This window comes from Apostichopus japonicus, chromosome 22 (genome assembly GCF_037975245.1).
Source record: "Apostichopus japonicus isolate 1M-3 chromosome 22, ASM3797524v1, whole genome shotgun sequence".
NCBI classification, from domain to species: Eukaryota; Metazoa; Echinodermata; class Holothuroidea; order Aspidochirotida; family Stichopodidae; genus Apostichopus; species Apostichopus japonicus.
The window spans coordinates 20520773-20573024 of NC_092582.1; the positions used below are offsets into that span (position 1 = coordinate 20520773).

General features: G+C 36.7%; 1 protein-coding gene across 1 annotated transcript; it reads right to left on the reverse strand.

Moving 5' to 3' along the window:
- Positions 1 to 14993: 14993 nt before the first annotated feature.
- Positions 14994 to 43957, reverse strand: LOC139964115 (complement factor B-like). The gene is made up of 16 exons (XM_071965473.1): positions 43801 to 43957; positions 38523 to 38601; positions 35403 to 35594; positions 33309 to 33485; positions 32952 to 33170; positions 30620 to 30826; positions 29892 to 30074; positions 29123 to 29296; positions 27867 to 28123; positions 24923 to 25061; positions 23746 to 23859; positions 23079 to 23288; positions 21137 to 21246; positions 18376 to 18469; positions 17632 to 17802; positions 14994 to 15806 (listed from the first exon to the last, which is right to left on the reverse strand). Exons 2-16 carry the CDS (start codon positions 38590 to 38592, stop codon positions 15373 to 15375), a joined length of 2751 nt encoding a protein of 916 aa, XP_071821574.1. The 5' UTR covers positions 38593 to 38601; positions 43801 to 43957; the 3' UTR covers positions 14994 to 15372.
- Between the last annotated feature and the right edge of the window lie 8295 nt (positions 43958 to 52252).

Below are 52252 nucleotides of genomic sequence, written 5' to 3' on the forward strand. Positions count from 1 at the left end.
TGTGCGCTTCCATAAAGGCAATGATGTTGAAAATTACTGCAGGGAGCAATTGATGCTGTTTCTGCCTTGGCGAAAGGAGGCAGAGCTCATAGGCTTATTTAAAACATACCATGACAACTACCACTCCTTATGGGCAACCATCAAGGAAGAGGGGGAAAAAATACAATCAAAACAGTGATGTTATTGATGTTGCAATATAGTCTTTAGATAATGAAGATGAATGTACTAACCAAACTGTTGCACCAAATAATGAACATATAGAACAGATAGAAAGAGACAAACTGGAAAAGGCAGATCAAGAAAGACCACTTCAGCCACAAGAGTTATATGATATCGGTCAGGACATTGGTGTATCTGTAAACACACCAAAGACAGAGGAATTACTGCAACCCCGCCTACCCGATTCTGACTATCATTCTATTGTTAACAGTCTCAATGTAAAGCGAAAAGGGCATTTCTACCATGTACTTCACTGGTTTAAGACAAACAAAAAACCAATTGCCACATTTTTGACTGGAGGTGCAGGTGTATGTTATATCACAAGTATTCAAAGCCCTCTATAATACACTCTTGAGATGCTTCTCAACTGTGCCTGGTAATAACCCTGATGCCACGCACATACTTTTGATGGCCCCAACTGGTAAGGCAGCTTATGGTATTAAAGGTAACACAATACACAGTGCTCTAGGAATACCAGCTAGCCAAGGTTTTTACTATAAGGCCTTAGCTTCTGACAGATTCAACTCTATGCAAGTCAAATACCACAGTTTGAAAGTGTTTTTTATCGATTAAGTATCTGTAGTGATAATGAATAATGGGTAGCACAACAGTGTTTGGAGGTGTTAGCATCATTGTGTTGGTGATCTATTTCAACTGAGGCCAGTATTTGATGGCTGGATATTTAATGATTTGAGCATTGATTATGGCCCTTTAGCCACCAACCTATGGAAAGACAACTTCACAGCATTTGAACTGGATGAAATCATGCGACCAAAAGATGACAAAACATTTGCCATGGTTCTGAATCGTTTGAGAGAAGGAAACCACACAAAAGAAGACTTGATAATGTTTAAGACCAGAGAACTCCTTTGGAAGTATTACCAACAAATGTGACTCAATTATTTCAAACAAACACTAAGGTCAATACACACAACAAAGATGTGTTTGCTTGTTTGAAAAGTGAAAAGGTTAAAATTCATTCACAAGATATTGTTACAGGAGATATTAAAAAAACAATGGAAGAAAAGCTTTTGCGACATATTCCCAATGACCCACGAAAAACAATGGGTTTGTTCTATGAGTTGTCGTTTGGAATTGGACAAAGACTAGAATTGTGTTTAAACGCGGCAGTTGATGATGGATTGATTAATGGAGCTTGGGGTGCTGTCAAATATAGCGACCGACATCATGAAGAAAAAGTCATATTTGTTAGGCTACAGTTTGATGACCGAGCTCTGGAAAACTCTATAGGTTTGCATAGAAACATTTACTCACTGATGTCATTCCATCAACATGGACTCCAATCTCAAGAGCTTCATGGCAGTTTAGAACTGGTCGAAATCCAAATGCTGAGATATTTGCGCAAACAGTTTCCACTTCGTCCAGCTGCTGCAAAACCCGTTCATAGATGCCAAGGTGATACCCTAATTGAAGTAGTCATAAATATGTCAGGGACTAAGTTTCAATGTCACATTCAATATGTTGCTTTAAGTAGAGTTACATCATTGAACGGCCTTTGCATTCGCAGCCTTGATCCGTCAAAAATTAATGTAGATCCATACGCTGTGAAAGAAATGAATGAACTTAGAACTACTAGAGCAACGCATACATGCATGTCTTCTTTACATCCCACTAAATACGCTGTAACATTCCTACATCAAAATGTAAGATCATTTCAAAAACATATGCCCGATATCCAGAATGGCAAATCAATCGTTTCAATCTATTTACAGAATGCCACCTCTCAAGAAAAGAAACTGGAGAAAACATACAAATAACAGGATGCACACTATTTAAAAAATATTCAACAACAGGATTCCACAATACATTCTCTATATGGCAGGAGACTTCAATGTTGAATATTTTTCAAAACGTATCAGATAAACAAAGACTTCTCTCTTTCTTTATTGACTCACTGCATTTTTCACAACTAATTGATGTTCCAATAATTGTCTGCAACTCATGTTTAAACCATATTTATACCAACATCTCCTCTGTTGTTGTAACTTGTGGAATTTTAGAAAGCTTTTACAGTGACCACAAAGCTACATGGATCAGGTTACACAGTAAACAATAGATCACCATTTGTAGGCTCACTACTTCGTGTTTGCAAGGATAAACCTTACCAGTTCCTCCTTATCAGCTATGAGAAATTATGATGTGAGCAATACACATGTATAATCTTGTATTATATTATGTGTTCCAATGTGTTGATAAACCTCTTCTTTCTTATTCAAAACATCTTTTCCTGCCATAATTGTCCTTGTAACAGCACCTTCATTTTGTTTTCTGCCACATGCTCTTGTAAAGTGCTACAGTAAATATGCATTTTTTTTTATTCTTCATTGCAGGAAAATCTCCAGAAAGAAACATCCGTTGTAATTAGCTGGATACTTGACCAAAAAGATGAGAGTTTGATTCATTTGGTAATCAACAAAGCCCAAATTTTTCTCAAATGGATATTCCAATTTAAATTTTGTATTTCAAATCTTCAAAAAATTGAGTGCAAGAGCCCTATTGTTTTTTTGTGTATAGCCACGTACAGTATAATGACCTGTGTTTATCATGCCATAGTGTTATTGTATTAAAATGGTGGTTCGGGCCATTTCTATTGTAACAGCTAGTTCTGGTTATACTAACAACAAGAAGTCTAGTGCACTGAAGTCATCGAAACCTCAATGCATTTTGCATTCTGGTTTATTCCTTGCCAGAGGCAAAGGAATCTATGCGATAGTGATGGCATGTGTGTTTGTGTGTGTGTCTGAGACATATGCTTGTAAAGACGGTAACTCAAAAAGTTTATGATGGAGTATCTTCATGCTTGGTTTGTGGATCTTTCTTATTAATGCAAGAACTATATTTTATCTGTGAAGGGAAAGATTTTTTGAGGGTCAGTAGAGGTGAACCTCTGAAGACCTGATAAATGAAACATGATAAATCTAAAAATACTTCATTGTTCAACTTCATATTTGATGTGAAGATCCAGCTTTGTAAGTACAACCACCTTATTGAAGTTAATGGAGGTCAAACGTCAATTGATGTCAACAGAGATCGAAGTATGAAAACTCTGCAAACATAACAGATAACAGTGCTGCTTGGTTGCAGTTCATATGTGTTACGTGCCGTCCACATGGTGAGTGCATGGATCCTTTTGAAACCAGTAGATGTCAAAGGTCATTTGCCGTCAAAGGAACTCACAATGTGAGAACCTTGTGAACATGATAAGTAACGTAAGATTTGGATGGACTTGGTATGTATGATCCACCTTATTGAGTAGAAGATCCCTATTCTTCTCTGTGAATGTCATTTAAGGTCAACGTTTTTGAATTTTGTAAGCATGCACCTGATATATCAAAAGGTGCATCTTTTTGGAAGTTCATTCAAGGTTAATATAGGTCTGAAAACCGTGAAGACATAATAACAGCAAAAGTGACGCTTTGTTGATGGACTTCTTTCTTGAAATTTAGGTCCGTGTTTGTGCAAGAATCTTCCTGATCAGTAATCGTCAATATATGAGAATCTTGTTGGAAGTGTTACTGTGTAATGCTCTCATAAGAAATTTGACAAGGAAACACTATGCCTGGTTTCTGGTTCCATTCCATCCCACTTAACCCCCCCCCCCCCCCAATTTGTGGTTTTGTACAAGTCAAAACAAGCTCGATCTTTCAGAAAAGTACTGGCAATGATTTTTTCCACTGTATTTATTTACAATACCGTAACACATAATACAAAAGAACCAGCAAACGACTTAAATAAGAAGCTTACGTAAAGAAATCATAATAGTCGTCAAGGTTACACAAATTGTTGTTTTGCTTAGATATAAAATAGTGAAAGTCAAGTCGAAAGCGAAACTTAAAGTAAAATTCGTGCACATCTGGGATTTTTTTATTCAACCTACAAGTATAAATAAATTGTTTAGCATGCAAAAATAAAAAGTTCACAGGATTACCCATATCATCAAAATCCCCAAAACAAATATTGGTCAAATTAAAAGTATAATTAATTTTAATGCAATTTGAATTCACTGCCTCCCAGAATCGCTCAACGTGACTACAGTTATGAAACAACTGTATTAGTACTGGCAATGATGAAATAGTGAAGCAACTAATGGGCAGAGGTCTACCTAAGGCAATGACAACACCTAGACTAAAATACAGTATAGTCATAGCGTCTGGAAAAGGTGGAGTTGGGAACTCTACAGTAGCAGGTATGTAGTGTAGACATTTTGCATTACGATGGTAAAATTGATTTACCTTCTCATATTAATATGATCTGTCTATCTTTCAGAAGCCACAGGTACAACTCTAAAGTGCCTTGTCTATATAGCTCGTATAATAATTTACTATAAACATTTAAACAGTATTTTTTCGTCCTACTTTATGTGTTGAATAATGTTCATTTAAATAATAATGAAGTCTAAGATATAAATATATTGTAAAGGACATTTAAAACACAAACACATCATATAAAATGAGTGGGGGAGGGGTACAATTTCCTGATATATTGCAATCATTCAACCACAGAGGAAAAAAAATCTCTGAAAAGAGAAAGATATTGATAAAGTTCTTAATACAGAGAACATTGACAGTTATTAAGCACATATTTCAGGCTACAACAAGAAGATTATATTAAAAGTAAAGCTTCTACAGAGTTTATATTCCCTAATGATATCACAGACCACCTGTACTGTAATTCAAGTTCCTGGAGAAGAAAAAAGTTTAACCACTCAAAGTAGGTTACATTCAATGAACCTTATCTCAAGTTAGGGAAACGTTTTAGATGGGATACCAACTAGCAGTGTGGATTTCCCCCTTCAACGCAAGCTTTAAATGGTTTGCCTAAAGAATATCCCTTTATTTTTATAATAGTTACTATATGTGTCCTATATGTGCATTCTTAGGCAGGACAAGTCTCTCAGAACACAACCATTGATTTTGTGATGTAAAGCGCACAATTTCTTTATATTTTTTGAAGATTAAAGTAGCAAAAACGAAAATCTCTCTGTTCTTGTGATGTTTTTCATGGTTTGATCAGATTTACCAAAATCAGACTTGTATCAATTATATATATATATATATATATATATATATATATATATATATATATATATATATATATATATACATATATATATATATATATATATATATATATATATATATATATATATATATATATATATATATATATTGAGTGGCATAAACTTAGCACAGAGAAATGTACCTATCTTCACAACATCAATTTTTCAGTATAATTTCAGTAACTTGGTGACATCATTCATAAAAGTGATTTTAACTGATCAAACCAACTTGAGATTTTCTTGCTTTACTATCACTTTGACTGAACGTTTTCATTTAGATTGTATAGCCTACTTGACAACTTGCAATTTAATCATGCTAAATGCGTTATATTTATTCAGCCACCGCTATTGTGTATCACAACTATTGAAGTTCTATATGTAAGTGTTAGACAGAGTAATAGTAAATAAAATACTGTCCGTTTTGATACACTACCAAATGTACAACGCTGTATTGAAGAAGTTGATATTTACATGTCGCAAAACATTGTATGTTAGTATGGGAATTTTTAATGTCTCATAATTTGTTTCCCCAAAACAATATGGAACTCATGGGGTTCACGACATAAATACAGACTTCTATAAATATATAACAGCCAAAGCCAACTAGGATACTCCTAACTATTGCCTACCAATACGAACTAACTTAACTTAGCCTTAGGCTTCTAACATTGGTACAATTGTAGGCTACCATACCAAACAGGTGACGAATGGGTCTAAGTTATATCCTTGGCCTATATAACAGTGTTCATACGGTAAGAATTTGTTAGCTCTATGATAGTATATATCACTGTCAGATTTAGAGTCTACAGCAACACTAACCCACGCAGACCTAAGTTATTAGGCTACACAACAGTAGGCCTAGCTTTAGGATATTCATTTATCAAAGGTATAGTAATAAATCGTCGATAACCGAATATTTCAAAGGTTTCAGAATACACCTCTCGCTGTGGAAGTCAACGTGGGCCAAATATTGAACATTTATTAACATTCGGCTTTTGCTTCAGGCAGAGAGCCTATTGAATCCGTGTAACAAAGATTTCTACGCGAAACTCTTCTACCTAGCAAAGAATCTTCAGCCTGAACTTTCAGTTTCACTACATACATCTACTAGAATAAACTAGACACTGATCAACCTCTCGGATCGGAAACGTAACTCGCAACATATGGATCGCGAACTGGGCAAAAGGTGTTTCTTTATCAACCGGGACATGTTCTACATATCTTTTCATATTTAATAATTATTAAAAATCTTTCAAGTTTGATTCTAGATATCTTTTAATTTTAAAAGAAACCTACAAATCAATAAATATCAGATATTTAATCATTTAATACTTTGTGCCTTATAAACATATATATATATATATATATATATATGTATATGTATATATATATATATATATATATATACAAGGTATGTAATGTATGCAACGCCCGAGTCTACTGTTGGGTTACTACCTTGATGTTTCAGTTTTCACAGTTAGGGATCTGTTGGAAAAGGCTGGCGGTTTCATACGGTTTAGCTGCAGTCCCATGAAATAGTGTGTACATGAAATGTTAAATTTATGAAACGGTATTTGATAACTGAAACTACCTGTTTTCGCCAGAACGACATATGTAACTACTGCACGTATATGTGAGAACCACGTGATATATAAAACCGGGAGAAACAATTACATTCTGCATGATACTCAATAGAGCCTATGGGTTCTTCAACAATTGCTATTGATTTGCTACATATGGACTGCCAGACTTACTTGTTACCGACAATGGAAGCAAGTTTACCAGTTCAGAGTTTGCTGACTTTTTGAGAAAGAATGGTGTTAAGCACATACGTACTGCTCCATACAATCCTGCTTCAAATAGTAGCGGAAAGGGCGATTCAAAGGGCGATTCCAATTGTAGCGGAAAGGGCGATAGATGCATTGAGGAAAATGACAGAAGGGGGCCATGGACACCAAGCTTGCAAGGTTTATATACCATAACAACTAACACCCCCCCCCCCTCCCGGACACATACACACACAACCACAGGACAGAATCCATTACACTTGATGATGGGCAGAAAAGGTGAAACCCACATGGATCTACTGAAACCAAAGCTTTGTACAGGACTTTTTCTTACATTGTTAGATTGGAAGATGGACGCACCTTGAAACGTCACCAAGATCACATAACAGTGCATTTAGGATTATATGCTACAACCAGATACCCTTTCAAGTACAACCGCACGACCAATCAAAAGGCAACTTCCAGTTTCAGACATTGCCAACAAACCAACTGAAAAATACCTGGTCAAAATGAAACGGTCCAAACGTGTTAGTAAACCGCCCAATGTATAAGATTTGTAAGGGGGAGTAGCTACCATCATACTGATGGGGCAGAATAAACCTTCAGGATGTATCGATATTGATTAAGTGTAGTCTACCCATGAACTCGATAATGTCAACTATTAATTTGTAATCTTATCTTTAACCCAAAATAATTATAATATGATTCAGTACATATTTAATCTTCCATTAATTTAGCATTCTTAATTGATGTTCCAGTTTGCATTTAAAGGGTTGTTCCGAAATTTAGGGGAGGTGAGGAATGTAGTATTTGTTACTATGGTTATAAGAGTAGAGCGCAACCAGTTTGAGTTGGCGATAAATATGATGTATGCCACTTCGTACTTAGACGAGTCACCTAAATAAACTCTATCCTAGTCACCTTATTTTCTATGGTTACAGCAAAATGATCATCAAACATACATACATAATTATTAGCGGCACTGTTACGCTACGACGTACAGCGGAAACGCATAGGCATAGTGCTCAAAATATCTTTAGAAACGGTTCATGTGTGAACTGATGGATTTATATCGTGCTCCACCGAATTATTTTACTCATCATCTTGATTCCGAGAAAATGACACAATGACTCATTGATAGGGTTGGGTGGGGTGTGGGGGTGGGCGGGTTGTGTGAGGTGGGTGGAGGAGGTAACTAAATTAGTATAAAGGTATGTTAAATCATGACCTTTTTAGGTAATCATTGTCGCAAACTTCTAAGTTATCATCTGGGCGTCACTTGCGCTGTAGGGTAGAAGGTATGTGGGGTGTAACACCACAGATATTATTTTAATTTAGAGCAAAAGCAAAAATTGTCAGGAAATGTTTACGATGTGTCAGAAATATCATGTTGTTTTGCGGTTAAAATCTTACCAGGGCGATGGTCTTCATGGCTGTCGGGTAAAATGATGATCGCCAGGTGTGTCGGGAAGGAAATTGGTACTGTCTTGTTTGTAACAAGTCTACCATTTCGAAAATAATTACAATTTTACCATATAGCTGGTAAATCTTTGACCCAAACATTTCATTTTTCGATGCCGTACCAGTTATGGTAACATCTAATGTTAGTGGAGAGTAATATTCAATACTTAATTTGGACATTTGGATGAATTACTTTACTTTACATTTTGTATGTACATTATTAAAGTTTCTTCTCAAAATCTTGACAATTCAATGCAAAATGTTTATATTTTGTGTCGAAATGTTGACGTTTTTTATACAAAATTCTACGTCCCTTCTCTAAATGTCACGTTCTGTAATTAAACCTGCGATGTTACACTTCAAAATTCCACATTTTATGTCGCAATTCCAACATTTTAACTCTCATTTTGACTTTTTATCTCAAAATGTTGATGTTTTATGTCAAACATTTTAAGTTTTATCTGAGGATTTTTACGGTTATATACCGCGTTACTTTTCATGTTTCATGTCAAAAATGTGACGTTTATTCTTAGACTACTGCTTTCCACATTTTGTTATTGAAATGTTGACGTTTAACATAAAATTTCAAAATATAATCCGAAAATGTAATGTTTTACAAGCAAGTTGTGACGTGGTTTAACGAATTTGGAACGTTTTAACTTCTTGATATTGAGGTTTCATGTCGAATTTGTCAAAGTTTTGACATTTGTTTCGAATTGTTGTTGCTTTACTCCTTAAATTTGTAATTTTGACATACTACGGAAAATATGACAGTAAAACTTGATCATGTGATTGTTCATTTGTTCGTTGGAGAGCCCGTGTCAAAGAAATTACTATAAAGAGCGCTGTACTATGGTTCGAATACCGTTCTAGCCATAAATATCATTGCTCTTTTCTATTATTTTTTTTGCCAGTCAATATCCGTTGTTTCTTGACATGAAAAATGTATATAGTATTATAGAAATATATTTATATAATTATAGAAATTCGACCTGGACTAATAGCAGTGTGTTTTAAGGTCGACGACAAAATAAAGTTATCTTAAACAGACCCATTACCTCTGTGAAGGTTGCAAGTCAAAGCAATGTTCATTGAAGAAGAAAAAGGCCCAAATTCAGTCTCATTCACTAATTAAAACAAACACCCGAGAAGGTGTTTGCGTTTCTGTCACGATAAGATATTATTGAACAAGCAACGTTAGCGGAACATATCAATCGTTCAGAGTATATTTATGTATCTTAACTTGTAACGTGGAAAATATGTCTACAAAACATCTTTTAATCTTCTTTTCATTATTGGCTATTTATATTGTTACAACTCATATTATCTATCAGCTAACACGTGGTTCGAACGAAACAACTCGGTGAGTATATAACTGATCATATATGTCCTGAACTTCACGATCCTTTACAAACATTAAATCGTCGTGAAAATATCATTTTGAATTTTTTTATGAAGACTTTTTACTGCGAATGTTAGTTGAATTGGCATTTGTAAATTGCATCTCTATTATTGCTAAAGGCTGTGTTCACTTGCTCTCCGCCCATTTGCCACCCCCCCCCCCATTATTCAACCATAAAGTCTTGCGTTTAAAGCTACTCATATATACCTTATTGTAGTATATAAATATGCTGTAGAATGCACCATTTGACGTCTAATTTTGTTATCATGGGAGTCGAATTCAGTGACCCAATGGCAGCAATCCTCCTTTACAAAATATTTGACTCGCCTCTGGGCTAATAAAGGTTCAGCACCTACTTAATACAGTCACAGAAAGTCTTGACTCGATCCCCCCCCCCCACACCCTCCTTCCCCAACCCACACCTTAACAAACATTCAACGCCACTGCGACCTTGTATGGGAATATATACCAGCAAGCCAACAATAATAAGCTATACAACAAATAACACACTATGACATTTGTTTGATATTTGGTCCTCATACTGCGAGACAATATTCGAGGGGTCGAAGATTATTGTCCTGAATATGTTATTCTTACAGGGTGTAATAATGGTAGAATAACAATCCTCAGTAGGCCTTCAACACTACACCTCTCTCTTTTAAGCTCTTTTTCTTGAATACAAAGTGCAACAACAGACGATACCTTGTCCTCGAAATCGAACTTGTTTTTGTTACGTTATTGAAGGTATGTTACAACGAAAAAGTATCTTATGCAGTTTATTTGTCATTTTACAGAATAATAGTTACATGTACAATGGCAGCTGCATGGTTTGGGTCGCGACTCTGATAAATATGCTGAGCTTGTAGGTGACCATGAACTAAACTATTCTCAAGCTAATGAAACAGAATACTTTGTTTTTCTCATATTCGCCGGATAAAGTTCTTATGGTTCGACATCTTATTTACCTTAAAACGTATATGCAACCTTTTCCAGGAAGTTATATGGTTCATGATATAACAATTCGCCGGGTCGCAAAATGTTTTTAATTTTCCAGCGCGATAAAGGCCATCATTGGCATACTTAGCTTCTCATTGGCTGGGTCTTGCACTTTTGATGCTGAATTATTCAAATTGGGAAGTTCTTGCTTACGCGATGTACACGCATGTGTATATATGGATATGTACATACACGTGTACGCAGTGCATCGTGATTCGCATACACGTACTGTATGAACTGGCGACTGTCACAAGACGAAAGCTTTGTTGACAAGTTTTTTCTTTGCTTTCGCGAGGACTTGTATGTGTTCATTAACATCCATCAGTTCGTAACAAAAGGTTCAATTATTGTCTGAAAATCATCTGTCTTGGTATTATTGGCTAAATGAGTTAAAAATATTCTAATTTGGTAGGGAATAAAAATTTGGACTCTACATGGTTTCAACCCCTACAAGCTGGTATTGTTTCAGCCCCTTATAACCTATTTACAGTCACTGCCTCTCTGCAGTAAGAATGGTCATGATGGTCCCTCAGCTAAAACAAAATCCTTGAAAACTATTACCAGAACAAACCAACTTTCAACAAATGATGCGCACGTTTCTACTTAGTATACATGTACCAACAGTTTTTAATTCAGCATAAATCTGAAACTTGGAAGAAAAATGTTTAGTGGAACATTTCTCAAACCGTTGCTCTGTGCTCAAACTTTCTTTTTAAAGCCTTGATCTGTTTTCAACATCATTCTCTTCAAACGTTAACATTAACATACGGAAAATGCATCAATTCATTTTGGGTGCAAAATTGTTACGTTTATATCATATGGTGATATTTTGTATCATCTTCAAACTGTTTCGGTTTGATTTAACTTCTTTACAGAGTTGTGCGATGCATAACCACAGACCCTTCACACCCGTGGCATAACACACCGACAAATAAATAAACTTAATTGTCTACTCAAACGCGTACATTCTGCTGCTAGACTGTTTTCATTTCTGAGTGTAGCAAACTGGCCTTGCGAAAAGTGGTATGTGATGAGCGATTCTGTGCAGCTGCTGCTAGTTGATATTGTTATGAAGCTTATGCATATGGACCCCAGCCATTGGGAGCGATAAATGCAAATCTTGGCCTTTACCGCGCAGGGTGACGGATTGGGCGCGAAGGAGAAGGGCTGCAAACAAGTGAATGTTTTAAGTGCGATGTTTATTAGCCATGAAATTTCAATTGTTTGTGATAAAGACAAGTGTTTATGTGTGAGGATTAGGTATTAAAGTTCTGTCACACACAATAAGGTGACCATATTTGCCTGACTGGAATCAGGGACATTTATTGCGTGACTAATATGGAAGAGGGGTCTAAGGGGAGGGGGTATCCCCCTCCCCGTTTGGAAAATTTTCAAGTGCCTAACGTGCTTAGATGTAAAATGGTGATACTCTGAAGCACTTTTTAAATCAATGAAATTTACTTACTTTACGAAAGAGTGCTAGGCTAGATCGATCTAGCATATCCCACTTTACATTGGCTCACCTGAAATACTGGTTAGTTCCGTTCTGCGACTGCACACTTTACTAAATTTTGTTTTTACAATTATTTTACTAATAATGTGGGATATTTTCAAAATTGCTGAACATTTTGACGAATCGGGGACATTTTCGGGGACACTTGTTCATCGGGGACAGCACACTGTAATCGGGGACTGTCCCCGAAAATCGGGGACGTCTGATCGTCTTGCATTACTTTATATACGGCTGAAATTCAATTTATCGGAAATGAGAAAAATCACCAATTTCACATTTATCATCTTTTCTTTTACGTTCTGTTGTTTGAAAAGGTCCCAAACTCTTCGAATCAACTTACATTCAGAAGATAATCACTGTCAACCAAGAAACAGCATTGTACTTGCGAAAACGCACAAAAATGGCGGATCAACACTAGGCGCAATCATCGCACGATATGGGTATGAGAGAAATTTAACATGTGCTCTATACCATCAACTGGATTTATTCTGGGTTACCAACCTTTTTCACAGGAAATGTTACTAAGGCAACCGACAGATGAAGGATTTAACGTATTAGTTAACCACGTGCCTTTTCACAGAGCTAACATGGAAAAGGTTATGAAACCTACCGCTCAGTATGTTACTATCTTGCGTGAACCAGTTTCGAGATGGTATTCTGTGGTGCAGTGTCACTCATTATTCAAACTTGCTCTTCGTCTCACTAAAGAGCAGTACGGAGCCATCAAAACGTCACCTCTTGATGATTTCCTCTCAGCAATAGCGAAGTGCAAATATTTTTCATGTAGTCTGGGTCATAATGGGCAACTGTTTGATTTAGGATTGACCGAAAAAGTTGATTATACAGATGAACATGCAATACAGAAGAAAATTAAAACAATAGAAGAATTGGATCTGGTTTTAATTGCGGAGTACTTTGATGAATCCTTGCTACTGTTAAAGAAAATGATGTGCTGGACATTCGAAGACATAATGTATATTAAGAAAAAGCAACGTCGAAACGTGAGCCGCGAGCCCACACGTATAGAACAGGCCAATGCGATACGAAAATGGAACAAAGGGGATGTCATGCTGTGTCAACGATTCAATCGAACATTATGGAATAAAATCCATAAATATGGTCCAAAGTTTCAGAAAGAATTAAGACGTTTTAGGGAAATGAGTAATGTCACAACTAAATCTTGCGTGAATACTACGTCATCAGATATCAACGGGAATTGATGAACGTTTCGATAGTCTGGCACAGAATGTATGGTAAGATGTAACTACACAAAATGTGACAATACGGTTAAGAGAGTATGGGGAAACATCAGCTAACGAACACATTGAGAGAAAATCATTGCGTTATGGGAGATCTGTTTACTAGTTTAATTACGTAATCCAAATGACTGAGTAGAAGGAAGTGTGTTTCTGTTTATATAATTCATTTATTTGCTATGAATAACTCAAGGGGAACATTGAATTGGCTTCCAACCTTACCGGTATATGTCAAGTACTATTTAAACATATATCTGGCTATACCACGGTCATTTCATATCATATCCTTAACCACTTGCCAGATATCCCCAAATTAAGTGGTGAGGTGTATCCCCTGGTGATAATACGGACTTGTGCCTTGAACTTTCTTCAGAATAAACTAGCAGACACGAATGGACGAGTAAAAGTGAAAAGTGATCTTTAATGTTTTCTAAATTCACAGTTACAATGGTGGCTGAAATTAAGGCTCAAGTGATAAAAGAAAGAACGCTGCCTCACTCAAAGAGGAGTTTATAAATGAAAGGTGCGATTTTTAAACAAGCTAATATTCTTCCCTTAATCAATTAATTGTTCATGGTGGGTGTTTGCGTTGAAAGTTATATATATATATATATATATATATATATATATATATATATATATATATATATATATTACTGGTAGGTGTGCTCCTATTCCACATATTACCACAGTTTAGACAATATGCAGTATCCTATAGTAGCCTTTATGTAAACAGATCGGTAGTGTACCATATATGTGGACTCCACTGGTTGCCTTAGATTCCTAGTTTGTTGTGATTTAGCCATGATATTTAAACACATACTTCGCTGATGCTCTAGATAACAGCCTGCAACATATGACTGTGCATGCAGTAATCCTTTATTTTGCCTGAATAGGTTTAAATTTATTTTTTTTCCAGAGAGGAGATTTAATGTGGATATGCTTTCGTTATTTCTTGCATCAATGTTAAGAATATGTGGAGAAAATTAATTGACTTTGCGGCCTATATACATACGTTGTGTTTTATAATCAGCCCCATGGATTTTAGTCCTACTTGTTGCTCTCATCTGTGGAAGCTATCTCTCTCACCGTTTTGTTTTGTCCTTTATTATTGTTAATTAGGAAGTAACGAAATGCCAAACCACAAAAACTCACTGATAATATCACTGAAGAACGTTATCATCACTAACAAAAGGGTAAGTCGGGTTTGTATCTGTGTTGGTTCATGCGATGATATTGGGGCAGGATGAAATCGGTAGAAACACTTCTACTATAGCCGTTAAACTTAAAGCATCAATTGTGCTTGTCTTTATTCGTAAGGTCACAAGTAAAACATTTCATCACTTTTTGTCTAGCACATTTGGTGCGATATCCTCTCAGTTTAATCTAAAACATTCATTGGTTCACTTTTTTTATATTATTATTCTTCTGCGGTTTTAAGTGAACCTTTTCGTGGCTTATCTGACAACATTATGTTACAATAACTATCGGCTACTAATGACATTTCTTTACAAATTAGATGCATCAAAAATTGAAAGTAAAACAAAGAAACTATTTCCAAAGTCAGTTTTTTTAAAAGTCCTGTTATGGGAAGTGTTCACTATCGTTATATTTGTTCCTATCTATAAACCGTTACCGGGACCACGTCTGTATCTAATCTATGTGTTCCGCCTCAACCGCGCTGCTTCCGGGTTGATATTTTCATTAATCCAAGGAACAAAGTGTGGGACATTTGCGAAGAAATCTAACTCATTTTGCAAAGCACATCCAATGCCCCAACTGGTAACTCCAATGACAGTCCAACGGCGCGATGTCCCTCTTTTAGCATACTTCACTAAAGGTCCTCCCGAATCTCCAGAGCAGGGTCCTACTTCTCGACCGAGGTACCCAGCACACGTCATAGTTTCATCAAACCAGTCTTCTTCATCTTCTCCATCCAGACTTGCTTCACATTCATCTCGCCTGCGAAGTTGCAAGGTTAGTTCCTGAAGGTCTTGTTCTGGTCTTTTGGGAAGCTCCGATTTTTTTGGAATTACTCCGTTGTGTCCCCATCCTGTCACAACTGCAGCACCAACAGTGAGCAACCGGTTCTCTGTTGGTGAATTTAAATAATCGAAATGTGACTGAGACAATGCCGTAAATTAAAGCAAGGCGGTGTTCACACATCCAAGTTTATAGCAGCTACGTTCAGTTTATTATCATCGTTCTTACAGCGAGGATGAGATATATTGTAGTCGGTTTGTCATTGGGCCTATATTTTGTCTATTTCAGTTGCCATAGCAAAGGTTGCCATGGTAGAAGTTGATGTTCCTGCACAGAGAGTCTCCGTATAGGGTCACCAATTATGGGTGTGATCGGAAATCCCCAGCTGAGCGTGTGGAACGCCATTTTAACTTTTATTCAATAATTTCAGATATCTCTATATCATTTTCAGATATCTCTAATTCATCTCCAGATATCAATCATTAAAACATATTTGAGATATCCAAATTGAGTTCGATATATCTCGAATTCTAATTCTCGATATCTCGAATTTAATTTTGGATATCTCGAATTCAATTCCAAATATCTTAAATAATGTTTCCCATTTTACTATTTTACTTTATTTCTTGATATCTTAAAATCATTTTGAGATATCTTAAATAAAATTCAAGATATCAAAAATGCAATTTCTGATATCTCAAATTGAATTGAAGATGTCTCGAATTATTTTGAAGATATCTGTAATTATTGAAACAAATGTTAATATTATTCATAAATATGAAACACAAAAACGTATGTAATCACATCAATTAGATTATTATACAAATCATTTCTGTACTTAATAAGGAAACTATTTCTTTCGATTCACTCCAATTATCGTTCTTAAGAGAACTATACTAGCGAGGCTGCTACACAGGCGTGCCATCATACCAAAATTCATGACTTTCTATGTTATGTTATGGAAATTTGTACATAAACTGTAGGCCCTACTCCCCACCCATTTGGCACTAAATTGAAATGTGGTTGGTTGAGGGCAGTGTGAAAGAGTAACACGATGAAATGATGTGGAAAAGCTTTTGAGCTGGGGGGGGGGGGGGGGTTCAAAACATTGTGTGTGAGTGTTCCATGTGTGTGTAGGAAAGGTGTGTCACGAACTCCCTCTCCTTATGACCGAAGGACTACCAATTTGGCTTGGTTTTTGCTGGTCTTTGGATGAATTGTCAACGTGAGCTATGGTGTCATACGGTTTAAGGTTCGAGGTTAAAGGTAAATTATGACTAACTAACTTAATAACAGTGTTTGGCCATGTCGCACATACTAAACTGATAACATGGCCGAAACCCACAAATCAATGTGTGATATCAAACTCTTTTAAGGTGAAGTTTCCAGTGCATTATTAAATGTAAGAAGCCAATAACGCATGATCAATGGAGGTCAAAGATCAAACTTCGCGAGTGTAAAAACAACCAAATGATCGACACTGTACATGAAATTGCTGCCTTGACTGGAGATTATTAATTAATAAACTGCATGCAATTTAAATTAAAAGAAAAGAAAGACTTCTTTTGGCTAATATGCACATGCCAAAACGACAAAGTAGCTGAAAGTGTCATACTCGAGGTAGCAGTAACTATTGCAATGAAAGTTTAAAAAACATTAATTAACGTAAAATGTCAAAGGTCTAAAAAAAAGGTGTGTAGTAAACTCCACTTCAATTGTGAGGCTCATGTAGGACAATATTGCTGGATGTATGATGATCGATGTGCCTCTGGTGTGATGACGTCATAGTGGTCATATACCCAATTTCGGAAGAAATTTTCAGCACCATGGACTGCTTATATATGTATGTGTATATATATATATATATATATATATATGTATATATATATATGTATTTATATATATATATATATATATAGGGCGCTTGGTCTCACCTTTTGCGGGATCTGGCAGACAAGCCTTTCTAATAAGAAAACTCAGTTTAACAGGTTTTCTGAGTTGAATCAATGCTATGTCATTCCTCTTTGTGGCACGATCGTAGTCGGGATGCAGAATGGTCTGATTGACTTGTAATATCTGTTGCCCATCGAATCTATTAACAATGCCTATAGGGTATTGAAGGGAATAAGAAATCAATCAATAAAATGAACGAAAAGATACTAAATAAAACATGTATGCTTCTCCGCAAATCCCTGTTGGTATGCATGTGTTAAATATGATAACTGAAGTATAACTAAGCGCCAAAATACTCAACTTGAAGATATTGACTGCAATAAAACAGATCTCGAGATATATCTTTCGGAGTTCATCAAAGATATATGTCAAAACAAGCTTTACTAGTGTTTGTTTTCTATATATTATCAGAAAAACCGTCCGATTATATGACTTTCAGCACATTCATGCACAATTGAGTATTCCCAGAAAAAAAGGATACAACTATAGCTGTCAAATGGCGCATTATGAGGTATATTTAGACTGTAATTAACATCTGTAATTAGAATTAAACGCAAGGTTGTTGTGCTAATAAAATAAAGCCCAGAATCCGCTTCGGTGGGCGACCTGGGCCAGAATGATTTGTCTACTTCTTCATAGACTGAATGTAAAATTCCCCAGTCCCCGCCCCCACCCCTCAACTGAACGTTTTTTCACCGACTAGCGGTGCAGGTGGGAGAACTCACCTGCATAAGCTTTGAATGTGTCATTGTCATGGAGACAATGTGCTGCCGTCAAAATCCAGTTTGCCTCAATAAGCGTTCCCCCACAGACGGTGTTCTGTCAGAAATTGTGTTTAATGTTGTTTAACACAAAACTATATAATGATATTTAAAGCATTCTAAGCATTCTTTCTATAAAATGATATTGACATTTCAAACACCTTTATTTATGTGGTATGTAGTGCTTGGCCAACGAGATCATTATTTTAATCGATATGTTAACAATTCATATATAAAAATTAATAATGATAATATTTACTCGAATATTTTAATGTCGAAGAAAGCTTATATAGTAAATGATTTATTTAATGGTTATGCCTTATAACCTATACTGCATTCACCAAGTTTGATATTACAAATAATTTCCCGTTTTACTTTTTAAGATGGAATTTTTAGCGGCAATCCCAGAGAGTGGAAAGCCAATGTAAGGCCTATTGCAAGCCTTTCTGATAACGTTCTGCGTTTGATAAGTTCTAAAATTAACTCACGTCCAACTAAGGTTACTTTATTTAAAGAATTATTGGTACCAGCTAATGTTCACATAGAATTAAGCTAAAAGACTCTCCCATGTGTACATTTTGTAATTCCGAGGATGAGACCCTCGAACATCTATTTTGGTCATGCCCAGTTACTCAGATAATTTTAGCAAGTTATTTCTGCAACATGTTTGAGAAGCAAATTTAACTTTTATTTGGAATATGTGAAGTTTGGATTATTATATGAAATTAAGAACCCGATAAACTTTTTCATACTGTATTGAATTTTTTTTTACAACTGTAAAATAAACAACAAAATTTCTAACGCATTAATTTTAAAAAGAAGTTCCACTTTCTGTTACAAGTAGAGCGACATTTCCTATGTACACGAAATGATAACTTAGGCATTTAACGTTTCCAAGAAATTTTCATTGACTGTGTAAATTAATCTGTTTAGAAAGTTGAAATTTATTGTTTGAAAGTGCTGAAGATTTCTAATTTGTATATAATGTACAAATTGTCAATTGAGAGAATTGACTGATATCACGAGGTAAAACCAGAGGGAAACCCCTCCTAGCGGTTACTTGCCTTTAAATATATTGCATATGCAGCGCAAGAGTAGTTTGCAAGCCAACCCTGGTTGAAGTTTATACTTCAGTATCAATCTAAACAGAGCCAGTGCTTACATGGTAATATATAGAATTTTACATCAGACAGGACAAGCAGTGTTTGTGACAGAAAGAAACTATGACCAGTGGAAAAACAAAAAAGACAATTGGGAATATAGAGATGGCGATTAACCACTTCTTCATGTCAAGAGGTAACAAGCTGATACAAGCAATATTATGGGAGCAACCAATCCATCATAGGTAATATAAATGAGCATAAATAAATAGTTTAGTTTAGTTGAGCATAAGCTCATGGAGGGAACTTTTAAAATACTTGTAAAAGATGATACAAGCAATATTACAGGAGCAACTCATCCATCATAAGTATTATCATGAAAAGTTAAGTTCAGTAGAGCATAAACTCCTGGAAAAAAACTCTAAAACTACTTGTGAAAGATGATACAAGCAATTTTATGTTAGCAATATTATCGGAGCAATATTATAGGAGCAACTCATCCATGCATCATATGTAGTACCATGAATAGTTTAGTTGAGTAGAGTAAAAACTCGTGGAATTATTTTTTAATTCTTGTAAAAGATGATACAAGCAATATTATTGGAGCAATATTATGGGAGCAACGCATCCATCATATGTAGCACCATGAATAGTTTAGTTGAGTAGAGCAAAAACTCGTGGAATTATTTTTTAATTCTTGTAAAAGATGATACAAGCAATATTAAGGGAGCAACGCATCCATCATATGTAGTACCATGAATAGTTTAGTTGAGTAGAGCATAAACTCGTGGAATTATTTTTTAATTCTTGTAAAAGATGATACAAGCAATATTATGGGAGCAACGCATCCATCATAGGTAGTACTATGAATTGTTTAGTTTAGTAGAGCATAAACCCATGTAAAGAAGTTTAAATATACTTGTATAGGTAGCTGCGTAAAAACACAGGGAAGTCTTAACTTTATCACATTTTTCCTTAACTCACTATTAGTCATTTGGGATATCGTGTTTACAAAGAATGTATTTACAAGACTTTACAGAGTGTGACCCAATGACCTTTGACTCCACCGAAAACCAATAAGGTTCTTGTACTAATTATGGGGAACAACAGGCAAAATATGAAAGCCAATAATGTTCCTGTCTTGAGATATCGTGCTTACCAGACTGTTAAGTTTTTAACCCTTGGTGAATGTAAATGAACTCTTACCTACGCCAAATTGTGTACACATTTTACATTACATATAGCTATACTACCATGCGTATATTCGCTCCTTTGATATTCAGGTTCTGGAGAAACAGCGTTCTTGAGATTTTCACATTTTGTCCTCTGCTAACCCAAATGATCTTTGACCTCCATCCAAAGCATTATTGTTCTAATACTAATTATGGGGAAGCCACATGTAAACTATGAGATAAGCAGAGGTTGATTATCTTTTGCGATATCGTGTTTACAAGCTAGGCGTCACATACATACACACGTTGACTGCCAATGTTACTTGCCTTTCTATGGCAATAACCAAACACAGAAGAGAAATCAATGAATAAAAGTGAAAAAGAAAAAAATATATATATATAAAACTATAAAGGCAGTATGCTTTTCGCAGTACATACAATCGAAACACTTACGGCTACATCAATGTAAATTTGCCATGGCCAGTCACCCAATTTAGCAGGTGTATCTTGTACGTTATCCTTTATTAATACTCTTCGGGGAGAAATGCCGCATTCACTGTAATCTGAAAATGAAATCACATTTTGTATGAATGAACGGAGTAATGCTTGCAGAAGTGTTGTTTGTATGACGCAATTAAGAAAGTACAACGTTAATTATGATTTCATCTTATTTACTACCTCTTTAATGTTCATGCATTCACACATTTACAGCACTTGGGGTATTTGAATTGAAAAGTACACTAAGCATAATACGGCTGTCATGAAATTTCTGGCATGACAATGCATGACAAAGATGTAGATATCGACCCGGTCCGACGATCAACGGGTGAAAGAAAGTTATTTTCGAGTCCCTCAAGATAAAAAGCGAAATGATCCAGCTGGCAGACGGAGTGGCAAAAATTTTCGGACAGAAAGTTGAGCGCCCCTCGAGATATATACTGTACCTAACTCTATACATACAGCTGTAACCAGGGTGTCTACCGGTTAGAATTGCTTTATTTTGTTCTTGTGTTATTCCGTCTTTATTTTCATTCTTTTTTCTTATTCCTCACTTTCTAACGCTCTTCGTTTAAATGTCCCCTATCAATTCTTGTAGCTTGGTTAATGAAACTCAATACTTTGCTTTGTTTTGTATCGGCCGCCTGTTGCGCGGTTTCTCCGATGGGATGCCTTATGCCAGGTTGGTTTTAGTCGTTCTTATAAAACAGATAGAAAGTAACAGTCAGTAAAAGTCACGAAATTACTAGCTTAATTTCCAGAAGAGGGGAGAAGAATGTAATATGTGGTATTCTTAATTAATTATGTTAGTTAACTCTCCCCCCGCCCCCCCTCCCCTTAGCATCGTATTCTTTTGTTTTTCGTGAGGGTAGCCTTATTTGGGCACTTGGTGGTGACGTATGACCGTACAGGCTGTGGACGAATGGAAATTATGGGATAGGTGAAAAGGAATATGGAACAATAGACTTAAGATAGAGAAAGCTGAGAGAATGTCGGAGAGAGCTAAATGACGGTAGAAGGGCGTCGAGAGAGGGAGAGAGTTTGTAGAAGAGGACAACACAGGAGATATTTATAGGAAGAGGGAGAATCGTCGAGGAGAGAGAGAGGTGGAGAGAGAGGTGGAAAGAGGAGTAGAACTACTTCTTTATTATTCTTCACGAAGGAAACAGACACCTAATTCTTTTAACATTAAATGTTCGATAAAGTCGTTTAAAATGAGAGCAACATCTCCACATAATATTATTTTATATTATATCGACGGAGGATATAATCGTGGGCTTCTTCTGTATCACTTAAAACCCGCAGAAGTGAAACTCATATATTCGTATAATATAGAATATGACTGTACAACCTTTCAGTGGGGCTAATAGATCGTCGACGCTAACTTTCTGGAGCGGGAGGTAATCTTGTTAACACTTTAACTATACTAGAGCGTTCTACCTGTTGATGTTACCATTTGTGTATGCTAACGGCGAACTATACTTCAATTGCTTTCATCGTTTCTCATGGTTACCATTGGTACAGCTTACTTGTTTGAACAAAAGTGACATCGCGCTTAGTACTTAGATACCAAACTTTATTTCAACATTGGTTTTCGTACTGCACACTTTTATAAGAAGTCTTATTTTCCAGACACAAGCAAGCAAGAACGTAAACTCATTAGCTTGAAATGCAAAGAAAAAGCTAACTTAGCCAAGCCTCCAAGCCTGCCAAGAAAGACATTCCAACTGCCTCGATTCCGCACAATGCAACTTAGAGCATGCATGTTACAGTATGCGTTTATTACACTGCTGATGACAATTCATAACAACTATAAATCCTATACAGGAACTCCATATAGGAAGAACATTACAGTACAAACCTTTAATGAAGAATTTGTCTTACATCATAGACTTACCGAGTGTCTGATTGGTGACTACCTTGATGAGACGTTCAAGCGTTTCGTAGTCTTTCAGAAAAAAGAGATGTTCGCGTAAAGGTTCACTTGCCAGAGCACTGAGTGACCGTCTGGTAGCGTTCTCGCTAATTCCAATACAATGTATTGTAACACCTTGGCGCTCAACTTCTCTGGCATCCTGTTGCGCGTCACCTCCTTCAGTAGCTTCCCCTGTTGTAACAAATACATACACATGACACACACGTACACGAAACGGTGTAGATAATACAAACTGGAATTAATACGGTCTTAAAAGTTTTATAAAAGTTTGTGTTAAAGGCGACAAAAAAGTATTTGGAAACCACCACAATAAAAAATTTGTTACCCTTAGGGGAAGAAGATATTTTTTTGAGAAAAGGTAGAGCTTTTGCAAAAAAAATATATATTCGTCTCTACATGTGATAGCAGTAATATAACAGTGAATATAGGAACTATACGAGATTGAACTTTATTTCTTTTAGCTCATACCCATGTTTGTATGGCATTAGCCACATGCTCTTTCCTACAGCATCACCTGTATTTTGTCCTTAGTTCTACATTATAGGTTAATCACAATATCTTGAACCTTTGAATCATTACAATTGCTATAAAAATATACTTTAAGCGTTTTCATTATTTAGATACATACCGTCAGTTATAAGAAATACTGTCTTAAAGCTTTTTTCCCTATTGAGCATTGCAGTCTGTGGGATCATCACATTAGACAAAATCTCGAACGCCTTGGCTATATTTGTTCCACCACCTAAACAATAAATAATAAGAAATTCATAAATAAAGACGTTGGAAGCTAACTGATATTGCCATGGTAACCATCTTAACTCAAAGAAATCTTAACTACATGATTCAAACGACATTCTGAAAATGTTTGTGTACCTTTATGAACTTTCTACCTATTTACTCATAAAAAATAATCAAACTAATCTGTTATTTGATTCTATATTTGTCAAAATGTATACCTTTTGCGTTACACTAATGTCGGTATGAACTGTATCAATATACAATACTGTATTTTCAAACATTCAGTGCGAACCTAGAGATGATGATAGGGTTCGTTGTAATAAATAGAAGTGATAGGAAACATATCACAGAATTCGCTCATGCTATTTTGACAGAAAGGACCTGTATGATGTTTCTCATATAATACACGTTATATAATGAAAATTAGTTGTCCCTTAAACCGATAAACATTCTCTATTATTAGCGCCATCTTCCTCAGTGTTCCGCTAATGATATGGATGTGTAAATTGTACAACAAGGGGCACATTCTTTACTTTATAGCCCAAATTATCACCTTAATGTCTTTCTCATATCAGAAGACTTTTTTAGTACTAAAGCGTTCTGAATATATTTCTTCAACTATTATACCGTTTGAAGTTTTGTCAAGTGTGCCTAAAATAAACACAAACATATAGGTTAGGAAAAAGGTAGGACTAAAAGTAAAGTAAAGTAAAGTAAAATTTATTGATATTCATCATAAAATGACAATATAATAACATGGACTACAGCATCTCAAAAATAGGTTAAAAAAGTTATCTATGTATCATACAATTCAAAGTTTTAATACTTCTAGGTAAAAATGATCGCCTAAACCGTTCTGTCCGCATACGTGGGATCGTGTAAAATCTACGTGGTTTCATATAAAAATAAAAAAGAGGGTGTTCGGAATCCTCGACTATAGAAGAAGCACATAGACATATGATACGTTCAATAAAATCATCCGTAATGGTAGAATACAACTTGACGGATTTATTCAAGTAGTCTAATTGTCAGATAATATAAGTATAAGGCACGCGTGAAGCTCTTACCTATGTATTGCATAGAATCAATGGCATCAAGGACATCGTCAGTTGAATCAAATGCTACAGTATGAAAGCCAATTTCTGTCTCACTGTTGAAAACCAACGCTCCGACCCTCAATGAGTTTGGTCTATCGGACACACCAATCTACAAAAAGTACAGGATAAACTTGGTATTGTGTTTGGCAAGTGCCAGGAGCGGCACTGTGAAGGAGAGTGCGAGTGGGTGTTGTGCAGTGAAGTTTCCCCAAGGAAATATTTTTGGCCAGGCCTAAGTGACGGTCGTCGGGAAGCTTTTGCGATTTGCCAGGAAAATCATGACGTTCCGAGAAAATAGTTGAAGGGAACTTCTAAAGTCTCATCAGAGCTATGATCTACCCATTGTATCGGGGAGAATGATTGTCGCCCAGTTTATTGGGAAGGAAGTGGTAGACTGTTTGAGTCCGATAATTACACCTTAAACACAAGTCACTGGTTACTTGATATAAAAACGCAAGATCAGTTTTCATGTAGTTTTCATGAATTAGCCAGTGGCCTAGTTTAAAGACCAACTATGGAGATTTTTCGATGAACATAAAATCACACCATGTTGCATGTACGTAAACCTTAGCTCACTCCAATTACATGCTGTAATTAACTTTACCAATTTCGGACGTTAAACACGTGAAAAATGGGACGAATAGTCAGCTATTTAGGAAACCTATTTCAGACATTCCTGAAACAATCCTAAGACATCAGGTGACCATGTGACGTCACCGTTGGTATACATCACTCACAACAATACTTTTAGTGTGTAAAGTTGTATACTTGAGCTGAAAAAAATATCAACGATATTACTCCTTTTTCCCGAAATGCCACAATTCTTTGTTGTTGGAGGTTGCAGTCATACCTCAGCCAAAATAAGCATCAGCTTTTGTAGCTTTTCGAGTAGAAAAACCAACATAAAACGCCGTAGACTTTGGATCAATTTTGTGAGATCCACGCGTAAACATTTCTCAGCACCCGGAGTGTCTCATGCCCATGAGTCCACATGCATGACCCTGCCTCTGTGTATGCTGCAAATTTCTTACTCTGCGAAACTTATATACTTTCGACAGCTGTGGCGGACATAGCTAATGTGAAATTGACCGTTTCAAGTCTCCTCGTAAACACGCCTTGGACGTCCTTACATGTAACATTATATCACGCAATTGAAAGTTATAGGCCTACTATATAAGAGATGACCGTGTATATACCGTGCCTAGGGTAGCATTGTTAGTACATGTAGTGAGTTACAACGCCCGCCGGGGTTGTCTCACAGCATGTGTAAATAGTCATGTTAGGATTTCATCGCATTTATCTTTTTCATTTGTTGTATTCCAGTATCGTGAGTTCGTGATACATGTGTTATATTGTCCGTTATGTTTATTCCGGTATCTGCCTGGTCCAAGGAGTTGAATAAAAACGGTACTATGTAGCGATCGGACGTTTTATTTCGTTAGTGACTGTATTGTGATTGTGGGATGTTACTGGTCAAGGCCTGTTTCAACTAAACCTATCTCTATGGAATTACACAGAGTCACGGTAGTATTTTGACCAGGATTGAACGAGAAACGTGGATTTGGATATTCACTGCTAAATTTTGTTTATTGAAAGGATACTTTTGCTGTGTTTGTACTTTTGGATATTAAAATGAGTAAGTACTATGTTCAGCTGAAGCTTGGTCATGTATATGCTACCCTGGTCGATTTGGCCAGCGTCTTCTCGTAGTTGTTCGATTATGTTTAGTGTCTTTTTGGTAATTCGTGGACAGTAATGTAACCCATTTTCCCGTCACATATCACGCATGAGGCATCTGTTAGGTATATTCTTCTATTCAGTTTAGGGTATCTTGCGATCAATTTTTATGTCGGATTCGGCAAGCTGCTTGCATGTTCTACAGTATATTGTACCGTACGGACCTATTGACATTCCGCTATGTATGTAAACGATGCCTCCATTTGAGTGGAAATTATGCTAATAAAATAACCTATTTTACTAAATTTTCTGCTTAAAATTGTCTTAAAACTAGTTGTTCACCTTTATGTGTTCTTATTTTAAGCTAACAGCTTTTCAAACGCTCTAAAATGGAAGTCATATACAGTTCAATTGTTTGCTATCTGTGTATAAACAGTGCCTGCTTCAGCGTTTAATTTTCGCGGTATACCAATCACGACGTCACACGGTTACCAGAGGCACCTTTGGGTCAATCTCTGTTTTCAGACATTCCAGAGGTACATGTCACGTGACTACCCAAAATGTCCATTTTCGTGGTCGTTTATTGTGGGTTATAGTAGGTTTTCGAAGAATTTTATATTACACGTGTTTATTATGGGTATGTAAACTCCCAAATTAATGGAAATCCCCCCCCCCCCAAAAAAAATGTTGTCTCCGTAGTTGGTCTTTAAGCTTCCAAAATGTGAGGAGCTAAAGCTGTTCCACAGAAGAATTTCATTGTAAGGATGCTATGGTGGCCATCTCAACATTTTGACGTTTCATCTCAAAGTTTAAACATTTTATCTCAAAGTTATAACGTTTCTCCTCGAAATGTTGACATGTCATGTCAGAACTTCGTCGTTTGTTTTATCTCAAAGTTTCGACGTTCATATTATCTCTCGAAATTTGAATATTCAACTTGAACTTTGATGTTCTACGCCAAGCTTTAATTTGCATAATATGTGTCACATACAATAATACACACACAAGATCACATAGATTTTGCTTTCGCAAGATATCAAAAATGCGTTGGGGTTTCGTTTACACACACATCCACACCATCACCATCACATGGATACTATTTACCTTCGTCAAGGAATCAAGAGTAATAATGCATGCCCAGTTACGTAGCTGCCCACACTATAAACCATGATCAACATTTTCATCTTCAAAGTAATGGATATATATTAATGCAGAGGATGCTATTCTCAAAACTTACCTCTTTAACGAGTTCTTTCGCAAACCTTTTTGTCTTCTTGAAGTTATCTTCGCCAACGCTTGAAGATCCGTCAAACATGAAGTAAAGATCCAGCCCAGTATCGTGGCTCAATGGGATAAATCGTGCAGTTTGATCGACGTTCGTGTTTGTTGTCTCATTACTCACGACAGCTTCAAAAAGTGCGCTAGCTTCAAACCTGTCTAAATTTTCTCTCATCTTTAACGATATCTCGTCGATGTCGTCAAAATCTTGATCGCCTTTGAAAGGGTTAACAATGAGTCATATCATTAAACTCATTATCGATATTATTACCCTTATGTATGCGAACATTCAGGTGCATTCCAAATAATATTCTTAAAAATGTTAGAAATTTTAAACATATTGATGAAGCTCTTACTTTTAATAAGTGAATTTTATCAAAGCATAATTGATAAATTGTTCACTATACTATTAAGTTAGTAATTATCTATATCTATAGAAACTTACGGTGCCCGTCGAAATGTTAGGATCTTTTCGTGAAAAAAAAATTAAACAACATGACCAATTTTTCAATTAATATGTTGACAGCTTGGAAAACTTAGATAAATTCCGTTCTATTAAATTGATCAGCCCGTTATTTGAATGACTAACATTCACAAGTTGGCAGCAAACATATCCACATGGATCAAACAGGGATAAAAACTAAATTTACGGGGCACGGGGCATAGCACCTACGAATGTAACACAACGCTGATGGCCCTAACGCGAATTTAAAGCCACTCAGAAAACCAGTTGACATTAGTACAATAACTTGTCGAAATTTCGAGACATAAATCGAATTTTTGACATACAATGTTGTAATTTTGAACAGATAGTGAAATAATAAGACTATTGGCTCCTCTGATTCTTTGAGGGACTCCTACACAATTGAATATGTCCAAGTTGATGTAATTTGCTCCGGAAGAGATGAATGACTACGTAATTGAGATGTAAATGTTTTGATTATGTTGATGACGGGGAAGAGGATGAGGGGCAAAATCGCACATTAATCAACTATGTGTTGGTTTACTTTTTTTTGAACACAAAACTACTATGAAACTAACACGACAATTGACCAGAGCATGATGTTATTAGACCGTGGGTAGTTTCCTGTGTATTTTCCTTTGCCACCATAAATATAATTTGGGGCCACCTGGGGCATCTTGTTGGAAGAGCACCCCTCACCCGCTCTGTGAGTGACTGGAACCCATTGATGAACCCTCGTTTTGCATACCTACCAATGCATTTCACTGGTTCACCCGACCACATGCCGGTCGGTCGACAACTTCTAAACTGTGACCCAATCAACGTATAACCTGCGTTGCAATGAAATTCTACGCCGTCATTTGCATTATACCGATCGCCAGTCTTGTAACCGTTCAGTGGTATACCCAGAACAGGGCAATGATTTTCTAAAGTAAAAACACAAAAATAAATAGATATATCGACAAGCCAGCAAAATACTACGAAGAGCCTCCTCTACGTCTCTATATGCTTAACCTGTGGTTAAATCATTCAACTCTTAACGTAGTACCTTGAAGAATTAACCTGAAAGGAGTATACAAATTGTAGTTTATTAGGGTCAGATCTGTTGCCCTGGTATTCTTGACTTATTGTTAAGGTCCGTTGTTTTAGTAGTTCTAAAGGAACAAACAAAACAAAAATACGGATGTTGCAACCACATATCCATCTGTATTGTTTGACACAGCAACTTCAGGGTATTTAGCTATGCTCGTCAAACGTAGTTTAGTATATCGCACAGCGTGCGTAACTGTTGCATACTTCCATTGGCTAACCAGATAATTATGTAAACCATTTATTTACTGTAGTTTTGCTCTAAAATCTACAACTGAAGTTATTTTTTTAATCAGTATAGTGTATCTCTTGATCAACGTACTATAAACACAGGCATGCATACGATTTTTGTTTTGCTGTATTTTTCATCTGACATGGCCTCAATGCATACATCACTTTAAATAACGTGATTTATTGTTGTCAATTACTCACCTCCCGTATCGCAAACTGGTATTGATCCATTCCATCGTCCTGTTCGTGTACAGGTCAAACGAGAGTCACCTATCAACTCATATCCTGAATCACACCTGAAGGTAGCGTTTGCACCAACCATGTTCGAAGTCTCATAGGCTGCACCATTTTCTAAATACCCCCTAAGTGTAGGACAGGTTATTTCTGGAAGACAGACAAATCAGCAAATGCAACTGCTCATTTTTAAGTTATTACTGCCTTTATCAGTTAACTTAAGGAAGCTAAAAACATGTATAAGAAATTAACTAAGAGCAACCCAAAGCCTCAATATGATGTAAACCTCGTTTTCAATTTCAACAGCCACCAACCACCACCACGCACAGGGCTGCCCACGTTGCTTTGTCCCTATCTGAATATCGTGTTAAGACAACAACCTTCAATGTTGATGTTAGTAACAAATGATAATACTCATCGATAAAGTATCATTTAGAAAGAAAAGTCAAAATAATTAAATGTTTCTAAGTTACTTTGTATTTTCCTATAATTCTTGCCAGAGGGAATCATTCCTTACTCGCTAAATAAGCTTCATTTGATGAAAAAACCCTAGGAAAGCTTTCCAAGTAGTCGCACAATTTTAAACACTTGAGATAGGTTACTAAAATTGCCAGAACTGGTAAACCAAACTCGAAAAGGTTTTGTAATGTGACTCCTAGTAGGTTTGGTATCTTTCATATGAAGAAAACTGTTACCTTGACACCGAGGGGTTACTCCAAGCCAGACTGCACTATACGTATGTCGGATATTTTTCAAGGAACACGCTCTCCATGATTGGCTAGTTGTTCTGTAGCCTTCTTCGCAATAATAATTGATTATTTCTTTTGGTGCGTATGTGCGATTTTCAGCAGTTGATCGTCCATGTTCTATTTCTTCCACTAAAGGAGGACATCTAGGAACATCTGAAGAGACATTGAAGATGGACACCATAGGTCAGCATGTTATTCTTATGAATCCTACGGAGAGCCAAACGTTCCATAAATGTCGAAAAAGAAAGTAAAGTGTCCAAGTTAATATATATATATATATATCCAATTCGATATCAACATGTTACAATTGCATATGAACATGTCGAAACAAAATGCCAATATGTCATTACGTCTATCAACATGTCACATTCAACCATCAGCATGTCGAAAACTTGTAACAGCATGCCACTACAACATTGGTTATGTCAACATTGCTTGCTAGATACAATATTGACGTCATGCTATAATTTTGGCACATCGGCGCGCTCCATCGTTTCGTTAATGCCCAAAACTGCATATGTATGTCGAGATTTATATGAGAATGTCCAAAATTTGTGTCAGCATGTTGAGAGAAGGCAATAATATATTCAAGCCACGGGGAACACGTTGATGCCTTAATGCATTTTTTGGGCCTTTTGTCTATTTTCACATGATTAATTACTGTGTGGGCAATTGGGCCTTTGAGGTTGCTGCATGGGCCCCGTTACAGTTCAAAAAAGAAGTCGTTGGTACTTTTGGATACCGCAATGTCCAATAGGACAAAAAAGAATTATCCTGCTTTTTGTTAACATAATCAAATCATGTACGTGTGGGCCATGGGCCCTTTATGGCTGTTGCCTGTGACCCGGTACAGATAAAAGTCGTCGATGGTATTTTTTGGTTTCTCCATTGTAAAAAGGGTCCAATGCAACTACAGGAATTATCCTTGTTTCTTTGCACATGATTAAATGACGTGTGGGCCTTGAGCCCTTGAGGTTGTCTTAGACATTTCACTTTCTTTTTCGACATTTATGCCGTTTGGCTCTCCGCAGAATCCCAATCAAGCAAGAACGACTGTTTCTCACGCTACGTGTTTATATTGTTGCACACTCCACAAAAGACAACTGTTAGAATGGTTTCGTCTTTACGAGAAATCAAGCTTTTTAAGTTCTGCAACACTTGCATAAGTGTCATTGTCTATTTAACGTAAAACATTATTCATTAATTCTCTACACATCTGTAATAAAATATATTTACATATATATATATATTTATATATATATATATATATATATATACATATAAATATAAATATATATTGACATATATTGACATATATATATATATATATATATATATATATATATATATATATATATATATATATATATATATATATATATATATATATATATATATATATATATATGGTTAGGGTGTCCGCGTACAGAGCGGGAGGCCCGTGGTTCGGATCCCGGTGGAGGCTGAAAGTTTTTTCACTGTTCTTGATTTTCCAACTCATTACGATTTTCATATATATATATAAACATATATACATACATACATATCTATAGATATAGATATATTTGTGATTGCATGTACATTCATGTAGTCACTTATATGCATCACAAAAAGAAAATGGAGTACTAAACTAATAATACAGCACACGTCTATATTACTTTCTTATCTTTCTGCTGAATAATATATAGTGCTCATATCCATACCACTTTATTTTTTATAGCCTAATTTCTTAAATTGGAACTTCGAAGGCGAAGAATAGAACTTTACCACTGTATAGACCTAGGAACCTGTGTAACTTTTAGTTCTGCAGAACTTAATCAATTAAGTTTATCTCTACCCTCCTTGTAGATGATACAGCTGCTGTGTGAGATACTGTACGATCTTGAAATGCAAAAATACCAATGAAAATAATCATGCCCAATCTGACGTCCCACAGGTTCCCTTCGTTCAGGATATCCAGGGATATTGAAATGAGTTTCTCCACATTTTTTTCTGGTCAGGAATCAGTTCGTCTATTCTATACTCACATAACAAGCTGGGGCACTCAAAACATAGGACGTTCGATTATAAGTCGTTGCAACCGACCCCTCTCGTCAGACCTAGTTGTATTACAATACCATTGTGAGGAACATCTTAACATGACTAATGTTAGTTGAAGGACAAATCAATTCATTTGGCAACTAATCAGAGAAAGATGACGTAAAAGACAATCCATCATCGTAGACATAGATTATGTTGTAGGGGTTTTCGGTCAAATTCATAGTTTGATTAACATTACCACGGCAGATAGGAATTGAAGCGTTCCATCCACTTCTTGTGCATTCAATCGATGGATAGAAGAAACCTTCTGATGTGGACGAGCTTCCTAGGATGTAACCTTCCTCACACGAGAAGGTATGCCTACTTCCGTATGTCCACAATCCCTCACGTCGACGGCCATTTATCCTTTGCCGAATCAAGTGATCTCCCTCCTCTACCTCCTCGCATATTGGCATAGCTGTAGGGAAAGATTTTGCTCCAAGTTATAAACGTACATTGTAACAATACTACAAGTATAGGAACATTAAAAACACACTAACCACTCAGTTAACAAACCACCTGCGATGAATTAGTACGACACACTGGATGTACGTACCACGACACACTGGACTGTCAGCAGACCAGGTACCGTCACTTTGACACGTTAACCGTCTCTCGCCATGCAAGCGATATCCTCGTTCCGTACACGCATAGCGGGCAACCACACCGGCTTCTCCAGTTCTATATATAATTTCACCTCTTGGAAATTGGGGGAGGAGATCACAGTCTTCAGCTACAGAAAGAAGTAAAAAACAATCAATTAACCCTGATATCCATATTATCTATCATTTTTGAGCCTGAGTTGGCCACATCAGCCAGTAGGCTACTCTTTTTGTCCGATGTCGCCAGCCTATATGATTACAGGCAAACTACTGCACACGACCAAGCGGTTTCATAAAGCAATAAATTCCAAAGAGTAAAGTGACTATCGCCGGCTCATTACTCTGGAGCAACTTACCTTCTGGTATTCGTGACAGTTCCTTCATTGACGCATTTCGAACATCTTTAAAAAGCCATTTTTACAAGAATAGTTTTTTAAATTTATTTATGAATGACATAAAGATGGAAATGTCATGAAAATGTGTTTATTTTGTACCAACATCACCATACCAGCAAGAACCAAATTTTACGTTAAGCCCTGCCCGTTCATTAATATTCATTCACAGTTCATCTACCTACTAAGTTTGACATTGATTCAACTTGTGTTCGTTGAGATATCATGTTTACAAGCTATTTTGACAATTTCTTATCAAGCCTTACACATCATAAACATTAATGAGGTAAAAAATGTTGTTACAAAGAACATATCTATGCAGTTACATCACCATACGAAGTATAAACTAAATCAGACACACAGTTGCAGAGATATTGACATTTTAAGAATTTTATGGTAAGCCCTTACCACTCATTCATATTCATGACATGGGAACCAAAGACAAAATAGGGCACACCCACTAATCTACCCACCACGTATGACATCATTATGCAAAAACAAAAACAATAGGGAACATCTACTGACCATGACCAAATAACCAAAATAACATCAATCACATATTTGCCTTCTTTAGATACCGTGTTAACCAGATAGAGCGTGACATATACCCACACACGCACACATACACAAACGCCAACTTAAATGCATAAGTTCCGATGGGTGCCAAAGCATCGGAACCAAAGTGAATAGACAAACCTTTTTTTCAACCAGCTACGATTCGTGTACCTACTAAAGTGGAAACATAAAGTTCATTGAAGCTTTTTTTTTTGAGTAACCGTGTTTCCAAAGTTTATCGACGCCAGATGACCGTTCACATCTTCAAAAACAATACTTTACTACTCCAAAAAATAATTTCCATAAAAATATCCTCTACTAAATAAGCTGGTTCGCAAGTTACATTTAGAGTTCCTTAAAGCATTTCTTACCAAGTAACGGTGCTAACAAGTTTTCACATTTTGGCCTCTGTTAACTTCACATGACCTTTTACATTTATGATAAACAATTGGTAACTTGTGTTCACTAACGTTGATCCACACACATGTAGCGGGTCATCAGTCTCAAATCGTGGGGAATCGACATATACCGATTTAAATCGACATATACCAATTTCCTTCGACCAGTTTCTAGCAGCTTAAATTGACTTCTACCGATTAAATTGACATATCATCAATTTAAACTGGTAGATGTCGATTAAATTGACTTGTACCAGCTTAATTCGACATATCATCGTTTTAAATCAACATATACCAATCATTGATATGTAAAATATTTCGGTACACGTCAATTTAAAAACGACATCTACCACTATAAGTCGATGATACGTAGAACTAAATCGGTATATGTCAAATTACCTGGCCTTATACCATTTTCTATCAGCTTAAATTGATGATATGTCATATAAATCGGTATTATGTCAATTTAAATCGACATTTTCTTGTTTAAATCGATGATATGTCGAATTAAATCGGTATATGATATGTCGATTTAAATAGGTAGAAGTCAATTTATGGCATGCATGCATGGGTATTGTATTTATTGTACTTCCCAGTCAACAGAGGGATCCTCTGGAAAGCAGTGCTTCTGCACTGAGTAGGACAACCCTCATTAAAGATGACAATAATAATGTAAAAAATATATTAACAAAACAGTACTTACGGACACATTCGATTGCTGGTTCCCAACTGTCTCCAACACATGTCAATCTGGCTGATTCTGGCCGCATCCGGAACGACGGATCACATGTTACTCTCATTTTGTAACCACGTCTGTAAGTATGGGTGGGATCGCTGTTGCGAGATAATATCTCTCCATTTGGTAGATCTTCTGGTTGTGTGCACTGAGTGTGAGCTGATTGAGAAAAGATTAGAAATAGAAGTGTAGCTATGGACAATTGAAAGTCTGTACTTTCCGAACAAGTCGGGATCGGATAGGCTGGAAATATCCAAGTGATTAACTTTCCAGCACTTAAAGTGTAGTTAAAGTACTTAAAGTGTAGTGCCTTTATACTTGTACGTGCATGGTACTATTATATTGTGTAATGCATCGTTGGAAAAAAACACATTGAGGATAATTTCTAACTTTTAACGATAAAAATACACGATGTACTTGCTGGGATTCAGGGAAGAAGCAGAGGCGAGGATACAATCTATCGGAAGGGGATGTTGGAATGCAGGAAAAAAGCAGCGAGGAGGGATGAGGGTTCAATCTAGGGAGGGGGTCACAAACGTCGAGGGGTGCGACATGTGACTTTGATTTGAAGCCAAATTGAAGCGAAAGGCCACAAATTAAGCTTCATCAAACCTTTCCGACGGAGTGAATCCTCTGTACCACAAATTCCAGTATGCCTACTTGAATTTTTGTCAACACGAGGAAGCTTTTAAAATGAACCTTTTCCATAATTATTTAACAACAATGTTATTGCATTTTCGAGCAAATAATGCACTCTTTAATTGCAGAAAAGTGGAAAATGTGTATTTTCATCAAAGGGGCATTTCTCGTTTACGAAAGGGGTCTCTTGTGAGGCTTTTCGACAAACAGGGGGAGCACGTGCCACTTCGGGCCCTCGGGAGCGTCGCCCGTGGGAAGCAGCATAGTACTTTTGGCTATGCAATTATAAACAGAAAATGTTGTAGTCTAATCAGGTAAACCAGATTCTGGATAAAATAAGGGTCTGGGTTTACTGTGCGAGGTAGTCTCTAACACGAGCCGGTCCTCTAACATTTATAAATCATCTGTTTTGCCCCCATGTAGCATGCTGAATGATACATGTGTCCTATAAGACAACTGAACGACTTAAGGAGGGGCAAACTGCTTTGAGGGTATCATAGCATGCTTTTCGATATGTTCACATGAGTGGCCATTGTGGGACTTTGTAGCATATTTGGGGGCAATGCAGAACCGTGGAAGTGGCATAATAAGGGCATCGTGTGTTAGAGCAACTTTACCTGGTTTTGATTTGAGCCATAAGAGGATATTGCAGAGGAATATATACATGTTAGAAACCTAACCGATCCAATTTTAATTATCAATATCTTGAGAACGCCATCTAAAAATTGGATGCAACTATCACCAGGATGCTGGGAATATGTTCCCCTCTTTCATGGACGTCTTTTAACATTTACAATATTTTATATGCACTCTCTCTCTCTCTGATAACTTGGAGTACCTTTGACTAGAAGGATCTTTAAAGTTCATTACATTCCAAATATTCACATTTGATGATCGGTATGACTTTCACACTCCCGTCATAAACTTGTGCAGAAATCTTTCGAAGTAACATGCGTACCGATAATATTCTTATCTGGATTTACTAAACACTGTATAAACTGTGAAATGTTAAGGTCCATATTTAGTTCCCACCACCCCCCCCCCCCTTCCCCCACATTGATGACATTACATGGTCCACTGAAGGCAAGGATACTCCCGGGATTGATTTATTGAAAAATCCGATAAAAAGTTCGTATGCAGGTTCCCTTATCATCGTATCAACTACTGCACCGACAAGATCAGAAATGGTCCGGTTGTTCAAGTTGAATGTACATTATTGTGTGAGTACGTATGACATAAAAGCATGTTGATCGCCAAGATACGGTTCCGAAAGTTTGGTGAAGGTTTTTGTTTTATTTATAACGTAGGAATTATTCATTTACGGAAGAATGCAATATTCTGAAAAGTAAATTGTATTTTTGATGAAGCCTTGAGTTGACAGCTATTCAAGTATTCTAAATGTATCACAAATTAGCAAAAACCCAAAGATAAAAAAGGGAACAAAAAGAAGAAGTACAGCTTGGAAGAACGCCTGTTATTACGACGTCACGTATTATAATTGCCTGGTGTGAGGAGATGTGTATCTGGGATAGACACCTTGAAACAATACATCAAGTGAGGGTTTTCAGTGTCGATGTGATATTATAATAATACCTCAAGTTAGTAACTAGGTGTTAAAACGAGGGTTTGCAGTATCGATGTGATATTATTACAATAAATCAAGTACTCAACTAGGTGTTAAGATGAGGGTTTCCAGTATCAATGTGATTTTATTACAATACCTCAAGTTAGCAACTAGGTGTTAAGGTGAGGATTTCCAGTGTCGATGAGTTATTATTACAATACATCAAGTTAGCAACTAGGTGTTAAGATGAGGATTTCCAGTGTCGATGTGAAATTATTACAATACATCAAGTTAACAACTATAGGCTATAGGTGTTAAGATGAGGGTTTTCAGTATCAATGTTTCCAGTATTATTATTTCCATTATTAATGTTTCCAGGAGTAATGTTTCCAGTATCAATGTTTCCAGTATTAATGTTTCCAGTATCATTGTTTCCAGTATTAATGTTTCCAGTAACAATGTTTCCAGTATCAATGTTTCCAGTATCAATGTTTTTTTTTTCCAGTATTAATGTTTCCAGTATTAATGTTTCCAGTATAAATGTTTCCAGTATCAATGTCTCCAGTATCAATGTTTCCAGCATCAATGTTTCCAGTGTTAATGTTTCCAGTATCAATGTCTGTAGTATTAATGTTTCCAGCATCAATGTTTCCAGTATTAATGTGAATTTATTACATCTTCACTTTTTGGGCCACGTTGTTTGCCGCCGGGATATTCCCGTATATATGACATTTGTCAAACTTTTATATTTATTTTAATTATGAGGTAAAAATAGTTTTTATTAACAAAACAAAATAAAGCAACAATTGAGGAATATTGAACGAATGAAAAATAAGTATACTGTTAGGAGAGAGTAGGAAGTCATTCTTATAGGTTGTACCTACCATTTTGCATAAGACAGCTGAATGCAACCAACACCAGTATGATCCACCGCTTGGACATAGTTCCCGACATGAGATATAACTGTCGAAAAACACGAAGTAGAAATACACTTTTTTAAATTATCTACTTGCATGGTAATATTGATAATTCATCACATACTCCACGAGGCATATCTTTAACTTTAAGCACTAGATCATGATATCATCAACGTGATTTTAAACTACAGAAAATATAAGTACGAGGGGTTGTTTATTGCCGTTATGAGTCGAGTTCTCTGTAATTTCGGTGTGCTTTGGAGGCTTGGCTAGCCGTAACGACATTACACAGAGATAGAAATGATGGTTACAAAAGCCGAACTTAATGTTTCTGGTATCAACATTGCCACATATAATATTGCATAGCTCAAGAATAGAAAGAGTGCTGGGAATGTTTCTACGTAGCTATTCTGGTTTTCAAGATATTGATTGTGTGAAAACATTCGATGCTACTAAAATTGTTAGTGGGTGGGCCGTTTCTTAAAGGGACAATCGTGACACTATGTAAGCGGAGCGCCACCATCTTAGCGAAGCCAATAAATTGTTGGCAAAACTGCCTCCCAGACTGCCGGAAGTGGCACTTCAAAGGCCTTGTAAGTTGCATCTAAACATTATTATTTTGAGATCTCATATTTTAGAAATTTACACTCCAAAAAAGAGGTTAACTTAGAAAAAATTATTCGGTAAAATAACTTTCAAGAAAGATAGGACTTTAAGTTACTTTATAAGCTCTGCTTTATTCATTGTGGGGAATTTAGGTGTTAATGAAATTGTTAGGTTTTTGTTGTAATTATTTGTATTACATGCCAAACTGGGCCCAACTGGAGAGGGTGGGGGTGTAAATGAGCTGAGTGGGTGGGCCGTGTAGGGGACAGTGCCTCAATATTCTTAGTTACTTAGTTAAACCATCGTATATATATATATATATATATATATATATATATATATATATATATATATATATATATATATATATATATATATATATATATATATATATATATCGAGTTGGTTAGGTTCATGATCTACATCTAGATCATCTAAAGATCATTGCAGTACATTATTACTTCCATTGTATCATGTGATAAACCGGGGTTTCCGTTTTCCAATTTCTTGAAATTTCGTGATTGTTTTTCGGTTCTTTCGCGAAGGGTTCTTTGCAGGGGAATACCCATTTCTATTCTAATTCCTTTTTATTTGAAGAGTCTTTCGAGTTCGTTTCATGCGAAGCGGAAATAGTTAATGTAATGATAGGTGTCTGTAGAGCCGTTAAACGATCTGCTTGCGGAAATGGCTGATAGCTTCTGCAAGGTCACGGATCAAGTTTTCTGAACTAAAAAGGATTGGTCGAAATCGATCAAATATAGGGCTAAAAGCGATATCTGATTGTTAGTTTTTTAAGTCTGGTATTTTACCTCCAAAAACTGCTGACTCGGCGCTCTTCATAGACCAACTTGTTTTTGTCTCTAACTTTACTGTCGGTATAGACTTGTGCGATGGCAACTATACGCTACCATACTATTTATTAGTTTCTTCTTCTTTGTTTGATTTCTGTTTTGTTTGTTTACATATATATATATATATATATATATATATATATATATATATATATATATATATATATATATATATATATACTGTTTATAGTACATTAGAATCAACAAAGTGGGTATAATGTATGTCGTATAACAATATAATTGCTGCTGCAGTTCCTTTAAGATGTTTGTAGAGAGAAATGTGTTCTTTACAAAAGCAATCAAATCTACTGTATGAAGTAGTACCAAGTATAATTTTAATGTTCCTTTGTTAATTTAATTAGCCTGTTGAATGTTTTTCTACATTGACAAACAATGCAAACCCTACGATTTTAGTAATATTGACCTTTCTGAGAAGGACCGTCGCTGACCTACTAACGAAGTCTTCGGCTTTGAGTACAGCGTTTCTGTATGTTGACGTGTTGGATGAATCTAACCGTAATAGTAGTTACCGACTGTGCGATCGGCGGTTTAGTCAATGCCGACTTAACAATTTGCGGTTGCCTCACAATTTTGCAAGGTCGGTAAGAGGTTCTCCGTAGTCAAAAAGAGAGATGTTTCACACGGACGGACTGATTTATTGGGTGTGCATGCAAACACATCACTGTATATAAGAAACTTGAAACGTACTCTTTGGATGTTCTTGTTTACTAAAGGTATCAATGGATTTGCGACTTTAGATATCACATTGCTTCTGTGTTCCAGACAGTCATGATTTAAGGTTAGGGTAATTAGTTCAATTCTTTGTCATGCAGGGGACACAGTGACACATTTTATCGGTTAGGCGTTAGGAGGCACGTTAATTATGTGGGTGGGGTGGGTGGGGGGTGCTTAGGGAGCCTACTCAGCAGCTGCTTCATTTAATCCCTGATTTAACGGAAGGATGTGATTACTGCTCTACATGCAAGAGACTATAGGCTGTATGGGGCTCAGTTCTTAGAACTTCGTACTAACTCTTTGGATAGGAATACAAGAAGGAAAATCACTTTAAAGACGTTGGGGTTTTCAACATTTCCCCCTTAAATTGGTAGTCAAAGCAAACTTTGTTTTTGACTAGGGAAAAAGCCCATATATACTAAGCTTCCTGGTAAAATTTGCATGCAGTTCTTAAATTGCGTTTTCGAGATCTTGATAGTTGAATATGTCATAGTTTGTTACCATGACTAAACTTGAAGCAAACAGGTTTGATGTCATAGTTGCGCAATGACAGCAATATTGGTTTCCTTTTTCATTCTTTTCTCTCTTATTTTCACTTTATTGTTTTGAGCTTGGATTGGACAATATTCCAAATTTAGTGATGTACAGTGAACAATTCCCCAACTGACTGTATATAGCGTATTCAGATGTTAATGCATTGCAAAATTTAGGACGAAAGTGTATTTTTTGAACTATGAACTATGTATATTAGATCCTCGCGAAGGAGCCTCATTGGCTTATCAAAGCCGCAAGCTGACCGAAGTCAGTCTCTCACATTTATATTTAACGTCCTTGATTATTAATTGTTAATTGTCAACAACTCTGTACCTGGACGACATTAATCTGGGCGTGAATCGAACCGGGGACCTTATGATTGAAAGGCACCGGCGTTAACCACTGAGCTAACACTCCTTCTTATAAACTTATAAACATAAACAAATTGGTTATTGTGCATCTATGTACCCTTGTGCATTAAATGTATGCGATATCGATACGATATATGTATACGAATACGATAGTCCTGAACTGAATGTCAATTTCACTATATACTTAGGTTATGTTCTTTTTTCATCAGACAAACATGAATTTTCCTCTTGGCTAGTTTTTTAATTGTGCTATGGCAGCCGCGGATCTAATAGGTGTGGGATGCACAATCCCGCCCCCGCCCCCCCCCCAATCCCCCGTCTTCAACCCCACAAAAAAAGAATACTGGTTCTTAGCGCAACCTTGCGTGTTGATCTAATTTAATACCTAAGTTATGCCTAACTATGCCTTAGTATGCACTATTGCACGACCAACGTTGGTTTTCCGGGAGATGAACTAAGCACATCCTTACACGGCACTCCGCTTCATTTACAATAGTAAACTTGTTTTAAAACCAATCAATGTTTGCAATCGCTTCATTTGTGATATTTGCCGAAGAATGCACCATTTGACGTCTAAAGGGGAGATCCCCTACCCCCTTCCCTACATGGGGGAGTCGGCTTCAAGGACCACATCAAACTTTCGCAATATGGTGATGACATCGCCATCTGGGCCCAGCCCCAACCAGCCACTCAGAGCAGAGGACTACCTTCAACGCTACATTAACCGAATACACAACTGGTGCAACGACTGGGGAATGGAACTCAACTCAACCAAGTCACAGATACTCTACATCGCCAAACACAACAAATTCTGGGGAAAACACATCTTACACTCAACAACATCGTCATACCAGTCGCAAATCAAGTTTACTTCCTGAGAATACTTATCGATAAACTCAACCTCGGACACCACCATCAAAACACCCTCAAGAGAGTCAGATAACAAGTGAATCTACTACGACGAATAGCCGGTTCATCGGAAACCCCAGAGCATCACCACTCACAACCATGAAGATTTACAAGATTTTATGTCATGATTTGCCACCGCATGAACTGTGAATTGCACTGTTGTGGTAGATTTTAGTATCAAATGGCTGCTTTATCTGACTATAACAATCTTCACCCTGCAATTTGAATCTCCAGAAGCTTCCATTAACGTGAATTATTTGAAAAGATAATCAAATATGAGCTGGCAAGAATAGTATACTGCATATCAATTGAAACGAGGAGATTATACATAACAGCACTGCTGCAAGCAGTTACTTCAGAGAATCTATATGCGGTAAGCAACATACCAGCCCTCCAGGTTTATTGTGCCACCTTTATGCGACTGCTGAATGGTTATTAATCCAGGGAGCTGTTTAATCTGAATAAACCAAGTGATTTAAAGGGTGTGAAGACTCGCGCAAAAAGAAACGTCTAATGCCGGTAATCTGACCTAGTTTCGAATGAGGTGTAACAGAACTGTTAGACACCACCATCGATCACAGAAAAAACACACACAGCTTGCTACCATCGGTAATTAGACACTAGTGTATAGTCAGTACATACAGCTGCGGTCAATACCCACAGCACTGTGTACAAACAATACAGCGATGGACATCTTAGGTCCAGCTAAAGATAACAAGGTATCACGTTTCATTACTGTACTGTCTGCATTTTGTAACGACACGAAAAAACGTCACTTGCAAGCAACTTTACTTTTTCAGATTGCCGCACGCGGTCATGGGGAGAGTCTTCAATGCCTTTAAGTATCGTGTGGGTTATTCTTTCTTTCAAGTTTTAGAAACATTATCTTTTGATCCTGTCACCACAATTCTTGTAGAAAACTTTCAGTTGACTCTGCTGTACCGTCAAAATCATATGATCCTTATATTCATCAGTGCTTCTTTATACCCTATAATATTGCTGTTAATAAGCACGTTTCACCCTCATGAAGGAATAGCAAGTTCGATAAAAAGGGTCACCATACACGAAGGCAACATTGCACTAGATGCATCGACAAGAAGTTCACATTAACTGGAGAATGTAGTCGGATTTGTGTTATAATCCGTATCTTATAAGATAATAGCTTCTTCGGTTAACATTAATGATGTCTCTAAAACTTAAATGATGCTCAAGTGGCATAATAAAAAGGTTTATACTTACAATTTGTCCCGTTTAGGTCTCGTTGAAAGTTTAATCTTGTGCAGTTTCTCTGTTGTTGATAAGCTGCTGTTAAGCACTGATATGGCTTGATGTGTTACCGAGAAGCCTCTTTTATTGCGGTTTAACGTTTACATAGAATTGAACCACAGGGAAGCAGCGGAAGTACATGATATGTCGCAACGGGTTAAAGGGAATCCAGTTTCAAAGACACTGTTTCATTGATAGGTAGACTGCACCATACTTATGCGGCATGGAACCGAGGATGAGAATAAGTGCTGTGTTGAAATGATATCTTATTTAAATGTTATATAGTTTGTCAAGATTTCACCTTCGCGAGAGAGTACGTATCGGCTTCACGGAAAAAAATCGAACTACACTTTCTTTTAAAACCTTAAGGAACATAAAAGATTAAATCATAACAAAGGTACCTGTTAGGGCACTGATAGAATGCGAAAATACGTGCAGGCTAACCGAGAACTCCACGAAAGAACATGCAGGATAATCAAGAACTCCACGAAAGTACATGCAAGCTAATTGGAGGGTCAGAGTTTCCAGAAAATTAATTTTGAATACTTTAGCAAGTTTATAGCAGACGAAATTTTAAACATAATGCTCTATAAGCCAACTAATTATAGAGGAAAAGTAAATGAGATGTCTAATGAGAAATCCAAAATGTGGCATCATGAAAAGAGCTCGCACTTAAAGGAAGTAGACTCGAGTTCCTACTGTTTGAATATGGAAACGCCCCCCCCCCCCTTTAATAAAAATAAACAAGCGCCAATCCTACGCGTACAATGGGTGAAAGTTGGAACATGAGAGTATTAACCTGTTGGCAAAGTACTTGAGTGCTTGGACTTTGTGCAGGCCTAAGCCTTGATACACACAATTATTATTTTAACAGTTAGGCCTACATTGTTGTTGAAAGAAGCCATATTTTATATAGATATGTCATACAATCTGGGTATTACGTTGCATGAAGAACAAAACCGCATTCCAACGAACGCTCTTGAAAGGATGTCATTGATATATTTTCAATGGGTTGGTTAAGATTTTCTCCATGGTGGCCTGCACGCCCGCGCGAGAATCGAGAATCTTATTTGGCTGTTACAGTTTATTGAGTATTACGAGAGGTTACATGACTGTAATGCATCAACGGAGTTTTAAGACTAGCATCGGCTGTTTCACGCAAACCCTACAAAATCCGTTTGTAACTAGAACAACTGTATTTGTTATACAAACACATCATTTTAGAGCGTGGTCACGGAAGGCCAACGTCAGTCAGTTGTTCATATTCAATATGGATGGGTCTTTGCTACTGCAACCCTTTTGAAGCTTTTGAAGTGTTTTTCGGTCAAAAAGAAGCCAGTTTGGCGTTTGGTCCCTCAACATAGCTAGGCAATAGTGTGTAATGTGTATAAACAAACTCTAGCTAGCATGTGTCTGCAATATAAACGAATAAATGATGACTAAAACCATCACAACCTAGCTGTCTATCACGAATCACGCCTGGTTCGGACGTGACAGAGAATACACCGAGTCCTGGACAGTGATTGGTCAAATTGAACTATATGTTAAAGAGGAAATTAAGGCAGCACGCAATCATGATCTTAATGGTTGATTTCAACATAGGCTCGAAAATGAACCAGTTCTTAATCACAAGAACTTATCTAATATTTAGTACCGACCTTTTGAAAGTTGGGAATGGCGCTAATTGAGGTTGATGAACAAAATCGCTGGATGATCGCCATAGATATTCAAATACATGTGACCTGGTTCACGGACGTTCTATCCGGACAACTTGCTTTTAACTTCAACATGGCAGACGCGATGTGTATGCTAGGCTATACTTATACCGTGTAGGTTGTACTGCATATGAAAAATGTACCGTACGTATGTAGCCTACTGGCATGTAGGTCTGACGTTACTTCAAGTAAAGCCCAACAAACTGCCGTACTGTCAGGCGTTCAGTTGTAACAGTCATTCTTCCCAAGTAAAGAAATCAAAGTTTTGGTTTCCACATCCGAAGAAGGAACCAGAACTGCAATCTACTTCTTTCTAACGCTGCACACACCAAAGTCACATCAGTCCGTATTACCGAGCCTAACAACATTAGGCCTAGGCTGTTCGTCTCGGACTACGTTTGGTTTTCATCGTCATCGCTAATTCCATTATTTTCTCTTTCTTGTAATTCTGCCGCGTTAAAACGTGGTTCATAATCGTAAGGAACAGGTCTGGCCATTTACACCGTGACAAGCAAAGCAATTTTCAATTGTTTTCATAATCTGACTTTCTGGGATATAGCAAGATGAATATCAAATGTTTACTAGCAAAATGTTTGTGTTAGTTACACACTGCACTTGCATAGGTAGCTAATGTTTGCGAAACGTAAAATATGCCTATAGTTTTCCGTATAGTACGTCACAAAGAGCCCGGATTATTGCTATTTCACATTTCAATGGCGACCCCCATGTTCCCAGGGTAGTGTCGTAATAAAAGTTAATTATCTCAGGTAAGAAAAGAATGTGGTTGATTTGGTTATGTAATATTCGTCTTTTGAGTGGGGAAAACAATCTTGCCTTCAATTCTCCTTTAACGTATCCTCGTCAAGTTAGCAAAATTTTACGAACATACGAGGTTTTGCACCGGAGGCCTAATGGACGATTAATCTAACGAAAACCTGTAGGCCTTTAGTCTATTATTGAAACTGTAACACTCTCCGGTCTTTTAAAGGGAGTGAAAACTCGCGCACAAAGAAACGTCTTTTGCCAGTAATCTGATCTAGTTTCGAATGAGGTGTAACAGAAGTGTTAGAAACCATCATCGATCCCAGAAAATACACACACAGCTTGCTATACCCTCGGTAATTGTGTGTGTATGTAAGTATGTATTTTAGATCCACCTGCAAGCAGGAACTCGCGAAGAAGCCACCATTGGCTTATCAAAAGCCGCAATCAGTCTCTGAGATTCATATTTTACCGTCCATGATGATGAATTGTCAACAACTCTGTAACTGGACGATATACATTAATCTTGGAGTGACTCGAATTCGGGACCTTATGATTGAAAGGCACCGGCGTTAACCACTGAGCTAACACTCCTAATTAGACACTAGTGAACAGTCAATACATGCAGCTACGGTCAATACCCACAACACAGTGTACACAGCAGCGATGGACATCTCAGGTCTAGATAAAAGATAACAAGGTATCACGTTTCATTACTGTCTGCATTTTGAAGCTACAATAAAAAAAACTTCACTTGCAACCAACGGAAAGTTAACTTTTCAGAGAACAACACGCGATTTGGGGCGAGTCTTCAAGAAGTTAATATTGTTATTATGAATTCACCTTCAAAGTCATGTGAACTTGACCCATTACCTACATGCTTAAGAAATGTATAACTGTGATTGTGCCATATATATCTATTATCATTAACAAATCCATTCAACGAGGTGTTTTTCCTGATAGCCTTAAGGTTGCACATATTCGGCCACTTCTTAAGAAAGATGGCTTAGATAAAGAAAGTTTTAAGAATTACAGACCAGTGGCAAACCTAAAATTCTTGGGGAAAACTATTGAACGCATTATTTCTAGTCGCATTACTGATCATATGAATACCAATAATATCTATGATCCATTTCAATCTGCTTATAGGGCTAACCATGGTATTGAGACTGCTCTACTTCGAGTAAGCAGTGATATACTTTCTGAAATGGATAATGGTAGAATAGTGGCTATGGTCCTTTTAGACTTGAGTGCCGCATTCGACACTGTGGACCATGAAATTCTGCTTTCGCGTTTGAATAGTTTCGTGGGTATTGATGCTGTTGCTCTGGAGTGGTGCAACTCTTACTTAAACAGACGACCTCAATATGTTTGTATTGGGGATGAATTATCCAATCCTGTATACATGGATTATTCAGTTCCACAGGGTTCAGTCCTTGGACCTCAGTGGTTCCCTATTTATACACTTCCAATTCGTAGAATTTTGGTGAAGCACAATATTTCATATCACGTTTATGCAGACGATACCCAGATTTACATTGATTTCAGTCCTTCTCAAGATGAGAGTGTTAAAGCCATCAGATGCCTTGAGAGTTGCATCAATGATATCCGTTTGTGGATGAGACGTAATTTTTTTAAGCTTAATGAAGAAAAAACTGAGTTTTTGGTTCTTGTCATCAGCTTGCTAAAATTAATATTCCATTCATATCAATTGGTAATGTTCAGGTTCGCCCTTCCACTCATGCGCGTAATCTTGGTGTAATTTTCGATTCCAATATGTTTATGAAACGCCACATTTCCAAAATAACAAGTTCTGCTGCATTTCATCTCAGAGGCATCTACAAATTACGAAACTATTTAAATGATAAGGCAACTGAACAAATTGTACATTCTTTTATCACTTCAAGGTTGGATATGGGCAATTCCTTACTCCTCGGTCTTCCACATGAACAGATTCATAGACTCCAATTAATCCAAAACTCAGCTGCACGTATTGTAACTCATTCTCATAAGCATTGTCATATCCACCCTGTCTTAAAAAACCTGCACTGGCTACCTGTAAAATATCGCATTATGTATAAAATTCTCCTTATTGTTTATAAATCACTTAAAGGACATGGTCCAATGTATATTTCTGACTTATTACATATTTATGTCCCCTCTCGTAATCTAAGATCCAGCTCTCAATTTTTATTATCTGAAATTAAGTCCAAACATTCTTGGGGGAATAGGTCATTTATTGTTTCTGCCCCTCGCTTATGGAACCAACTTCCCTTAAAAATCAGAAAAACATCTACTCTCTCTAACTTTAAGAAGAGCATAAAATCCCACTTAATGACAAAAGCTTTTATATAATCTTATACCATTAAGTTTTTCTTCTGTCATTGTTTTGTATTATTCTGTATTATTTCTCATTGTCATTTGCGCCATGAACTTTCTTTGAGTGGTGTGTGCGCATTATAAGTCTTATTATTTTATTATTCAATGCCTTTAAAACTGCTTGGTCGATTTCCTGGCGCTGGTTTGTCATCATCCAAAACAAGGGCGTAGGAACCGGGGGGCTGGGGGGCGCCAGCCCCTCCAGTGAAAAATGTGGAGGGCGGAAGTATCATTCCGCCCCCCCCCCCCCGCTTCGCAAGTCAGAAAACCCCTTTTTCATTTCCAAATGAGAAAAAAATCTCATTTGGAGCACCAAATTGCATCTAAGGCCTGGTGAAAATACAAAATTAAGTTTACAAAATGGAGTGGGTGTTGAAGTGTGCTATATTGCACCAAATTGCATCTGAGGCTACCTGGAAATGCAAAAAATTCCAAAGGGGAGGGGGACACCCCCTCCCCTTAGACCCCTCCCCCAGGCCGGCCATCAGTCTTTAGCCCCCCCCCCCACTCAAAAGTACCTTTCTACGCCACTGATCCAAAACACGTACTATATGCCATACACGGCCATAGTATATAATAATGCCATGCCACAATAATAAAGTTAAAGTGCCTATGATGCAAGAGCTGACGTAGTACAGATAATGCCGAGTCGTTGCGGATAAATACGATTAACATTTGTTGCTTGCAAGTTTCTTGCAGAATGTTGTTAACTCAGATGCGTTCAAATGTTACCTGTCTTGTTCAATTCGAGAATAACGAACCAACGCAGTTAATTTAACGTATTGTTTTGAAGAAGAACAAGGAGATCTATTTTATTTACGTGTGCAGAATTAACTGTTCGCCACTACAATTCTTCGCAAATCTTAGTCTGGATTTTTTCCTGCGAAGCCAACCTGTGAATTTGAGATGTCCATGAAGAGTGTATGTTCAGCTGGCATTCACCAGCCAGCCATGTAGAGGATGGCGCGGGCTAGTTATCCCAATATTGAAGCGCGCATGCGCACTACAATAACTACTGTAGCAACCCATCAAAGCCTTGGAGATCTGGAACTGAGGAACCATATCTGCCAGGTCTCCTCCTCTTCACCTTTTACGCGAAAAAGCATCATTTACTAATATGGATTACAAATATTTACCACTTTGCAAGGATAACGTAATGTATAGCATTATTTCTGTTTTTGTTTATATGTTGTATGTTGACAGTTACAAAAACACTGCTATCACTGGTTAGGTTTAATTTCTTTTCCATCCCCATTTAATATTTTCAGAAGTGACCCTGTTAGAAAATCCCAGCCTCATCAATAAAAGTTGATTGACTAGTTAGCTTTACTCTGGTCTCTCAGATTCAAATCTAAAAATCAATAAGAAGATAAGACTTTCATGCCGCAAATTACGCATTTACAATTCATGCAAAGACTACAATTGTCAAGAACGAATGGGTGAAGGGTGCTCTGGGCTTCATGTGAAATTACATGAACATGTTTTGATTGGTTTATAATAAAACAAAGAATTAACATTAGATTGCACTGAAGATCTGACGTCATCAAAAATTTAGCCTCATTATCAGCATTCCATAGAGTTACTATATCTGAGAGCGTAAATTGCTGAGAACCGAAATATTAAAGAAACATCAATTGCAATGACATGTACTGTTTTGTACTGGGTATATTTACCAAATGCACCCTTGAAGTTCTATCAATATAAGTTTCTCGAACAGGAAATTTCACCCAGATTTCAACTCTCACATGGGCGTTAACTTGAAAGCTTATACCATACTTCCCATCATATGATATTAGATAGCATTGGCAGTTAGTTTTTAGACAAAGAAATTTCAGACAGGAGCTCTTGTGAATAGTCTTGACCGTACGAAAGTGAGCGAGGCACAGTTTTGAAAATTGCTCATTTTCACTTGCGATTGGTCCTTTGTGCCATGCACGCATTCAAATGTATCAATCTGTTTAGGACAGTGTTTTTACTTGGCAAACAATGGACCTGTCAATAACATACTAGAGTTTCAAAATATATAACAAATTATTGAACAGAATGTATTTTGATAGGTCGTGTGCATATAACCGCGTGTTTTTGCAAAATGCCTCATAGTGTGACCCACACACTCCGATTCTGGCGATCACTGAAGATTAACCATCACATTAACATTTCAGTGTAAATTATTGTGCGACTACGTATAGAGATGCACACCAAAATTAGAGAAATGTAAAAAAAAGGTTAAGTATTGTCTGGAAAAATGCCTCAAGAGAAGTACGGTACTCATGTGACCAACTGAACAAATGTAAAGACAACCCAAGTGAAAGAACTGACTTTTTTGGACAGTTATTTTGACCTAATGACGTAATTGCTATATAGCACAATCTCATATACCGGTGCTGTAAACAGCAGCTGTAAACAGCCTATATACAATAGTTCCAGTGCTGTAAACAGCCTATACATACCAGTGCTGTAAACATGCAGTCTATACATTCCAAGTGCTGTAAACAACCTATGTACATTAGTTCCAGTACTGTTCCTTTTACCTCAAAAACTCCCCCCAAAATTATCATACTATCGATTAATTTCATTCTGTACCGAGAAGTGTTTTATTTCGATGCGTTATAAAATATTTGATTTTGAATTTTCATACATAAATGTTGACGTCTTATCAATATTACGATCGTATAAACTATTGAATTTTGTGACATTTTACTACGAAATCTTTCAATTTCAATCAAATCGTCTACAATTATTTTTTTAATTGTCAGGCACATATTTTCTAAGGCTGAGTGGTATGTACAGCACTGCCGTGGAGTGCATCTCTTTAGTTAGAATTGTAGTCGGGAGGGAGAACCATACTCTTGCCCGCCCCAACTTTGAAACATGTGAGGAAAGCTGCCGCTCTATACCGACTGATCATATTCCTATATATATGATAAACATTATATATGGCCGGATAACAACTCCGGCTATAACGTTTATGGTTGGCCAAAGTGGACAAAATTCGGAAATTTATGCCGACATATATTCGATTTAATTCTGACATAAATTCGATTTTATGCAGATATAAATTCCATTTAATGCAGACATAATTCTGAGCCAATCAGGAGGCTGTTTTATATGTCTATATAAAATTGATTTAATGTGGGCATAAATTCGAATTCACACAGACATATATTCGAATCAATGCTGGCATATATTCAAATTAATGCTGGCATAAAATCGATTTTATGCTGGCATATATTCGAGTTAATGCTAACATATATTCGATTTAATGTCAGCATATATTCGATTTATTGTCATTAAGTGATTATATGCAAACAATTATTCCTGGATTCTCATTGGTCGAATAAATGTCAGCATTAAACTAAAAAATGTCAGCATAAACGTTCGATGTTTCAAAAGAGGCATGCATGAACACTAACCGTCAGTCAAAAAAAATATCAGTGTTGCATAGATAACATGCATTGCCATCCGTCAGCTTTCAGTCTGTACAAATTCCACTTGAATGAAGAAATTTAAGCCATATAATTGCGGCGCCAGTGCCATTTACACAGTACATGTATTTAATGAGAGCCTGG

Coding starts and splice junctions, on each gene's coding strand:
- LOC139964115 (XM_071965473.1), bottom strand. CDS start 38,592: ATGTCGGGAACTATGTCCAAGCGGTGGATCATACTGGTGTTGGTTGCA. Junction 28,124..29,122: donor TGAACCAGTGAAATGCATTG/GTAGGTATGCAA, acceptor ACCCTTTCAAAG/GCGATCAAGATTTTGACGAC. Junction 23,289..23,745: donor AGTATTTCTTATAACTGACG/GTATGTATCTAA, acceptor TTGTTACAACAG/GGGAAGCTACTGAAGGAGGT.